The 72089-nt window shown below is 38.5% G+C and overlaps 5 protein-coding genes, 1 long non-coding RNA gene and 2 pseudogenes across 11 annotated transcripts; 2 read left to right on the forward strand and 6 right to left on the reverse strand.

Moving 5' to 3' along the window:
* Positions 1–3902: 3902 nt before the first annotated feature.
* LOC126802005 (putative ETHYLENE INSENSITIVE 3-like 4 protein) lies at positions 3903–5926 on the forward strand. Its single transcript, XM_050529522.1, is given in 4 exon segments — positions 3903–4163; positions 4166–4579; positions 5499–5699; positions 5702–5926. Coding segments are annotated over 4 exon segments (1014 nt in total). The 5' UTR covers positions 3903–3922; the 3' UTR covers positions 5860–5926.
* Positions 5927–6287: 361 nt separating this feature from the next.
* LOC126786066 (type I inositol polyphosphate 5-phosphatase 5) lies at positions 6288–9623 on the reverse strand. Of its 4 annotated transcripts, none has more exons than XM_050511775.1 (10): positions 9486–9623; positions 9262–9392; positions 9130–9224; positions 8670–8760; positions 8472–8576; positions 7752–8328; positions 7377–7570; positions 6998–7106; positions 6613–6761; positions 6288–6510 (listed from the first exon to the last, which is right to left on the reverse strand). In XM_050511775.1, the coding sequence occupies exons 1-10, from the start codon at positions 9621–9623 to the stop codon at positions 6288–6290; spliced, it is 1812 nt and encodes a 603-aa protein (XP_050367732.1). The 4 variants fall into 4 exon arrangements, with proteins under 4 accessions (XP_050367732.1, XP_050367756.1, XP_050367748.1 ...); XM_050511799.1 differs by having other exon boundaries at positions 9130–9204; positions 9317–9392; positions 9486–9536; XM_050511791.1 differs by having other exon boundaries at positions 9130–9202; positions 9297–9392; positions 9486–9536.
* Positions 9624–18949: 9326 nt separating this feature from the next.
* Positions 18950–21468, reverse strand: LOC126802016 (aspartic proteinase CDR1-like). The gene is made up of 3 exons (XM_050529535.1): positions 20983–21468; positions 20911–20938; positions 18950–19828 (listed from the first exon to the last, which is right to left on the reverse strand). Exons 1-3 carry the CDS (start codon positions 21466–21468, stop codon positions 18981–18983), a joined length of 1362 nt encoding a protein of 453 aa, XP_050385492.1. The 3' UTR covers positions 18950–18980.
* Positions 21469–23209: 1741 nt separating this feature from the next.
* Positions 23210–28857, reverse strand: LOC126787656 (2,3-bisphosphoglycerate-dependent phosphoglycerate mutase 1-like; annotated as a pseudogene).
* A 3038-nt stretch (positions 28858–31895) lies between these two features.
* Positions 31896–34234, reverse strand: LOC126792949 (uncharacterized). Of its 3 annotated transcripts, none has more exons than XR_007671970.1 (4): positions 33913–34234; positions 33231–33400; positions 33000–33132; positions 31896–32203 (listed from the first exon to the last, which is right to left on the reverse strand). It is a non-coding gene; the product is annotated as an uncharacterized LOC126792949 (long non-coding RNA). The 3 variants fall into 3 exon arrangements; XR_007671971.1 differs by having other exon boundaries at positions 33000–33112; positions 33231–33509; XR_007671969.1 differs by having other exon boundaries at positions 33231–33509.
* A 14234-nt stretch (positions 34235–48468) lies between these two features.
* Positions 48469–49489, reverse strand: LOC126797286 (protein DOWNSTREAM OF FLC-like). The gene is made up of 2 exons (XM_050523939.1): positions 49333–49489; positions 48469–48821 (listed from the first exon to the last, which is right to left on the reverse strand). Exons 1-2 carry the CDS (start codon positions 49487–49489, stop codon positions 48490–48492), a joined length of 489 nt encoding a protein of 162 aa, XP_050379896.1. The 3' UTR covers positions 48469–48489.
* A 2088-nt stretch (positions 49490–51577) lies between these two features.
* LOC126792293 (protein SOSEKI 2) lies at positions 51578–53830 on the reverse strand. The gene is made up of 5 exons (XM_050518753.1): positions 53569–53830; positions 53415–53484; positions 53207–53319; positions 52353–53109; positions 51578–51942 (listed from the first exon to the last, which is right to left on the reverse strand). Exons 1-5 carry the CDS (start codon positions 53768–53770, stop codon positions 51810–51812), a joined length of 1275 nt encoding a protein of 424 aa, XP_050374710.1. The 5' UTR covers positions 53771–53830; the 3' UTR covers positions 51578–51809.
* Positions 53831–68972: 15142 nt separating this feature from the next.
* LOC126802023 (probable glucan 1,3-beta-glucosidase A) overlaps positions 68973–72089 on the forward strand; it is a 15319-nt pseudogene continuing 12202 nt past the window's right edge.

Genomic DNA, 72089 nt, shown 5'->3' on the forward strand with positions numbered 1-72089 from the left:
AATATAACCTTATATATAAGGAAAAAATCCATAGGAATATGGAATACATCTTTTAAAATAAATCCTTTTTTTATAACAATTTTTGTATACTCAAATATATATCAATCTATCCATAATCAAATCGGTGGAGACTTTTTTGGTAGGAAAAACAAACCATAATATTTTCCTAGTCCAATTAGGAAACAACTTCAATTCTCCTTTTACTATCTAATTTTCATGATTTGTCCTCCACACCTTTTAGTTCTTTACCAACTTTATGAGGCCAATATATGTACCTTCAAGACTTGAAGTTAATTAACTTAGTTTAAACCTTATGCACCAAACTAAATTTAATTAAGTTAAGCTGTATATAAACCTTATGAGTGATATTCCATTATTTAAAGGTATTGCTATAAAGCTAGAGTAAGCAGAAGATCGAGTTAATTAGTAGTCTTCAGTCTTCAGACATTGATCTATCTTGCTTTTCATTCAGTGTATATAGGATCTTCACATACTTCTACCTTAGTTCTATAACTCCCGATGAGTATCCATTACAATAGACTGGTAGAGTGGAGTAAACCTTAATCCTTAAGAAACGGCCATATATGCATGACGTACAATATAGTGTAACATGAAGATCGTGGAGATGATCATGGAGAACTGGAGCATTCATCCCGCCCACATCTGTCATTCATCACTCTCAGCGTCTACATAGCCATCTCTTTACGCAGTTACGCATGCACATATAGTTTGAAATCGACTCACAACATCAAAGTTCGTTTCAGTCTTTGTGGCCGGTGACTGGATATGATGATGCAATCTTCATTATATGCACCGCGATCCTCGAGCTCTCGTATGTAGTTTCGGTGACTTGGTCAGATCTTCACCTCTCCCACATCAATATACTGCTTTGATCGGTAACAATTAATTATTTAGTGAAATATTGGAATGGATGAGTTGCTTGCAAGCACCAAGTACATCCATGTGTCCCATATGCATGCAGCACGCACCTATAAAATAATATGCATGCAGCACGCACCTATAAAATAGCAACAACAGCAACCTAACATGCACCCATCGTTAAAAAAAAAAAAATTCCTTCACCATTAGTAGCTCCCGGAAATCCTCAGAATCTTCCAAATCTTCCTTTAACCTTGTGCATTGTCATCTTTCCTTCGCTGACTTCACATTTATGATCTTCACCGCCTCTGGAGTTGCATGGTTTGTGCATTAATACTAACTAGGTGTCTTGGTGATGTTTCAGGGAACATAACCACACAAGTAAAAACTGCATCAGTGAAGAAGATGATGATCGTCTATGCTTGGAAGATGAGGAAGCTGAAGATATCAGCTACGAAGATCTCAAGAAGCGAATGTGGAAGGATCGTGTGTGTTTAGTGTCACGACCCCGAAATTTTAAGTGTTAAACTCAAACTCGAAGTTATAAAAAAACTATAAAACAATCTCAATTAAATCGAAATCATCTTATAGTCACAACATATCGTAACTGAGTTTATAGTACATCTCAGTCTATTTGATTATTACAAAACCAGTTTATAATTCAAGCATTATAACAAATGGAAATGTAAAATCTCTAAATCCTCACCACAAATAGAAATAATGAAACTTCGAAATCTTCAGAGTAACCCTCCAATTCTGCTAATCCACACATGCATACCCCTACACCATCGAATAAGTGCACCGGGATTGTAAACACAAACCCGGTAAGCTTTGCAGCTCGTATGAGTAAAACAACAGTATAACACGCATAGTAATACAATAGAAAAATACTGAAAAACATTTAATTATAAATGCACTCATGAGTCACAGGACGACCAATCTGGATGTCCAATAATATCTGAAAATATAAGTACTCATGAGAAATTAGGCAACCCACCTGTTTACCCGAATACATTTATAATACTGGTACTCATGAGACCCAGGTACTCATCTGTTACCCCTCATGCAGTACGTCGTAAGACATTGGGCAACCCATCTATTACCCAATATCACCAAAATATGAGTACTCATAAGCAGGTAACCCATCTGTTACCTCTCATGCAGTACACTGGCAGACAGACTAGAGCTCTAATTGAATCGTAACAGTCACCCGGCCAAGGCTAGGTTCCGATATGCCAACACGTCCGAAGACAGAAAAACGTTTTAACATGACTCAAGTTAAAACAACGTACAATATAACCTCACATGTTATTGTACAAAAACTAAGCGACACATGCTCAAATAAAATAAAAATTAGTGCTATAAATAAACTCATTTGGAAAAATGAATATGACAGTATATAATATAGCAACCCATATATATATATATGTATTGCTTTTACCATTTATACACATACACAACCCACTATATCATATACATATCATAGTTCGGTCTTTTAAAATAAATCATAATTATGAATCATCACCGAGGGTAGACTCGTCATAGTGAGATTTACTCACCTTATTTTCCTAAGCGTAATTTCCACAATACCGAAAACAAATCCTTCACTTGTTTTGTCGATCACCTAGTTGTATAAAAAGTGGTTAGAAACGTTACGTAAAACCTCAAATGCCGAATCAGTACTATTGTTTACTGTTAAGCAATTTACGGTTTTTACGTAATTACTGTTCACGTATGTGTTGTTTACGTATTACTGTACACAAATGTACTGTTTCAGTAAATACTAATCATTGATTTACTATTTTAGAAAATTATTTTTACAATTACTGTACAGAAATTATTTTTTTACATTTACTATACAGAATTACTTTTACAATTACTGCACAAAAATTATTTTTTATAAAATTTACTGTTTTGAATCACTGTTCACGCGCTGCCGCACGTGGCGGCGCGTGGGGTTCACGCGCCACCCACAGTAGCAGCGCATGTGGCTTGCCCACCGCCGCCCAAAACTCTTTACTTCCTTCTCCTCCTCCCTTCTACGGCCTAATGTCGTCTCCCTGCACCTCTACAACCACCCACGCGCCATCACAGATGGCGACACGCGCGCCTCCTCCTCCAAAACCACAACAAATCCAATAAATTCAACCACAAACATGTAGATCGCACAAAGGGAGTCATTTTCGTACCTAAATCGGGCCCTAAGACTGCCGGGAAGTCGCTGGAGGAGCTCGAATCGCCGACTGTGCTTGGTTTCGTGGTGGACGAAGTGTGGCGCGATTCGAGTCTCAATCCGCTTGCAGGTGGCACCGGGGGGGGGGGGGGGTGAGGAGCGGTGGAGAGGGACTATTGCCGAATGCTTGCGTCGCCGGAGACGAAGCTAGGATGGCGGCGAAACGCAAGAGCTTCGAGTCATCGATCGAGCTTTGATGCGGCGAGTGGCGGCGTGATGCGTCCGAGGGTGGTAGTTGGAGACCGTGCGATGCCTCAGGGACTGGCGGTGAGAGCCATAGAGGCCGGAGTGGTGAGATCGGCGGAGGCGATTTAGAGAGAGAGGGTGGGGTCGAGAGGAGAGAGAGAGAGAGAGAGAGAGGGGTTTTTGTTTTAAGAAACCCTAATTCCCTAAAAACTTCTTTTATACTTTTTCCAAAATCGGAAACTAACTTCCATCGCTAATAACTTTCACATACGACGTCCGATTAGAAAGCGTGATATGTCAACGAGTTTGTATTGACGTGCTCTACAACTTCCATGAATGAAGTTTTCAAAAACGAACGATGAAAATTGAAGTCAACTCTCAAGTCACAAAACATAACATTTTTCCAATTTAAATTTCCGAAGGCTATTCCGTTTCGTTTTGACATCGACGAAAAAAATGAAAAATGCGATTTATTCAATTCTCAAGTTCAATGTAAGTCATTGAATCTTTTACAACGCAAACCCAAAAAAAATCTGGGTATTACATTTAAAGAAGCTCGAGTGAGTACGAAAGAGTGAAGAACCCGAGTCTTTGGCGAAAAATGAGGCGTCTGGCCGAAAGAAGATGGCTAGTGCTCAAGATTTCGTACTCAAAAATATGGTGAAGATCATGGAAGTTTTCCAAACACAAGATTTCGTCTATGGGATCGTTCCGAAGAAGGGGAAGCCGGTGACAGGATCGTCTGATAGCTTACGAGAGTGGTGGAAAGACAAAGTCCGGTTCGACCTGAAGGCTCTGCTTGCAATCTCCAAGTATCTACCAGAAGTGCTTTTGGAACAAGCAGGTTCTAGCGGGTTAGATCGTGACAACTTCATGACCTGCAAGACATGACTCTGGGGTCGCTGCTTTCGCCACTAATGCAACACTGCATACCTCCATAGAGGCGGTTTCCTTTGGAAAAAGGTTTGGCTCCACCATGGTGGCCTAAGGGAAATGAGATATGGTGGGGTGACCAGAGGGTTTCTCGAGAGAATGGACCTCCTCCTTATAGGAAACCTCATGATCTCAAAAAGGCTTGGAAAGTAAGTGCTTTGGCTGCAGTCAGTAAGCATATGGTTCCTAATATGGACAGGGTTAGAAGGCTAGTAAGGCAGTCCAAGTGCTTGTAGTATAGGATGACCGCTACGGAGGCCGCGATTTGGTCGAAAGTGGTTAACCAAGAAGAAGTAATTCTCCAACCTGATCAGTTATCCCGAAATCGCGGGCACCATGATCCTACATGCAAGCGAAAAGAGAAAGTGTGTGTTTGATGACGGCTCTGAATTGGATGCTCCACAAGTCTTTCCAAAAACATCAAACATAAAATGGGGATTAGGCTGTACGAGCTGGGAAAACGGATCCTCCTCAGAAAACAATCAGCAAGCCCCGGTGCCGAACTCTAGATGGTTCGACCCTTCGTTCTCTATTGTTGTTGGCGTGCCAGTACCTTTGAGTTAGGTACAACAGTTGTTTTGTTTGACAATGATCGCGCTCACGTACTGTCTTCCTCTCAGACGATTGCTCCGCAGTTGCTGATAAACTGCTGAAGTTTGAATGACCTATACACAACCGAAGTTGCTAGGTACCTTTCACTCCACCTCAAGTAGATGGCCGATCTTACTTTAGACCACTTGAGTAAAAACAGAGCTTATATTGTGTCGTTAATAGCAGGACTTCCTCGCGAATGGAATTTGCTGACTAGTGCAGACTTTGGGTTTGCTAGAAGCTAGGCTAGCGACTCGATGGACTTGACTCGAATTGCCGAAATTAATCGGACTTGTTGCTACATGGAGCGCGAGGCGTGCATCTGGGTAGCTCCGCTCCGATGGGAGACTTGGTTGCCAAAGCTAATCGGACTTTTGCTCCGTGAGGAGAGTTTGACTATGCGGTTGCGCGATAGTTTGTTTGACGTTGCGTGTGTTATTCTGCGCATTCGACCCTCCTTATATAGAGAACACAAATTGTTCTTTCTTGCGAATCAAGTCCTCAGAACCTCCTAGTTGATTTAGATTCACTTTCCTTAATCAACTCAGATTCTACACGGCAATAGTCCCCTAAATCTATTCTAACACGGCAGATAATCTTGCTTTGTGATATACTTTCCCCAAATATCCGGTCCACAGGCCTAAGTCGTCTAGATAATACCGGAGTATTATTTTAGGCCCAAACATAGGCGTTGTCGATAAGAAATCGAGGGCAGGCCATACTCAAAAGAATGTTTCTGATTCAATGATGCAGGTTGTGACAAGTTCTTCGTATGTTCATTCCCCAATTGATTCAGAATTCGAAAGTGTGGTGGACTGGATTAATATGGAGCTACAAAAGGCCAGTGTAAACGAAGCTGGTGGAGTGGTCCAACTGGTTGTTCAAGTACTTATTGGAATGGTGGTATGGAAATGGAAGATTTAGCTATGGATGCAGCATTTGAGATTCAAAGGGAAAACATGGATTTTGATCAATGCCTGGAGGAAGAAGGGACGTCATCACATATGAATCAAGAATCGACTTCAATCTGGGACTAGGCCGGGATATGATTACAGAGATGCAAATTTATAAGATTAACAAGCAAAATAGGTTGCTCACATGCAATTTCTGTTTGTTGTTGCTATGTATTACAAACTATTTGTACCACGAACATTTACATATGAATTTATGATCTTCACATCTAAATCGATACGCATTGAAAAACTTACTCCACACACTCTATATTATGATGTGGTCTACATTGTAATCTATAAACGTCAGATAAGTATCTCCACTTTCTACCTTAGTCCTTACACGGTAACAAAGCCTCACAGGTTACATAAATGTTGCTAGTTCCCTATTTTGCTCATCTGTTTAATCTTCTTTCACTTCTACAAGAGACCCAGAAAAATGTACGAATCCAAAAAAAGGGTGGGAATCCCTAATGCAATGCACAATACTTTGAGTGAACGATCTGATGTTTCTCTTAAAATTCATAGAAGCTGTGTCTTTGGGGCATGCAGGCATCCAATTCGAATCTGGGAGCAGCACACGAATAACCCTTTCTGAATCTGTTGCTTTTGCTTTTAATTAGGTTCACTTCAACTGAAAACACAGCACACACAGGTCTGTGATCGGAGAATCTCGATTCGCCCCGAATATATGACAACTGTTCAAAACCGTCACCTCGCCATAGTATCCTATCACACCTGTAAACTTATATTGTTAAAAAAAAACCTAATAATCAAAATCTTCTGCGTAGAACAAGGGGTACGTTAAGAACACTCGTATTTAAGGAGAAGGAAATATACCATGCAGGGGTTCTTCGTTTCTTCTTGGACTTGGCAGTTTCCCCTGCGTAAGAGTCTGAATTATGGGAATACTTGTAAGTAGGGGCAAAGTAGATTTGCCCCTCATGAAATCCATTAAACACTCTCCCAGCTTCTCTCTCTATATTCAGCTGTATTCATAAAACAATCCAGATCATGTAAGTGAATCATATTTAAATTTTATTTTCCCTATTTAAATCAACAAGTAATACTAATTTGTAATTTTGAAATTGTGTACCACACGACCACATGCATGCATGCATCATATACTATATCAAGACTACTATAGGCTAGAATATTTTGTATAATCAAACTGAACTCAATCATCTAGCAAAAATAATGTGGTGCATTTATTAAGAGGACCAACCTGATCTTTCTCTAGAAGTGCATCCCATTCATTGTCCTCCAACAGAACCCTAGTTTCTTCGTAGCTCAAAGCCACCCGATAATTCAAATCTCCAAGCCATATTACACGACTGCAACAGTTCCATTAATCAGAAGAAATCATTCGAGTCATTAGTAACAAATTAATTGCAATAGTTCTTCCATACTCATACTTTTAATACTTGGTTATGTTGGTATCATTTTGAATCAGTAAATTGTTACTTTTAATGATCATCAACGATCTTTGTATTGTCAACACATCAAACTGTAGATATTTTGAGCATTTAATACGTTGCTAATTAATTGAACTATGAGAGTGAATAATAAAAATAGTGGAAAGTAACTCAAAACATAAAACATACTCATGGTCGACTATTTTTTCGCAAGGAAGACGATTTGGATTTTTGCAAATCGTGGGAAATTGTGTGGCTTTCAGGATCTCCACCACATCGGCATTCCTCTTCAGCTCATCGCCTTCCTTCTCGCCGGAAGCCAAGTGACTGCATACAAAACAAAAGGTTGTTTGGTGCAACGTCATGCTTATTGATATGCATCCCTGCAAAATTAATCAAGTCACTAGCTATTATGTTGTGGACTAACCAACTAAGTATTTCTGATACCAATTATACTACTCATATTAGAAAGGACCCACCTGTCCGTGTTAGGTATACGAGATACACTATATATCATCAGTACGTAAACGTATAAGATGAAATGTTTTTAAGTTTATCACTAACCTTATTTCCAAGGCAACCCATTATTCCTCTTCCTACAGTAGAGACTCTAAGATGGCCAACGTGTTGCACCAACTCTTTTCGAACCCAAACTGATACGAAAATCCCTACCATCTTCTTGCTTGTGATGAGAGAATAACTCATCTCGCTTGGGGAAGTCGGTGATTGTAACCCTGCAGTTGCAAGAAATTCATCTACCCTACCATCACAAGAACCATATGAGGAGTCTACTGGACTGACTGGATCACTGAGTTTCCTTAGCCGCCGTCTTTCGTTAGATGGAAATTGCAACGGGCAGTTGCAAGACTTCAGAATTCTACTATCTGCCTTGAAACTTTTGCTGATAACTTTGAGGGAAGGCTTCTGAAAGAAGTTGAGACTACCGGGGGACTTGGATTCCTTGTTATGTGAGGACTTAGTGGAACCATGACCCGAAGAATCGGAAGAACAACATGTGTTGGGGCAACTATTCTGGGGTTTATTTAGGGCTTGGCTGATAAGGGTTAGCCATTTTGCAGCTGGTTCGTTGTCCTCGATCACTAAAACGTTTCCAGCACTTAAAGGTACAATCTCCTGAAACCTAATGAAGAAATTTTCAGTGTTAAAGAACATTTGTAATATCGAAAACCAAAATTAATTGATAACAATGTACTGAATAATATATTAATATAGCGAACTTGGTATATGAAAAGTGAATTATTCTAGGTAAACCAAGAATCATACCCTAACACATAGATGTCCGAAGAGCCTTCAACCTGCAAGAAATCTTCAAGGTTGAGGCCATTGTTGGGAGACTTTCCTCCCACATTCCATGTGGCCACGAATATCCTGCACCCGAATTAACGCCCGTCTGATGTTAAATCGAATAGAAGCAATTTCACACAATGTATGTATACTTTCTATTATGACAAAAATCGTTACCTGAATTCTTTAGTCTCAGTTGACGGCAACATAGAGTGTTGTTCAAAGTTCGATAGGTTTAGGCTTTGAATCCCCGGACTTGTTTGTCTTTCTGCGAGTAGAGAAGAAAAGGGCACCATTATACTTAAGAGTCGATGTTGTTTCTCTAGTCAAGCAAAGCCTAACTCCCAATGGTCAATCAAGCAAGAAATTTTCAAGCTCCAATTAATGTCTATCCCTTAAATACAAATATATTGACTATAATCAGAACACATCACCAGTATTAGGTAAGCTACCAAAATTATTATTCATGAAGGATAAGGGAAATTCCCTCCATTATGGTAAGTGGCATATCTCCATCATTCATATCCAATCCAAAATAACTTACAAATCGATATCCTTAAGTACATAAAAACAATTTCCGTAACATGGTATGTTTCTAAAATCTCTTTATTTAATTTTCCTAGGGAAATTCAGATACCTGAAAAACTCTTTCTCATCTTTGGGGCTGCCTCAATGAAAGCTTTTTTCCTTTCTGCGATCTTTTTCTCCAACTCTGTCAAGGAAACAAAAATTCTAAGCTTTTCCCAAAAACTATATTTACCAAAGAAACAAAAATTCTACTGAAAAGAGGGAGAGAAGACAGACAAAATGGGAGAGAGATTTACCATTTTCACCATCTCCCTCTGATTCTGAGCTTTCACGCCCTGTTCGCTTTGAACCAAAAAGTCTAGGCATGATAGACTTCACCCAAAAAATATATCGGAAAAAATTAATCAATCATATGTCTGAAGAAATAGTTTTAAAAAACCAAAATAATCATGATTAATACCATACCTTCTTTTTCTTTTCGTTCTTGACGGAGCTATCAGGTGTGGTGGGGGTAGCGGTATCAGGGGTGGTGGCGTTGGTGCTAATGACGGCATCGGGGACTTTGGTCATATCGAAGTTGTCATCTCCACCACGGGAAGACATTCATTCATTGATAGTCTATAATAAAAAATAGGTCACACACACTTTCAGTGAACGTAATTAGAAAATGGGAGTTATTCTTTTTTTGTCCTTTTTTTTTTCTTCTGGATTTGGTGAAGCAACGATCTGTAATTTTCTGTATTTAGATTTTGCTGATCTTGCTTGATGTGATCAATGATTTCCCGTTTCTTCCTGTTGGTGTGTTTTCTGTTTGGAAAGATGAGATTTTGGCGCCAAGACTTTCGGAGAAGTAAAGAGGAGAACCATCAAGTTATTGAAGTTAACATGCAATTATTAATATCATTTTTAATTGAGCTATTTCAGGAGAATTTACTATTATACTATTATGAGTGTCTTAGTTTCATTAGGTTTTCTGTTAGAGATAGATTTACATTTCTGTAATAGATTAGGACTCCGAATCCCACGAGATTGTAGTTATGTAATACCTATATATAAGCCTCATATCATTCAATAAAAACACATTTATTATCCGAATTACTCTCGTTTTTATCATACTACATCACATAATCACACACTTCACCCTAAAATCCTAAACTTTTAGAGCCCTAGAAAAACCAATACAATCCCAATTTTTCTTATTTTCTTCGCCGACCGCCCTTGTTCTCCGGCCACTTTTTTTGTTGACGCTCCACGTCGGCAACACCCTTGAAGGCTCCTTAGCTTCCGACCGCACCTCCGGCAATCCCCTGCAGTCCCTACTGACCTTGCAACCCCTGTCCTAGCAACTCCGCAGGGCCTCTTACGCATTCGCCCCGCAAAATCAATTTTTTGCCCCGCAAGACCCCTATATCAAAGCATTTAAAATTTCTCCTCCGTTATATTCATGCAAGCAACGCGAAAATTCAAAACCAACATTTTCGCTCAAGAGAAACTACTCTCGCTTTCTCTAATCTTCCAAAGGTAACTTTTAATTAACGTTCCCTCTTTTGAACGTATAGATATATTATATCGAGTAATATTCGCCTTACTTCAATCTCTCGCCGTTCTTATACCGCAGATGAGGCCAAACGAGAGAACTCGCCACTCTTCTCTTTGGTTGATGTTTTTCGTGTGACAATCCTCGGGGAGTCACGATTGTTTTGATTTTTGAAAGGGAAGTTAATCGATTTCATGTGGTCGCCTGAGTGCATCACTGCTTTGGGTGCGATCGTGAGTATCGTCGTTTGCATTGATTTTTCTTGTGACCATATACGTCACCCCTTCTAATTCTTGTTATACTTGAATCTAATTGATTCAATATTTATTTTGTAGATGCCTTCGTCATCGCGACTGGAATTTAACCTTCTTGATCTTAAAGGCAAAGAATATCACCACTGAGTTTCCGACATGAAACTCGCTTTTGAGAGCCGAGGGATTGAAGGCATGTTTTCCGACCCTCCTGCTATTTTCCCACCACTGACCAAGACTTAAGCTCTCATCTTTATGAGATGTCACATCCATGCAACTCTCAAGAGGCAATACTTGAATGTAAAAGATCCTAAAGAACTATGGGACAAACTTCGCTTGCTGTATAACAACATTCATGATAAGCTTATTCCTGAATTGACCGTTAAATGGGATAACATCTATCTATTCAACTATAAGAGAGTGGATGACATCAATCATGATATGATATGCCTGCAATCTGTCCTTGGCACCGTTGGTGTCATCAATACCAACCTAGATCTTCTCTATAAGACATTGGACACGTTTCTAATCAGCAATGAGGTTCAAGCTTATACGTACCACACATGTAGAGGAAGGAAAGATCCAGACTTTCGCTAACATAATGGCGCTCTTGGCAAAGAAAGAGAGGAACTCTGAGATCCTCCTCAACAACAACAATAGACCTATTGGCACTAAGAAGATTGCTACGTTACAATCTAACTATGCAAAAGCTCCTAGACAAAAGAATCAAGCGAGAAATACTTCATACCAGCAACAAAGTAACAATTCTCGTTGTGGAAGGAAACATGGCCATTCTCGGCCCAAGTTCAATACTTGGACCCGTGATGGTGGCGGCGCCGCACCCTCCAGGGGAGCCCATCTAATGTGTTTATATTATCCTATGTTTATATGCATCATATGCTTTGTTTATATGTTTAGTTCTATAATTTATAATTGATTTATGTTATTTTAGTGTGTTTATAGGTTTGTGTCAAAAAGAGAAGAAAATAAGCTAAAATGAGCTATTAAGATTTAATAGACATTATATTCTTCATTGTCAGAATATGCATGTGCAGAACATCTAATTTTGCCGACGTCTTGAGCGAGTTCTATATCGAATCAGATCATGAGCCATATATCATTGGAAAGATGCGAATGTCTATTTTATGTAAGATTGTACGGATCTTGATTTTGATACTCTGAGAGGAAGTTATGATCATTTGAGTGAGAGAAGTCAGAGCTGAAACATGCTCGGGTTCACTAGCATTCATGGAGAACTCAAGTTGTGTTGCCAAGTTCATTCAATTCCAATACATCAAAATCAATGATTTAGATGAAGATGAAAATATTACATGGATTCCTACTTTTATAAAAGATATTTTAAGGTTTTCCCATTGCATATCAAGATAGGAGTTTTGATTCCAAGTCTTACAAGGAAACTGAAGTAAAAAATGAACAAGAATCTTCCCTATATAAGGGAGCATGAATTTCATATGAGGGGAAGGGGGGGTCACTAGAGTATAATGTAGACGCCAAAGGAGCAGAGACCATCCATCCATCTTCACCATTCTATTCTTTTATGTTTTTGTTATGTTTTTCTTAATCGTAGTTTGTTAAACTTTTTTCTAGGGTTAGTATGATGCTCTATTATGATTGTTTATGTAGTTTGATGTTTTATTAATGGATTTATAGTTTCTTTATGATGAATTCTTAGTCACTATTTGAATTGATGCTTTATGTTTAAATTCTTTGATTGATCACTTTAAGGCTTTGCATATAGTAATTACAAGATGAATTTGAGGCGTACTGGCAATATAATTTAACTTAGCTTCTTGTGATTAAGAGTTGTGAATTATATTATTGTCGTATCTTAAGTAATGGTTTGCATGATTCTCTTGTTTTCTAGAACATAATGAGTCATTCATGTCAAATTTATGTCGTACCTAGATAGACTGCATGCTAGGATATATGACATATGTCGTACCTGGAGAGTATCATACACTTAAGGACAATTGTGGTCTAAGTGCCATACCTGGACTTAGATACAAGAATTATCTTCTAGAGATACAAAAGAATCCATTAGTTGCATTGATACATAAATATGATTGTTAGTGGTTGATTTTGATACCCTAGGTTATATCTTGTTTGTTATTTTATAATTTTTTATTTGAAAACCTAAAATCTATGTTCTTAGATTAGATAAATTAAGTTAGGATGAAATCGATTCTCAATCCCTAGTTGGAACGACCTCGTACTTGCACACTATACTTTTGACGATTCGTGCGCTTGCGAGTTTTAATTAAAATTTCACAACACCGTCCTCGTTTGAAACCTCAAGGAGGCCATGTGCCTCCTCATGCCTCCAATTCTGGTAATGGAAAGTCTTCATGCTTCAAATGTAGCTCCTTCAAGCACTTTAATCACGATTGTCGAGCTAGCAATAAGATGATCAAGACATACTTCGCCTATAAGAAGTTTCTACAACCTGAATCAAACCATGTAGATGAAGAACCCGAGATCGAGACTCTCAACATCTCCATGAAGCCCGAGCCCCTAGCTTCTAAGGCTAAAACTCTGACTCCTATAATGGATACTTCATACTTTGACTAGTCACATTTAGCTTATTCTAGCTTTAAGATTTCAAGTTTTGTTTTGGCCAACCACCATTGTTATGTTCATTGACCTTGTAATAGTATTTTGATTTTGGAATTAGAAGTTCATTTGTGATGTATTAAAGATTGATATTCGATAAAATTTCTTGCTTTCTTGTTTACAAGTCGATCTCTTGAGAATTTTATTTACCTTACACTTAGCATGATGGTCAACGTATATAACTCATGTGGTTTTTAAATTGGACGTTTTTGAGTTACATTGGACCCCAATAGCACCACATGGTGAATCTAGAACTTCAAATTAATTACGAAGCTCGGAATGTCAAAATTGACGTCATTTTGGTCTCTGCCGTATCTGGCCACTGTTCTGGCGTTTTGCCGACGTTTCCACCTGTTTTGGCCGCTTTCTGGCCCCTTGCCGACATTTCCGGTGCCACCACTCGATTCTTGATGGTGTCCCTCGTTGGACCTGCAGCTCTGGCCTCCATACCAGCCAAGTCCGCCTCCTGCCGGGGGGTTTCCGATGAGTTTTCGTCATTTTCTCATCATTTTTCCGACATATTTCCAGCAGTTTTGTTACCGCATTTTCTCTGTCCAAATGTCACCCAGTTTTGAGTTATTTTGACATGATTTTTCGGTTAATTTTCCAGTTTTCTCCATGTTTGTTATCTACACTCACCAACACTATTTACATGTGTTTTTACAGAGTATGATTGTTTTTATCACCCTATTTCACTGTTTGGTATTTCACTACTTCAATATCATGCTTTACCAACTCTTTAGTAGAAGAATATAGTACTATTGTCATGTGATACATTCGATGAGATTACACTTTGTTCTGATCCCATTTCTTACAATATCCTATGGCATATTGTTTAGAATTGTTCTCGTCGCTAACTCTCTTAATTTTAATTTTATAGATGTCCTGCGGCGAAAATGAGTGTCTTGCTTATTGCAGAACCACCTACACTGTTGTACGACACAGACAGTTGTTCACGGATCTAGTGTTTTCAACTTTTTCGATGACTACAATGATTGGCTCCAAATTCATCATTCAAGAAAGACACACCGCTTCTTTCATGTTGTCTGATGGTACGACTCTCACTGTCGTTGACACTTTTATGCGCTGAAATCTCCCCGCACCTTGCTGAGTTTTAAAGTCATACGTGCCAATAGTTTTCACCTCAATACTTATGTTGAGAATTGAGAGGAATATCTTTGTCTTACCTCCGAGAAAGCAGGTCAGCGCCGCATCTGAAAGAAGATGAAAAGTCTCGGGAATGGTTTGTATCTTACTTCCATTCGGATCTTTGAATCATATGCAGTTGCACACAACTTTTCTGATTTAGACTCTTATATGCTTTGGTATGCCCATCTCAGGCACCCTGGACGTGATATGATGATTAGAATTCTTAAGAATTCACACGGTCATCCATTTTTTAAGTCTCGGAAGCGATGGAGGATCACCTCACCCGTGCGCCACACGGTGAAGCATTGTCAATCCGTGCCCTGTACGGTGAGGCTGAGTCTGCCCCTCTCGGCAGCTCCAGGGCAGTATTACCACTGGCGGCAGAGGCGGCCCCTCTTTCTATTGCCTCCATGGCAATCTCTAATGCCCATTGCTAAGGCTTCAACCGAAAACATTAAATTCGTACAACGTATTCAAGGTGACATTTGTGGACCTATTCAATTGGAGTGCAGACCTTTTAGATATTTTATGGTATTGGTTGATGCATCGACGCGTTGGTCACACGTTGCTTTGTTATCCAAAAGGAATGCTGTATTTGCTAAGTTATTAGCTGAGATCATCAAATTTAGGACTCACCACCCTGATCATCATATCAAATCCAATCGCTTGGATAATGCTGGAGAATTCACCTCTAAAACTTTTGATGATTACTGCATGTCTATTTGGATCGAAGTTGAACATCTTGTTCCTCATGTTCATTCACATAACGGTCTAGCAGAAGCTATCATCAAGCGTATTCATCTTGTTGCTCGGGCTATAGTTGTGGGTACTAACCTGCCGGTCTCATCGTGGGGATATGCAGCGTTGTATGCATCAACACTTATTTGTTTCCAACTAGTGGCAACCCAAGCATTTAGTGCGTACCAGATGGTTACTGGTTACGAACCCAATATTTCACAGTTAGATATATCTGGTTGTGCCATCTATGTGCCTATTACGCTCCACTGTGTACTAAGATTGGTCATCTGAGACGATTATGTATCTATATTGGTTAGAATTCCCCAATTATTGTCCGCTACTTAGAACCAACTATCGGAGATCTCTTTATTGCAAGATTTGCAGATTGTCACTTTGATGAGACACACTTCCCGTCGTTAGGGGGAGATGAGAATGTTATCATTCCAAATGAACGTCAGAAATTAATGTGGTGTGTCTCCACTATGTCTCATTATGATTTCCGCACTGCTCGAAGTGAGTTAGAAGTGCAACGCATTATTGACCTCTAGAAAGTCGCGGATTCGATGCCCGACGACTTTGTAGATATTGCTAAAGTGACGAGATCAAACATACCCGTTGCAAATGTACTGGCATGGTTGGATGTCCCGAAATACTGGCGTGGAAGACAAGCTCTTGGACCAAGCAATGTTGACACCACCCTTGACAATGGGACGGAGGCCGGCAACGGCACCACCGAGAGGGACCGACATAGAGCTGCTTTGGCCTCGGCTCCTCAGAGGAAAAGGGGGAAACTGAAAAACTCTAGGGATTCAAAGCCTAGAAAGAAGCGAATGACCAAGGCACAACGCGTCATCAACGATGAATCTCCATTGTATGAGGTTGTCTCTTATTACAACTATGTCCATGAATCAACTCAAGTGTTACCGTGAGACTTTATAGAACCTTGTTTGATGCCAGAGAACAACGAAATATCAGTGAACTACATAAGTGAGCAATCGGTCCGAAACCAAGCCATTACATGCATTGATGACATTTTCGCTTATTCTGTCGCACATGAGATCATATGTGAAGAAGACGTGGAACCTCGCTCTGTAGCTTTATCTGAACGCAGAGCAGATTGGCTGAAGTGGAAGGAAGCAATCCAGACAGAACTTGACTCATTGAAGAAGAGATAAGTCTTCGGAAATGTTGAATTGACTCCAAGAGATGTCAAACCTGTTGGACATAAATGGGTCTTCGTTCGTAAGCGTAATGAGATGACATTGACTATGAGGAGACTTATTCTCTTGTTATGAACATTATTACCTTCAGTTAACTCATTAGTCTGGTAGTGTCTGAAAGACTAAACATGTAGCTTATGAATGTGGTCACATCTCATCTCTATGAGGATCTTAACGCAAAGATATTCATGAAAGCTCCAGAAGGACTACCTTTACCTCTATCAAGTGCTTCCAGACCATATAGTACTCATGTAGTCAGATTACTTCGTTCGTTGTATGGGTTGAAGCAATCTGGAAGAATGTGGTACAATCGGTTGCATCAATACTTGGTGAGAAAGGGTTATAAGAATGATGAATTATGCCCATGCATGTTCATATGAAAGACTAATTCCGGATTCTTCATCATTTCGGTTTACGTTGATGATATGAATATAATTGGTACTCTTGATGAGAAGAGACCGTGTCTCATTTGAAGTCAGAATTTGAGATAAAGGACCTAGGGAGGACGAAATTTTGTCTCGACCTTGAACTTGTGCATAAGGCCAACAACATCCTTGTCCATCAATTGAATTACATGTAGAAAATGCTTCGACGTTTTAATATGGATCTATGCAGTCCATTGTCTACTCTCATGGTCGTTCGGAGTCTAGATATCAAGAATGATCCATTCCGTCCTAAAGAGGATGATGAAGAGGTTCTTGGTCCTGAAGTTTCATACCTTAGTGCAATTGGGGCACTATTGTATCTTGCTCAATGCACTAGACCGGACGTATCTTTCGCAATGAACTTATTAGCTAGATTTAGCTCTGTACCTACGCTACATCATTGTAATGGTATCAAGCACTTGTTTCGATACTTGAAAGGTTCCCTTAACATGAAATTGTTCTACCCCTATTGCAGAGAGAACACCGCCACAGTACCTCCTCACATCACCGCCATCACCGACCTTGGCCTTGCCGCCGTACGCCGCATCGAGGCCACCGGCCGTCACTGCGTGGAGACCGTGCATGATGCCACCGAGCAGGCGCGGTCCTATCCTACTCATTTTTCCTGTGCAGAGACTTGAAACAACGTATTAGTTTGTTATGCTGATGTAGGGTACCTCTTTTACCCTCACAAAGCTCATTCTCAAACCGGTTATGTGTTTATTATTGGGAATACGGCGATATATTGGAGATCCACTAAGCAATCATTTGTTGCTACTTCTTCGAATCACGCGGAGATCATTGCTCTCCATGAAGCAGTTAAAAAAGGTATTTGGCTACGATCACTTGTTCGTCATATTTGTGATTCTTGTTGATTAGTCTCTACAACTGATCAACCTACGTGCATTTATGAAGATAATGCTGCTTGCATAGAGCAGACTAAGTAAGGTTTCATCAAGGGAGACAACACCGACCATATCTCGCCCAAGTTCTTCTACAATGTTCAACATCAAAATTTCTTGAATGTTCAGATTAATCGAGTGAGTTCAGAATCCAATATTGTAGATTTGTTCACTAAGTCTTTGCCTAAATATACTTTTGTGAAACATGTGAAGAACATCGGCATGTGTCGTTTATCAGAACTGTAGAGTTTGGTAGAATTCAGGGAAAGTCTACATCACATGTTAAGATCATTAGTAGTTGGTGCGTTGTGTCTTTTTTTCCTTCGTTCAAGCTTTTGTTTTACTCAAGAGGTTTTTATTTTGCTTGACAAAGTTTTTACTGAGGCAACATTGTGTGTCATGCAACCTAGGCATGCGACACAAGGGGGAGTGTTACGGGAGAATCACTATTCAACTCTTGTGTATGTTTTAATCTAATTAGGTTTCTTGTTAGAGATAGATTTACATCTCTATAATAAATTAAGACTCTGAATCCTACGAGATTGTAGTTATGTAATATCTATATATAGACTTACATATGATTTAATAAAGACAGTTATTATCCAAATTACTCTCGTTTTTATCATACTAGGGGCAGATGAACGTTAAAATGAGGACCATACACGTATGATGGTGCGTATTTTTTTTTCGCAATTTATCTTTCCAAATTAGTGTTTTGGACATTTCAAAATCAGAAATGTCCCCTCCAGCTCCAGTATAGTATTCTCATACAGAGTTTCATGTACAATACGAAATATATATGTTGTATCGGAATCGACTCATGCATCTTTAATTGCGCTCTCTTTTATAATTTGATTTATAAGATATTGATGTGATTATTGTACGTCAATTCGCATTTGGAGTTCGATCTTGTGGTTGTGGAAGTGATCGATTATCGATATAATTGATAACAGTGCAGATATATCCCTGGCTGTGCATAATCTTGAGGTAAAGCTTCAATAAGGCTAGCGATCGATATTGTAATCACAGATTACACTTCGAAACTTTGATTCAATAATTCTACTACCATCAACAGAAAAAATTATTTAAATCAGAAGCTTGAAGAATCTAATGCTTGGTGCAATCAGCTGGCTTGAAGGACACAGTACTTTCCTCAAGGTCATAACCCACCAGGAAGTTCATTTGAGCCAGGTTTCCCAAGATGGCCACATCATCAGACCGAATCATCGTAAAGCAGATCATATCATCTTCCACCCTAGCAAATGTGTTCAAAGCGTTCAACTTCACATCAGCACCACTAAAATGTAGTGTGATAACGGGAACATCGATGTCATGATCACTCTTGCTTCTGAAACAAAGACTCAGAACCCCATTCGGGTCACTAACATGCTCTGCATTAATCGCCTCTTTCAAAGCCGAGACGACATCGTCATAGAACCCAGGTGGTAGCAAGGTCAGCGTCGTCCCGGAGTCGATGATAATGTTACCCTTATTGGCAGCAACGCCCTTATTAGAGGATTGGCTGCTCTTGTAGGATAGCCTCTTTTTACCGACGCTAATTGCCTCAAGTGTAAGGTAATAGAATGTGTCGGGTTGCTTGGAAACCAGAGAAGTTGAGACGGCACCGTTGCCTGAGACTATTCCGTCAGTACCAAAACTTATCTTGCTTGAAACGGAGGATCTAGCTGACGTGGGAACCAAGCAATATGAAAATTTCCCTCCGTTTAGTTGAGAAATGAAAGAAAGAGGGCCACCGCCAAGACCGATTAAGCCGGAGCCGGACTCATCAAATGTGCCACCGTTTTCATGTCCACAACCGAATATGATTTTTGGAAGGGAAACAGGACGACCGTTAGCCGAGCCAAATGTGAAGGTTTCCTGAGCTAGACTCCCTCGAGTGAACGAACGATCTCCATAACGATAACTGTACACACAAGCGTCACCACGGTCCGCACCTACAAATGAAGCAGGTGAAATCAGAAAACGGTTGATCAGTATATAACTCTATACAAATCTCAGTGAATACTATTTTTAAAATATGATGTTGGGTCCACCATCACTTCCAGACTCACCCAGAATTATCGATACACTACCACTCTAAGAAATTTTTCTTTACTTTCATGAAAAACCCTTAATGGCCACCTAATTATTTTGAGAAGCCAAATACTCATGTTCAATTGTCAAAGCATTTGGCCAAAGCAACTGCTCTACAAGTAGCAATTAAGGATCACTCCCTTATCGTAAAATTTAGTCATTGTTGAACTCTTAAGTTAAACATCTCCTTATCCAACAATAACTGACATGATGCATGGAGAGAACTGAGCCAAACCAAGTCTCCAACACTAAACACCACTTGTACTTGGAAGAAGTATTCGGTCCTCAACCGCTCCTTTACCAAAGTGAGAAAGTCCTCGTTACGAAAGATTTATTAAAACACCACTAAGCTAAAGTCATCTCATTCCTTACATTCAATATAATTACTTCACCGCCACTGCGTCTCATTTGGATCAGTGGTATAACTACGATCCAATTCTCAACACCAGACAAATGATTAATTTCATCAAAGATCCGCGTTCTCAATTAAATGCTCGTCTAGCAAATAATTAAATCATGGCGCCATAAATGAAATTTCCCCAACACCTTAGATTTCTTGGTCAACCAAGAACGATGAGTAACATCAATTGTCTATGGCCCAACCAAAACAAGTTGAAACGCAACGACGACATAATGTGAATCTCAACTCAATAATTGCATCACCTCTTTAAGGATGTATCACACACCCTACCACTCCATTACCAATAATCTTAGAGATGCTTGTCACGAAAATTTTCGTTAAACCACCTCCAACATATGGTCTTCACATCCCTTACCTTGAAAATAATACTTCAACCTCATTAGGTCTCAACTTAGATTAGTTTCATAACTAAAATCCAATGCTCAGGATTGGAACACTCAATATCCCTTAATGCAGGATCAACGCTCTCCATCAAGACTTCTTGATAGGTCTCTAGCCCGATGGAAATCTATCTACTCAAACCAGTTAGCATTCTTGTAATTTCTTCACCCTGAATTGATGGTAACTAGATCTAATATCAATCTTAGAGAATACCGTATCCCTTCTAAGATGATTGAACAATTCATCAATCCTAGGCAAAAGATATCTATTCTTGATGGTCATCTTATTCAATTCCTTATAGTCCACACACAACCGCAGGGAACCATCTTTCTTTTTCACGAACAACATCAGTGCACCCCAAGGTGAGACATTAGGTCTAATGAACCCTTGGTCTAATAGCCCATCTATATTCACTTTCCACTCTTTAAGCTTGTTCTGCCCCATCCTATAAGGCGCCTTCAACACAGGTGCTATACCAGGTACAACATCAATATATAAATGGACAACTCTCCGAGGAGGTAAACTCGGTATCTCCTGAAACATCTCACTATACTCGGATACCACCACACTATCTGTGATAGCTACTTCCTGATCCACAGACTCCACATGTGCCAAGACAGGAGCTCTCGTGGCATTATCCGACTTGAGGCAACGATAACGAAAAACTGGCTCCCCGGGACTATGGAAAAACACTACCATGACTAAGCAATCGATCAAAGCATGATGTGGCCTCAACCAATCAATTCTTATGATCACATCATAGGTGTGGTCCAGAATCACTATCAAGGAAGCATGGAATTCTCTACCCCTAATCACAATAGGGCAAGCCTTGCAGATTGTCTCAAACTCAAGAGACTCCAAGGAGTGAAGTGACACATAAAGATCTTCTAAGAGATGTGGGAATCAACCCTAACACCTCTACTACCGAACTAGCAATAAAAAGTGTGATGCTCCCGTATCAAACAGTACTCTAGCAAGGTAGTCAAAATTATATACGGTACTTTCCACTCTTGTGTCCCGCTATTAACCAAGATACTTAGAGGGAAGATGAATCATCAAAGTATTATCACAATACTTCTATTTAGAGGACCAAACCTTAAGGTGTGGCTCCTAACACTCTTGCGTACCCAGTGACATATCAATACCGAAGAGCATGTGATGGAAATCTGCTGCAGTCGGGCCATCGCTCCTGGATGATATTGATAAATCGCCAAATACGCAACTTACGCTCTGATACCAACTGTCACGACCCCGAATTTCGAATGATAAAAATTTAAAATTTGAAGCCATGAAAACTCACTAGTTTCCTCACTCGTTTCGTCGATCACCTAATAGCATGATAAAATGCTTAGAAAATTATACGTAAAATATCATGTGACAATTTCAGTACAGCTAAATGTTGTTCATAGAACACTGTTCACAGGACGATGTTCACGTTTTACTAACCACTGTTCCAATGTACTGTTTTACTAAAACATTCTTCACATTTTACTATTTACAGAGTATTGTTCATGAATAATGTTCACAGTACTGTTCATGCGGCGCCACTGTTCGCCGACCGCCACCAATGACCACCGAATTTCACCACTACAATCTAAATGAAATTCCTAACAACTTCCTAGTTCACCACAAAATCTAATTCTGAACCTAAACACTTCAATTTAACAAGAACCGAAAAGCCCCAATTTAAAAACTAAGGATTTATTTTCTTCGATTTTCCTAGCACACAACGATTGAGGTTAAATATTTTGGACGATTTGTAGTATGCAATGAGACATTCAAAATCAAACAAGAATCGTACCGATTGGTTGCCGGAGGAGGGAGATCCGACAAGTTGAAGTTCGACGAAATATACTTTTTCGGGAGAACTTCCGGGTTTCACCGCTCCTAAACGGCGGCGAGATGGCGGGTGGCGCTGCCACTAATCGATAGGGGACGCAACGACCTTTTCAAACGTGACCGGTGTACCGCTCTATGGTGGCTGGACGGCGGAGATCCGACGGCCCAAAGTCAGCCACTCGAAGAGGGAAAAATCTGGGATTTCCGGGTATGAAAAGTACCCATGAACAATACCCGATCCGAAATTTCTGATTTTTCTCCATTTTTTCTCTTTAATTCCCCTATTTATACTATTTTCTAAAAATGTCCAAATACCTTTTGATTCGTAATTTCTTTATACGAACTCCGATTTAGGCATGCCACGTGTCCACGAATTCGTATCGACGAGCTCTATGACTTTCATGTAAGAAGTTTTCCAAGAAACCCAATGAGTCAAAAGTCAACTCTTAGACTCGTCAAATTGAACGTTTCCGAACAATTAATATTTAGAACCCTTTCGTTTTCATCATCGTCTAATAAAATTGGACAATGACTAACTTAATAATATCCGGGAACTCATTAGAAATTAGATATGAATTTTCGGGGTATTACATCAATAAAAAGTACAAGAGAGAGCCAGAGGCACATTATATTCTTACACCACAATATAAAGTCACTAGCCTTGGCATGACAAGAAAATTAGTCTGATTATTAGCAGGCATATCAGTGCCCTGGCATTTCTTAAGCCCATAGGGTTGCGATTCCCCCGAGCTACTTCATAGAATTATTGATTAAATATCTGAGCCAAGCCAGAGTCGCATGGAGCTCAGCTCAACCAGGCTTATGAGAGCTGGCTAGGCAAATGCCGTGAAGTTTTATTTGCTGCCACAGGTGGAAGGGATGATTTACACAGAATATAGCACAAAACCATTCTAAATTTTCTCACGGGGACTACCAAAGCATAGTAAGGAAGATAGCTACTCCCTAAAGCATTTACTTTTTTCAATTCACCAAGTATAGGGGTGGGCATAAAAAACGGAAATCTCTATCCCGTCCCGATCTTGTCCCGAAATTCATAGGGACGGGACGGAGGTCTAAAAATGTTCGTCCCGTCCTGATCTCGTCCCGCTTCATAATAGTGGGATGAGACGTGGGACGAATAATTTCTATCCCGTTTCGTCCCGTCCCGTCCCACCTTTAATGAAAACTTTAAAATTCTTATATATTTGTATCAAAATGAAACTAATTTATGTTCTTAATAACTCCAAAATTATATCAACTCAAATAATAATAGTAAATTATAATATTTTGAACATAATATGCATTTTTTTATTAAAATTTCATTATTGAATGTTACTTTGTTATGAAAAAAAAATAAAAATATAGGTTTTTATTTAACTTGATAAGAAGGTGGGATTTGTCCCGTCCCGATCCCGTCCCGTCCCAACCGGGATTAATCCCGAGTGGGATGCATTTTTAAAAACCCTCGTCCCGTCCCGATTCAAAAGAGTAAGACGGGACGTGGGATGAGCCCCGTCTCGTCCCATCCCGTCCCGTACCCACCCCTAACCAAGTATGTATTCAGATAAATCTGAAACCACAGCTAGTGAAAATATTGAAGGCCCAAAGTTTGTGCATTTCAACAACGGTGTTGTAGAGAGCCCATACCTCAGTATAAGCATAAACACCAGCTTGTGTGGGTCCAACTGGACTCCCCCTCATAAATTTCTTCTCCTTATAGATATAAAGAGGTGGTAGCCCAGTTGGCAACTCCAAACTAACAACCTGTTTCCGATGAAGTACTAAGAGTTAGTGGTGGCTATTATGAAGTACTAATCAGCTAATGAGGAGTTTTTTTAGAGAATATAGGCTGTTACCTCTTGAGAAGTTAGTCTCTCAAGATACATTATTATAGACCTTAATGAATTCCCATGGGCAGCAACCATCACATGCTTTCCAGATTGTAGTTGTGGTTGGATCTGCAATGAAATTTCTTCTCGTTAAGTGCTTACACATAAGACATCACAGGCACTCAGCGCCTCATAGACATTTCATGTACATGTCCGATAGTAAACCATATTAGTTCAACACATTGTTGTACGTAGAGCCCTCAAAATGGGATGATGCCGGAAAGGATTTTTATCCAAACATTGATTGGCCGTGTATTAGCATTATTTTAATTACATGGTCTTTAAAATAAGCTACAGCTCTATGGGAACACATTTCCAAGCTCTCACCATTGGGAGGAGGACTACTGTAACTCCTACGCCACTCATGCACTTGCTCTGTTCCATATATTTCAGCTGTCTCTAACTTGTTGAGAACCCTGCAATTCACCATACCTGCAGAAGAGAACAGCCAGAATACTTGATCAAATTTGTTCAATGTAAAAAATGATGTGCAAGGAAAATAACAAATTACATTCTTTCATTCAATTGCCAAGCATTTATAACTGGAATTGATTGTTGTTCTGTATCTCCGCTGTAAATTTCACTCCATGCCTTTGCCTGCCGATTCTTGCTGTATATAATGATTGAACCTGAAACCATAATTGGGATGACATAAATAACTTCCCTTCATGGTACATTAGAAATTGAGTAACAGACTAACTGATTGTGTGTGTTTGTTAAGCAATCGCATTTGTCAGAGTGAGTAGGTATCTCTGTTAGAATCTAGAAAATTATCACTAATTCATAGTCAGCTGGTTTAACATCTTTCTCTTAGCTCTCATTTTGCTACACAATAAAATTATTGAATAGGAGTTTAATTAAAGTCAAATGGACCAAGCTGTTTGACCCTAAACACACAATATCAAGACTTTCGAGCTGCCCATAATGGTTTAAGCAGCTAAAGTGTATGTTTTCTATTTAAATCTATGGTGGACAAACTATAAAGAGAATAACCAACGAGCTCAGCAACCAGTCACCATTGCTGGGGATGTTCATAGAGTGCTTGTTTGTAACTGACAGCATATAGCAACAGAGAACAATGTCTAGTAGTGGTTCATACAAGCATAGTAAGAACATTTAGGCACACATCACCAATGATCATAACCAAAGGTCTGAGATCGATAAATGTATATGATTAGATAGTAAAAGTCCGATATCGTCAATAACTTCATACTTAGTGTTGAAATCCATTTCAACTCCTTTAAATATACTTTCTGACCTCTAAAACAACTGTCTGCAATGTTAGATGTATAAACCTGATAGGTCAGTGGAAAGGCCAGGGAACCACCAAACTTGATGTTGTCTATGAATCAAATTAGAAAGGACTATGAACAATATGCTTCAGGTAGCTGTCAAGGCATATTAAGGGATAGGGATAAATTGAAGTCATAAACCTTGCCATAAAATTGATATTCCGGTTATTATCATATCATGATGCTTACTTTCCTCTGCAAGTAAAACAATTATCCACTGGAAACTATCTATTACAACTTAATTAGAATATTCAAGAATCAATATGTTGCAATTACAAGCTTATAATTTAGCAAAGATACATTCTTGCAGTGGTGTTGGGTCATGGTAAGCATGGCTGTCATCTGTGCACGAAGCAGGGAAGATGTATAAACCACATCTACAGGGATGTTGCTAATTCTCTTACCACCTCTCTTTGTTTAAGGCACATCAACACAGCCAGTGAACAAGTTCTTCTCATTCCACATAGATTCACCATGACGTATTAATATCAAAGCACTCTAAACTACAAAGAAGAGTATGGGAAGTACAATCAAGAGAAAGTACCAAAATATCACAAGTATATTTGTGTTAAAACAAAATGAAAACGTTCTGATGTCTTAAAAAATCAATGATAGGTACCATGGGAGCTGGATGTACTTGGATAAGTAGTTTGAGCCTGAGAAGATGATGCACTAACTGCACACTGTTGACCTTGTCTATAGCTACAATATCCTTTCCTAACCAAAGCACCATCGACCGCAAGACTCTTGGAGGTAAATCTGAAAGACGAATGCCCACATCTGCTAGCAGAACCAGCATCACTAACAGAACCATGGAGCTTAATGATCCCAAAAGGGTGGTGAAAAGCCTTGGCAAGCATTCTGTTAAGTAATTCAAAAAACCATTCAAATCACAATTAAAAACCTAAACTGAGAAGCAACACAAGCCAAATAGACATTCACTGATACATGAGACAGCACAGCAAAAACAAACTGTGTTTTCTTAAAATCCACATAGTCATACAATAGTCCAAACTCACATTACATTACCTCAAGACCTTTCTTCCCAAAGAACCCTTCTTTATTACTAAACCAACCCATAAGTAAGCCAAGTTAACAAATTTAAAGCCAAGTTTTCTACTTTACCAACCATGGATTCTTAAACTTAACCACACCACACAACCCAGTTAACTGAACTGAAGATAGAAGCGAGCAACATATATCTTTTGATCCCAATTGTCAGAAATGCGGTTCACAGAGACAAAGTTGATACGAGAATAAAAGAAGCCAAAGAGAAACAACAAGGGATCAATCTTGGACAAAAAGTAGAAAAAGAAAGAGCAAGAACTCACATGAATACTTAGGGAGTTGAGTTTGATCTTCAAGAGGGTGGAGAGAGAGAGAATGAAATGGTGGGAATGAGAGAGAGAGAGAGGTGGTGGGCAAACACTGAGTGACTGAGAGAGAGGTGGCGGAGTTTCCTTTTTTGTCAATATTTCCTTCGGCTTTAACCACGGCTAAAATTCCCGGAGTCTTGTGTGCACGGCTGTGAAGGTACACGGCCATGTGCGCAGCACAGATCATGACTAGAGGAATAAGAAAGGCTTTTGCCTCTAGTTAACGTCCAGATTCAAAGAAAAAGAAAACTTCAAACCCCATTGGTTCCTCTAGAGAACTTAAGCAATTTGGTTTCTATATGCTTGCTGATATGAGGGAACTTCAGCTATCTCAAACAAGACCCAATCCTCCTCTCTAAACAATTAATAGCGAAAGCACTCATAAGATTCCACTTCCTACAGGTTTATCACTGGCATATGATGCGCGGTGCGCCCCCTAGGTTAGAGATCGAAGGGTATTGAGGACTAGTATAATAGATATTAATCCAAGCACACAGAACTAACAACCATTAACCGTGAGAGCATGCTCTTCAAAAATCAAATTCCAAGTTTATATATTTGTTGTAAGTCATTAACACTTTGTACCATATGCTACAAATTGAAATCTCTACCACACATATCTATAAAACCCAGAAAAATATCGAACATGGATGAGGGCAGGTGATGCCAGAGAGAGTTTGTGCTTGTGCCGCCCTACAAACCCATTACCTTGATTTATTAAAAGAAATCCTGTTATTCACCTTCTTCTTTAAGTCTCTCGGAATCACGCTTCTACTTTCACAATCTAGACCCGAAAACCCCAAGCACCTCTCGACCGAAACTTATTCTCTCCACGGCTGTGGAGGGTCACGGCAGGGGATTAGTGCCGTGGCGGTCACTAATTGGTTCAGTAAATTTGTTTTCCTTATGTGGCCGTTATCCCTGCGCGTGGGGATCGACAGTCGAATTGGGACATTTTGAATCTCTGCCTGTCCTCTCAAGCACTCCCCTCCAGTGTCGCTGCAGCCTCACCACCATCACCGACGACAACATCCCCGGCCCAGCTCCGCCTCAATATCCCAATTCCCAATTCTCCTTCTTCCAATCCATATCTCCTAATAATAAGCCCCCACCAGAAGAATACGATCCTTCACTATTGCTTCAATTCCTAAATCAAGCAACCATAACTCCATTAAATCTATAGATTAGTCAACCAAACACAGGTATACGGCATAAAGAAATCACAATGAAATAATAGATTATACATACCCATTCAAGCAAAGAATCTCATTCCCAAATCACAGTTCCAATTTTATCCACAAAATCAAGAATCAGAGGATTACCCATAGGAGAAGGACTTCTAAACCTCGCCGAGCTAATTGAAGTCGACGACGGCGACATGGTGGTGGTGAAGAACACAGAGGAAGGTTGGGTTAGTTTCCAAATCAATGAAATCGAAGGCTTCGTTGACTAGGGTATGAAGATACTAACGAAAGGAAATCAGAGAAGCATGTCGGAGCCCAAGTATTGCCGGAAATCCTCTGATTGTTAACACTGCCTCAGAATCAAATTGGGGTAAACACGGCTCAAATCTCACATGCAAGATATGGGTATTGAAGACGAGAAGGAAAGGAAGAAGATGGCGGTGGTCCGCCGGTTATATTTTTCCGGACGGTGGTGCGGCGTGCCGAATAAGCTCTGAGCGGTCTGTGTTTTCTAGTGCACCTCTGTGGCTTTGTCGAGCTGATGGAGAGAGAGGTGTGTGCTTTTAGAGAATGGGTCTTGGGTCAAGAATTTGGGCCCGACTGTTTGGGTTTGTGAAAAGAGTTTGGGCATTCTTTATAGCCTATAAACAATGTCCAGTCTGAAAAATCTATTTTCAGAAAACGTTTTTTAAACGTCAACTTTTAAACTATGTCGAGCGTCAAATTTCATCCGATTTGATAATTATGCGGTACTTAATTCATTCATTCAAATTAGTGGTCACTTCGGTGATATACAAACTAAGTAATGAATTAGGTCAATCGGCACCGACCGATGTGTTTTTTATATTTATCATGCTACCCTGTTAAAATTTCATCAGATTTAGACCTTATTTAACTGTTAATTTCACGAGTCAACGGAAAAACACACATTTTTACTAAACATAAACCCTTTGACCAGAGCCTTCATAAATTCCTTCTTTAGATTCGACCGCCCACACTCGTCCAGTAATATTATGTGGTTGTGAACATATGAACCCCATTCGGCTATCGCCCTCCGGCAATAGGTCTACCCATAGGGCATGTTATTAGCGTTTTAGGTTGACCAGACAAACCGACGGTCAAATAAGCCCGAAATTCGATAATCTTTTTACCATATGTATAAGTATATATAAAGATCACATCATGCAGTGTTGATTGACGATTAGACGTTTTGTTCTTATAGTCGCTTCATAATGTTTAAAAGTAACTTGAGTATAAAATGTTATACTATATTAGTGGTCACTTCAGTGATGCACAACCTAAGTAATGAATTGGGTTAATCGGCACCGATCAATGTGATTTTCATATTTATTATGGTACCCTGTCAAAATTTCATCATATTTTGACCTCGTTTAACCGTTAATTTTTCGAGTGAACTGAATTACACACATTTTTACTAAAATGAAACCCTTTAACCGGAGCCTTCCGAAATTCCTTTTTTGGGTTCGACCACACACACTCGTCCGGTAATATTACGTGGTTGTGAATATATGAACCTCATTCGGGCATTGGCATCCGGTGATAGGTCTACCGATAGGACATATTATTAGCGTTTTAGGTTGACCAAGCAAACCGATGGTTAAACAAGCCCGAAATTCGATAAATTTTTTACCATATGCATAATTATATATAAAGATCACATTGTGTTGTGTTGATTGAGCATCAGATGTTTTGTTCATATAGTCGTTTCATAATGTTACAAAGGTAACCTAAGTATAGTATAAATGTTATAATATATTAGTAGCAACTTTGGTGATACACAACCTAAGTAATGAATTGGGTCAATCGGTATCAATAGATGTAATTTTTATATTTATCATGGTACCCTGTCAAAATTTCATAAGATTAGACCTCGTTTGACCGTTAATTTCACGAGTTAACAAAAAAACACACGTTTTTACTAAACAGAAACCCTTTGACCGGAGCCTTCTGAAATTCTTTTTTTTTATTTGACCGCACACACTCGTCCGATAATATTATGTGGTTGTGAACATATGAACTCTATTCGGCCATCGGCCTCCGGCGATAGGTCTACCCATAGGGCACATTATTAGCGTTTTAGGTTGACCGGACAAACCAACGGTCAGACAAGCCCGAAATTCGATAATTTTTTTACTATATGCATAATTATATATAACGCTCAATCATGTGGTGTTGATTGAACATCAGATATTTTGTTTATATAATCGCTTCATAATGTTACAAGTATAAATGTTATACTATATTAGTGGCCACTTCGGTGATGCACAACCTAAGTAATGAATTGGGTGGATTGGCACCGACTGGTGTGATTTTTATATTTATTATGGTACCTTGTCAAAATTTCATCAGGTTTTGACCTCGTTTAACCGTTAATTTCACGAGTCAATAGAATTACACACATTTTACTAAAAGGAAACCCTTTAACCGGATCCTTTCGAAATTCTTTTTTTGGGTTCGACCGCACACACTTGTCTAGTAATATTACGTAGTTATGAACATATGAACCCCATTTGGCCATCGGCCTCCGGTGATAGGTCTACCCATAGGGCATAATATAGTGTTTTAGGTTGACCAAACAAACTGACGGTCAAACAAGGCGAAATTCAATAATATTTTTTACCATATGCATAATTATATGTAACGATCACATCGTGTGGTGTCGATTGAGCATCAGACGTTTTTTCATATAGTTGTTTCATAATGTTACAAATGCAACTCAAGTATAGTATAAATGTTATTAAATATTAGTGGCCACTTCGGTGATGCATAACCTAAGTAATAAATTGGATCGATCGGCACCAGCCGATGTGATTTATGTATTTTACATGGTATGCTGTCAAAATTTCATCAATTTTAGACCTCGTTTGACCGTTAATTTCATGTGTAAACAGAAAAACGTGTCTTTTTACTAAAGATAAACCCTTTGACCGGAGCCTTCTGAAATTTTTTTTTTGGGTTCAACCGTGCACACTCGTCCGGTAATATTACTTGATTGTGAACATATGAACCCCATTCGGCTATCGGTCTCCATTGATAGGTCTACCCATAGGGCATATTATTATCGTTTTAGGTTGACCGGACAAACTGACGGTCCAACAAACTCCAAATTCGATAAGTTTTTTACCATATGTATAATTTTATGTAACGATCGCATCGTGTGGTGTCGATTAGCACGAGGCGTTTCCATCATATAATCTTTTTCATAATGTTACAAGTATAACTCAAGTGTAGTATAAAAGTTATACTATATTAGTGGCTACTTTGGTGATTGACAACCTATGTAGTGAATATGGCCGATTGACACCGGTTGATATGATCAGCATATTTATTAGGGTACCCTGTCAAAATTTCATCGATTGTAAATCTCGTTTAACGGTTAATTTCACGAACCAACACAAAAAAACACGGTAACCATTTGCCGAAGCCTTTTGAAATTTCTTTTTTGGATTCGACCCCACACACTCAAGTCCATTTGGCCACCCAAAGCCAGTCTGCAATTGCAATATACCAGAAACAAGTTCAAACCAGTGGAAGCAAAACAAGGCCATGTAATATTAATTGTATAAATAATAGTTTCATAATAATCAAGGATCATTATTATTACAGCGATATAGTGATATGCCTGGGGTACATATTCATCAAATTCTCCATACTTTTGTACATCAAATTTTTCATGCATGACACCTGTTTTCGTGTAGGCTTTATAATTTGTTCTAATCCACCTTACATCAATTTCTTCTCCCACTAACTTTGCTTCTTTTGATCCAGACCTTGCCAGACCTTCAGCTATCATCCCTAACTACACCACCATCTAGAAAAATTTGACAGTGAACCTGCATAAATAGAAAAGTGAAATAAGATGATGAAGAGATGTATCAGCTATCTATCAAGATGCAAATTGAAATGCCAATAATTCTTTAATGTGTGCAATAATAGGTAAGCAAGGCACTAAGAACTTATTTCCTGATCTCTTCACAACATACCAGTATTATAATGCAAATTATTCACATGGACCACAAAGTAAATGTAGAACTGATCTTTCTATCTCCAGACAAAATTAACTGTGAGCTATGTTTCAATGTTTCATAGGGGACAGTTCTCAGTAATCGACCAAAAACCTTAGTTTAAGTACCAAGTTGTAGGCAACTGTCAAGCATATGTTCACAATATTCTCATGGTTAAAAGCTGACTGAATTCCATTTCATCAAAATATTTAGGGTGTAATTGTATCATTATATATAGGTGATGGGATAACCTTGATACATGTTGACTACAAAATTCACAAAATCAAATCAAATATGAAAAAGTTAACCTTGATACAGGTTGACTACAAAATTCTTTGCATCAACCATTTAAAGCTTTATGCAAACTAGGGAGAATCATAATTGGATTACCAACATTGTCTTCTACTAATTTTTTAAATATTAGCTTATACCATTCTTTACAGGTACAAACAATCTCATCATCAAGCTCAACAAAACAACATTGCTAACGTCTCAATGTGCACGTTTATGAATGCATCAAAAGCTTTACAGAAACAAGACATATGATACATAGCCAAATGAGATATGATAATTTAACCACCAAAACCAAGGATAATTTCAAAATCGGATTGAAGTTGGAGCTGACCTCGGTGATCTGCGTGTCACAATTGATGTTAGAAATCAAAGTAGAATAAATCATGGAGTGGCTTGGAGGTCTCGACTTGTACTTGAACATCTTCGGAGATGATAAGCCCCTTGCTAGAATAATAGTACATTACCTGAATTAATCAGAAATCTCCCTAAGAACACGTTACAAATCAAGAAATTCCAATATTCACTAAAATAAAAAGTAGAATCAAATGCTTCCCACAATTACCTAGATTCCAGTGGTTGTTATCCACAACAAGATGTTGATGCCGATTCGATTTTGGCGCTGCCACAACAAGCACCTGTCTCTTGCTTTGCTCATCCCAACTTCCTCGAAAATCAAGTCAAGCCACTCAGGGGTCTCCTCTTCACCTTCTCAGAATCAATCCATGTACAAAACTGAAACCCTTCACAACAGATCTCAGTCTCCATTGAAATCTCCCCCAATATAAATCTCAATACCAAAACTTTGATTTATACACACACACACACACACTGCAATCTCTCACTGCCAAAAAATTGAGCCAAAAACAATCTCAAACATTAGATACAATAAACCAACAACTACCATATTTACAACTCATATCACTCACAGTGGCAAGCAAGGGAAACCAAAGGCTAAGATTGAAAACCTAATTGAACTAAGGCTATGCACCACCACTGGGAGAGCAAACTATCTATTGATTAAGCATCAACAACATGCAAGACCATATATATAAAGAGCACAATTACAAAATCAGAGAATACAAGTCACTCACACTCTTCCTCCTCACCCGTTCAAATGAACCAATCTCAACTAATATATCAAACAAAGCATAAAACATCTTTGATTAACATGATCCAGGATCGAAACAACAAAGTCTCAAAAGTATATAACGAGAAAATAATGGGCAATGAAATTTCCGACTTACCAACCACTTGCAGATCGCCCCTCGCTCGCTTTGTCAGTTTCCTTGTTCAGCTCGACAACCTCTCAGGCTCTCACCATTCAACACCGTCCGGCCACCATATTCTTCCTTTCCTTCTCCTCTTCAGTACCCATACCTTGTACGTCGGATTTGATCCCCCCAAATCGGATTTGAGCAATCGGCGACCCTCTCTAAATTCCTTTCGATAAGCTTGGCTTTGTATCTTCATACCCTAGTCGAATTCCATTATCTCGGCGAGGATCATAACTCTTCCTTCCTCTCTGATTCTAAACCCTTCCAGGGACTAGAGATGCGAAAACCCGAAACTATTTCGACCGACGAGTTTTAATTTTGGGAGAAAGGAAGAGAATTATAACAGGGGTAAAATTGGAGGGCGCGTTTCCTATTTGTCGGTAAACAAACAAAGCGTGCGAAACACTCGCGTCAATTACCTCCGTGAAGGCTCCACGGCAGTGCACCGAATAACTCCGCCTCTCCACTGGGTAGTCAAAACTTCACATCTTTGCCGCTGATTAGGGCCCATTGCGGAGGTAAACACCGGTGTCAAAGTCAGGGATGGCAGAGTAAGACCAAAACCAACAGCTCAGATGAGGTCTTTCACATCTCCATATCAAAGGTTTTGATCTTAACACGTGTTTCTGATAATGCCGTGTAACAACACGGCCGTGTATTGTAGAATTTTCGTATTGGACAATAACTCGAGTCTTGAGTCACTTGACGACGTCGTATTGGACAAAGTACCCGAATTCAGCCTTTTTTTTGTATCTTCAAATAGGGATACAATTTACTACATATTACAAAGCGATATAAATAATTAGATAGGGAGACAGTAGCGTAAAAACCAAAAGAACCTAGTACTGTTTACGAGTGAAATATGTGAACTTGTGAAGCTTAAAGTAATCGTAATATATGCACCATCAAATTTGCTAGAGGAATTAAATTGGAACACTTCAATCATATGTAGCACGAACACGTGCAACACTACATGTATTGCGTGTCCGAACACGGACACGGACACGATACTCTTCAGATACACTCAAATACGCTAGACATGCATATGTTTGTTTGGATACGTTTCGGACATCCGTATCCTTGCTTGGATACGATCTAGACACACACATTTTTTGTCTTGAAAATTTATCAAAATCTATTTTTAGAAGGTCGGATTTTCCTCAAAAGTCAATATTTTAGTAATTGGTTTGAATCTTTGTTTAAATTTTTTTAATTAAGAAACTATATAACTTAGATTTCAATTTTTAATACCAATATATATTGAAAATAATATTTAATTAAAGTGTCCAAAAACATTTCAATATGCCGTGTCTATGTACCGAATCGTGTCCGTGTCCATGCTACTTAGCTTCCATCTGGTTGATAATTACCTTTTTTTTTTAGAATCGAGGATATAGTCATATATTAATGTAGGAACGTAACATAAACATGGAACATTTTCTAGGGCTTCGAAACAATGGAACCATGCGAGCCAAATAAGCAATACATATCTAACTCTATGTTACAATGTCACATCCCGGAAGGGAAAATGACGGTATTTGATTTAAAAATTTTAGATTAACAAGCGAACAAACGAATAGAGTTCGCTTGAACACCCGTTAGTTTAGAAGGCTGTAAAAAAATATCGCAACAGAACTAACTAAGTTCACAAGTACAACTTTAAAATGAAAGAAATTTTTCAGATGAACAATTACGTTTGGAAAGAATACCCAAACTTTACAATATTTTGAAACAACGGAATGTGATTTACATGTCATCGGCCCAAAATGAATTCAACTATGGCAACAAAAAAAAAAGAAATAAAGGTGATTTACAAGAGTTATACACCTCGGAATTTACATCTCAAATAATATAAGAAACAAGAGAGCTAATCAACAAAGAATGAAATAAACTTCTCGATTAATGAAATGTGTACTCCTAATAACTTCATGTTTTCTAAACCCTTGCTAGCTCTTAACCTACAAAGTAGGGGTGAGCTTTGTCCTCGCTCACCCAGTAGGGGCCAACCCACCTATGTGGTTTGAAAGTAAGGTAGACTAAGTTTTATGAAAACTTGAATAGTTAGATGTGAACACGTGCTTTAAATCATTTAATAAAAATCAGGCTATATTATCATTTACGGGAAAACAATGAAAAAACATGCCTGATGGCCATTAATGATATCAAGTCAGTGGTGACCGATCCTAACGACTATTAGGCGAATAAGTCACATCTTAAGTCGATGCCAACTACCGAGGGGTTGCCAGATTATCGGACCCCATACACTCTCACGTCTACTCACTTACGAACTATTCGTCTATCCTCGGGTTTTAGCATTTCTAAATCAATAATGCATCTCAATCAAATAAACAATCACCGAGATATCGACAACGAATTTAAGGCCACGAAATACACAAATGGGGTTAGCTCACCCTACCTGGATTAAAGTGCAGAATCCTCGCTACTACTTCAGTTCTGAAATAATGTTGTTGTTGCTGCTCCAACTTCATACGATTTCGTTGTATTAACTCTGAATCTATTTATAAAAGAGTCAATACTAATTTCGGAGTATCGTAAATTGACTCGATTCAGTTTTCCCAGTTTGACCAGGAAAGTCAAAAGGTGACTTTATGTTGACCATGAATTGACCATATTGACTAAATCTCAAAAAACCCAAAAATAGTATAACTTCAAATGTCGAGCGATAAAAAACATATTTTAAAGATATTAAAGCTACTTAAAATCGAATCGACGACTTTATTTTTTACCTACACATTTCTAATTAAAATGAATTCTCAATTCCCGAACAGGGCGAGAATCGAAAATAACTTAAGTCGTAATTAGATGTTACATGAATCGTCGTCATTTTAAAATAAATTAGTTTTCACTAAGTTACTTTTAGTTAAAGTAAAACTGTTAAAATCATTTAGTAAAAATAAAAAGGTAATTTTGGATAAAACCGTAAAACAGTAAAGTAAAAGAGAAACTTTCTATCAAGGGCAGTTTAGTAATTTCACACTACGGTAAAACAGTACAAAGGTTAAACTGCAACAGTAAAACCCCAAATTTTCACCTTATATGTCCGATCAATATTCCGGCTGCAAATTTTCATCTCCGATTTCAACCAGACAAACATACAATACCACAACAACGATTAGAGACCAAAACTACAAGAATTCGAAGGAAAAGAGCTTGGTCTGCTACCTCAATTTAGTCTCCAACTCAATCAGAGTTGCTGCATTCGTATGCCCTAAATTCTAGTCGCTCCAACGTTGCTCCAACGTTCCTGCTCCACGTCTGGGCTATCCTCAAGCTCATCTTACCATTCGGAGAAAGAGAACAAAGAGGACGTTGGACTCATGGACAGTAGAGCTGAAAGGGACAGTGAAAGGAAGAAAGATTTAGGTTTCAATTTCAGATAATCAAAGGTGGAAATCGAATGGAGATGGCGACAAAAGATTTTACTTACCAATGAGGGTCTGAGAAGCTCTCAATTTTGCCAATAAGAGGGGCGACGGTGGTGGCGTAGTGACGGTAAAAACCCAGAAAATAGAAAAGGGATTAGATTTCGCTCCATGCAATTGGAAAGTAAATTGAGCAAATAATGATGGAGAAGGACTGGGTATTACCAAACGAAGGCGGAGGAACTTGCCGGAGCTAAAAAAAACTTGCCAGAGCTCCAAGTTTGCTCCACTGTGCTAACTCCGATTTGTTAAATTAGAGTTGTTTAAAGGAGTTTCTGATATGGATAGATAGAGAATGGAATGGGAAGCAGGATGATGTGGTTGCATGTGGTCAGAATCGCCGGACGGCGGTAGCACAAGGCCGAGAAGGTAGACGGAGATGGATTCGGTGGAGAGAGAGGAGGTGTTTTCGAGCAAAAAGAGAGAAATGAGGGAGAGAATGACGAAAAATGGCAAAGGGCTTGGGCCATTGGGCTCGGGTCCAAGACAGAAAAGGCTTGGGCTTTTCTCAGGCTCAAACCAAACCCAAACTAAAGTAAAATAATTTTTCAGAAAAACATTTAAAAGCAAATTTAAATTTTGGAAATTCATAAAAATAAAACCAAGCGTCTGAAAATATTCCATAGACATTTACGAACTCGTAGCGACGTGTAGTTTAATATCAACGTATTAAACTATATATTTGACATTTAAGCTAAATGTCTATTAATTAGTCATAATGTATCGGTAATCGAGATTATAAATCTCGGGTATTACATACCAAATCATCAATGAGAACGCACAAAGTAACCAAGAATCTAGAGCCAGAAACAATTGTGAGTCTACTCACTTATTATCCCACCAAGGCCATCCTGTTTAGAGGAGGTCAGCTGACAAGATCTACAAAGTCCCCCCTACGTCAAGGGAGAATCCCCACTGGGACCACATGCAAAACCTCGCCGAGATCATCCTTGCCAAACTCCTTATCGGAGCTAAACCTAGCCTCCTTCAATGCATCATCAATAACCAAAGCACCAAACGGAACCCAAAATAGGCCAGCGTCGGACACCACCCGCATGTTATCGCCGCCCACAACGTCATGCTCAGCCTTGGGAGTCGTCGTCTCTGCAAAACCCAAAGCCCACCTCCAATCATGCCGCATAACCAACATAGCCTTCGTTGAAGAAACCTTGAAGCTGATAGCGCTATACCAATGCCTCCGACTCGAGTCACCACCACGGTGTAAGGCCATCAAGATCCCCCAAAGTTGATCCGACTCAAACCATGGAAGAACTATTATCTTCTCCATAGCCGAAGCAAGACAAGAAAAATAAAACGGACGTAACTGCCCCGATGCCCGACGCCACCAAGAGGAGCCGTCGCTAATACCATCGCATTCCAAGATCCTCCTGCACCGCCATTAGAGAGAAGAAGTTTTAGGGTAAGGAGGAGAGGAAGGAGGCGGCTTGTGCTAGGGTTACCAGTTTGGTAGCAAAAAGAAGTTGATAATTAACTTATGTTTTCAATTCTTTTAAAAAACTATATTTCTGCTAAATTTGGCTAACTAGCTACTGCCAAAGTAAAGGTATGCATACATGCAACTCTCGCAAGACCAAGAACTGATGACAAAAGCAAAGGCACAAACCCAGTGCTCATATGCTCATTATTTATGCACATGATATTTTTTGAATTATGTCATACATTTTTGATCAATCTGCCTAATCAACAAGGTTTCGTGCAGAAGCATTTTGGCATCCAGAAGTCGCGGCAATGGCCGCCGTCGTAGCCTTCTTTTGCGCAAGTAAGTGCGCAGTTGCTTCCTAAAATGCAAGGTCCCTCGAACTTGCCGCTCGCAGTTTCGCATGTTTTCGGAGCCGGCCTTCCCCCTGCAACCACTGGCGGCCCCATCTCTGCCAAAATTAGCAAGCAAATATATGGTAATTAATTAAGTTGATATTTATAACCTCTGATATAATCGATTGATCAAAGTAATTTACAAGTGGGAAGCAGGAGATTAAATTTTACCTGTAGCCATAAGAACCAGGACGAGAAGGAAGGCAGCTAGACGCATTGAACGGTCCATGTTTGATCTTTATATGTGCAGATTGTAGATGAGTAATGCGATATAACAAGCAGATTGTTACTGCAGAGGAATGTAACGTTAAGAGGTTTATATATATGGAGTCGGGATTGGAATATATATAGAGGGAGTAGATCGGCACCTAAATCCTGATAGCCACAGCAAAAATAGGAACTCATCAGGAAAGTTTAGCTGAGGCTATCCAGGCAACTGCCTTGTTTGGCAATGGACTTCCTATATTTTGGGGACAGGGGATGGCAAGTATTTGCTTCCATTTTCTCAGGCACAGTTTCTTTCAGGATTTTGTTGGCTTAAATTTTCCGACTTATGGTTGTCCGGTGTATCTAAATTTTCCATATAAGAATGGCAATTTCATTTTTCTCAATTTTCCATGTTGATGACCGTAGTACATTCGTACTGAAAGCACGGTCAAATGACCAAAGTACATCAAATAGTCAAGAGGGATTGATACAATGTCCACAAAGTCACAAAACTAAAGAAAATCAAGACCCAACGCACCTGCATTGAGATCAATGAATTAGGTAGATTACAACATCTATAAGAATCTAAATTTTGGAACCATATTATAGATTACAATCTAAATTTTATCATTCTTTAATGTCTTTTAAAAGTAGGCAAAATTACCAAAATATATCCCAAACTTAGCAGAAATTGTCAATTTACACCCTATACTTGTGTAAAGATTATGTTTTTTTTACTAGATATATTTACAACTAATAATACGTGCCACGTGTAGTTATCGACTCAATATTATATAAGATTTCCAATATATTTTCGACTAATAGAGAATTGACATGTGTCACTGTCACATGTCATTGTTAGCAAAATAATTGAACCAGATTCCCGGTGAGATTTTCGACCAATTGGCTATAAATTGTCTGATATCACTCATTCTATACTCACACCATTGTAAAGAATCTGAGCAAATGACTCATCCTTCTATCTAAACACTTAGCAACATTTTCTTGTTCATCCGCACCAATGAATCCTTTTAGCTTCCATAATTTTTTTCAGACAGAGACAACGTCAACAAGAAGTGGATGACTACATGGAGCAATCATTCGTCAATCAGGAGGTCATGGCAGAAGCAGAACACGACGATGAACCAACACAACCAAGCGGTTCACATCGCAGTAAAAAACCAAATAAGCCAAGTCATAGGCTATTTAGGGGCCGCAATCTCATGGAAGATTACTTCATCGAACATCCAATCTTCGACACGCAAGACTTTCGCCGGAGGTACAAGATGAGCATAAACCGATTCAACATTATCATGATAGACTCTGCAACCATGACCAATCTTGGCACCAAAGAGACGATGCCACTAGTTTGCCAGGGCCCCAACAAAAGATAATCGGGGCTCTATGAATGTTGCCGTACGGGTCAGTTTCGGATCAATGTACTGAAATTACAAGGATTGGGGAATCGACTACCCTTCATTGTATGATGGAGTTTTGTAGGCAAGTGGTTCACCTATATGGTCCAAGATACCTCTGCAGTCCAACACTGGCAGACCTCACGCGACTACTAGCTAAAGGCGAACGCCGATGCTTTCTAGGTATGATTGGAAACATCGACTGCATGCACTGGGAGTGGAAGAACTGCCCAACCGCCTATCAAGGGGAATACTCAGGGCGAAATGGTCGCCCAACGGTCATCATAGAGGAGGTTACCTCGTATGAGATGTGGATATGACACAGTTTCTTTGGGTGTCCTAAAGCTAAAAATGACATTAACGTGTTGCACCTATCAAATGTGTTCTCATAGATCCTTGCGGAAGAGGCCAAACTGCCATCTACGAAGTCTAAACACAGAGGTACTCGACAGCTTATTATTTGGCTAACATAATATATCCAAGGTACTCTACATTTGTCAAAAAAATTCCCAATCCCCAGACGCCACAAGATAAGCTCTTCGCAAAGAAACAGGAGGCATACCAGAATGATGTGAAGATGGCTTTTGGCATCTTGCAATATCGATGGGCAATTATACATCATAGTTGTACAATGTACCACAAATCGGTAATGACTACCATGATGTTAGCTTGTATTATATTGCATAACATGATTGTTGAGGAAGAGTACGTGGATGATGAGGAAGAAGAGGACTTGCAAAACCCATCGAGGACTTTCCGGGTTTATGATGGTCTGGTGAATGTACAATAGAATCGAATTCGTTTTGAGCTAATCAGTAGAGATGAAGCCAGTAAACAACGGTTTCATGATTGTGTTGCCGATCTTGAATCCGGTTACATCCATAGAGAGCTCCAGAGAGACTTGGTGAAACACATTTGGAGGGTGGAAAAGGGTGAAATACCCTAAATATGTTTTATTATGTATTTTTATTCCGTTTGTATTTAATTATTAAGTTTGTGTGTAATTTAAGTATGTGTGTTTAATTTTTTGTGTATTTCAGTTTCATCTTAATAAATAAATTACATTTTTATTTCTCAAAAATTTAAATTACATCAAATTTAAATTTAGTACAATACTATAATTATCATGGAAATAGCACGCGACTTGGGTGATAACAATCCAAATATGTTTCATCGGTAGGTTGATCTTGACTAGCTCCTCCTTCATTAAGGATTTTTGGTTTCCTCTTGGTAAAATACATTTTCTAGATTAGGGTCATAGCCTCCAAATTCATTGTCATGATCCTTGTGTTATTCTCTTGTTTCTTCAATCGTAACTCTTCTTCCGCCCTTGTTTCCTTCCGCTTTTGAATGTCTATGTACTCTGTGTAATAATTAAGCTCACTTTCATAATGCGCTAGCGTCTTGGCGTGCCATGATGCTTGGTCACTTGCAATGGTATGCAAAACCTCAACTCGTTGCTCAATAAGAGTCTTACCCTGTTTCTTTTGGCGCCTATCTTCCTTTGCTGCCTTGGTTCCCATTGGTCTAGGCGGACTCGAGAAAGCTGCTGTGTTTCTTTGAGGTGTCTCATTCACTTGGTCATCATCCAAATTGATTATTGGAGATGATTCGGTTACGGAAGGAGTAGCATTGTAACTACTTGCATATGGACAGTGAGTAGTAGGTAGCATCGCTACAAAAGATGGATGATCCTTAACTAATTCCCAACATTCAAAGTGTGCAAACTTTTCTTCTTGGCATTATAGTAACATGATTGAGCTTATCGTTTCTAATTAAAAACTTATATTATGTACATATTTAATTACATAATTTAAACAAATTGGATAAAACAAAATAATGTAACCAAATTAGATATATTAAAATAAATAATGTAAACAATGCTACATATTTAAACAAATTAGATATAAATTACATAATTTAATTATATATATAATCAAATAAAAATCATAATATATGATAAAACAATGTAAAGTGACTTCATTTATTAATGAAGTGCCGCTAGCTACACGTTACCGTGCCACCGCCAAACATTCGTCCCATTTTTGCTAAAGTAGCTTGAACTTGTTGTAGTGAGAAGCGAGTGCGATTCGGGTCCTTGGCCCATTCAGAGGTTTCTCACCTGGTGCTAGCTTCCAATTTTCCATAAAGTCGGCATGAATTGTCTCCCATAATTTGTCCATCTTTTATTTCTTATCGTCGTATTCATCAACACTATGACAGACAGAAGAGATGCATATTTATAAATCTTCAAAAGGAAGCCAATGGATGCCCATTGTTTTAAAAAAAATGCTAAATGAAATGAGAGAGGAGATGGAGGAAGATGTGAAATTTGTTGTGCACAAATTAGTCTGAGTTGATCAACAATTGAAGTAGTATTTATAGGGAACTTTTTGGGATTTTTTAACAATTTCTTGGGTTTGTTTCCGTTATGATAAAATAGTAACCGTTGGTTATGAATCCTGACCGTTGGATAGAAATTTCTGATTCAAATGAAAGGCCTAGATCCATTTAACCGTTGGAGTTTGATGGTCATCTGATAAGCCACATGTCAGTCATTCTGTGATCCTTTTTTTTAAAACCCTTTTACTCTGCAAGCGCCTAACAGAAAAAAAATTAGATCGTGCCCGACATCACCCACATGTTATGGGCTCCGCCAGGCGGACGAGCAATCGCCGGAGCAAAGTTTGCTCGACCGATCGGGCGAGCAAACCAACTGGATTGACTGGGTGAGCACCCTTGTCGCCGGTGCGAGCTTGAATCTGGGTTTGCTCGAGCTAACCCGGGCTGTACCACCTCCTGCTCGAGCAGCTCTCCTCCTCTTGCTCGCCGGTGCAGATGCTTTTATAGGTCCAGTTTTCAATTCAGTTAATATTTCCAATCGTATTTATATGTTTATTATATGTGGAAACTCCAAACATATAGTACAATATTAGCAACATTCATAATTTGAACCGGTCTTTGAACGACCCAAGTTATTCTGATTTAGAGGAAGAAAGAAAACTTGATGGAAGCATAGTTTCATACATCTTCTCCAAGACCCTTGACAAAAATCTCGCTACAAAGTTGTTCAAGATCCTTTGATGTAGAAATTAAAGGAATAAAAGGAATTGTGATACGTATAAGGTTGATTGCGAAGTTTTTTTCTCAATTGAATGGTCTATTGCGAAGTTAGAGAACGCCGGGTGCATTAAACATGATATAGAGGGTATATTTGGAAAGTTTTAATATGTTGGGTCTACTTAGATTTAAATTGGGTACATTTAACAACACCCTTAAAATAAAATTTAAGAGCTGAACTGATTTTTGATGTAAAGTTTAAGGGGGTAAAAACTGAAATTAATTCTAATATATATGTGTATATATGACGATATCATCGTTTTTCATAATAAAAAACAAAATCAATTGATCTATATTATAAATCCCTTATGTCCTAAGTGTTGTATAACTTCCTAAGCAAAGCAGTGTGGCATGGAGTGACTCGTCTGTGAAGAATTGATAAAAGAAAAAAGAAAAAGAAAGCAATGACAATTAATGATCATGTACCATATAAACACCGATCAACGAAAATAGGAGACCTAAATCTGGATATTGGAATGGAAGTACGTAGACCAACAAACAATAAAATCAACAACCTAATCGATGAAATAAAAAAATGTTCACCATGTGACAAAAGAGCACCGATTTATAGGATGCGAGCGTCTCCAATCTTCGTGGAACAACCTGGGAGGGTGAAAACTAGTGTTTTCACAAGCGGTGGTTATCAATCTTTCGACAAGGCATCAATGTAAGTATGGCGGCACCGTGGATTAATAGTGATCGTGCCTGGTGGCAAGCAGTTTCTCTAATGGATTCGGCGACCCTTTGCTACAGCCTAAAGGATCTCTCTGATCGCAGTTGGATCTCTTCTGGGTGTGGTTTGATATAGGAGGTATCGTCGATGAATCTCTATGTGGGTCAGAGAGGGTCTGATGGGATTAAGGGTGTTGGGAGGTTGCCGACAATGAAGATGAAAATGTTGATTGGGGCATCGGTGGCCCGATTTCGGGTTTCTCATAGCGGGGAGGTCGATCATGGAGTCGAATCTGATTCCGCGAGAGGCATTCACTGAACATGGTAAATGTTGCGATTGGGGCTCGAGTTCTTGGACCAATTTTTTGTGTGGGGTGGACCCTGCGTCGACAAAAGGGATGAGTGTTGGGTGTCCAGGCTCTTGGGTGCCCAAAGGGAGTGGGATTGGGCTTGGGATCATTGAGCCTAAGCTGTTAAGAAAAAAAATTATGATAATTATTGTTTTCACCTTTATGGGTGAGGCAAATAGTTTCTTTTAGAGTTTGTTTTTTAATCCGAATTTTGTACCTGTTAGATTTTTTTTATTACTTAAGGTGCTTTATGTTTTACTTGTGCCACAATTGCTTGTTTATGACAGGTGCGGGATCATGAGGACGTCATAGGAGATGAAGTTAATTTGGTTGTATTAGGCTCTCGCTTTTTTTAGCTTTCGCTCGTTCGTTGTAATGAAATCATTTTTTACTTTAAGAAATAGCAGATATCAAGACTTAGAAGACGCTTAACCCCCAATATAAGGATAAAGGGTAGTGCGAGTATAAAACATAAGTGAAACCCCTCCATGTTGAGCCAAAAAAAATTCACAAAACCGAGATCCCAATATTCAGAGCCAGAGAGTATGGTGCACTACAAACTGTCAGATCAACTTTTCCTCGATGCTCTAAAGACCAAGGACGTGAATGTTTCTGACATCGTTGTTGCGGGTATAAAATATATGAGACTTGTACGCGCATCTTGTATTCCGCCACAAAGGTCTCGAGTATCCTGCACACGAAACAAGGTTAAAGTCACAAGTCAGCGGTTCGCCGGCCTATGACACTCCGAAACTTAAGTTAGATTTCAGGACGGATCTTAAGTTCGCAAGTTAGTGACTTAGGAATGCATTACCTTTAAAAAAAAAACCTTTTGGCTGATTTTATAGGTGCATTGGGGGAAGAGCTTCTTCTTTTCTCCCGATGTGGGAAAGCATGCCCGTACAATGTGCTTATATTTTTCTGGCGAATTACTTTGGGCGGTGGTAATGGCGGCGCCTGAGCCGGAGGTAGAGTGCCCTGACTTGTTGAGTAAGCGCACTACCCTACTAGGTCAGCTCTGGCAGACCTAGTGCTCAGAATGAGAGGAAATCTCTATGTGAATTACCCCGCCAGGGGGAGGTGTTAACAGTCGGCGAACTGTTCTAGGACGGCAACAAACAAACAAACATCGGCAAAAAGATCGACGATGATGACAAACAGATGGACAACGGCAAGCAGATCGACAACAGCGGTGACGAACAGATCGACAATGGCGGGAAACATATCAACCGCGAAAAACAGATTGCGATTGATGAAGGTAATTATATATATGTTTTCGTTTGTTGTTTATTTGGATCGAAACTTGCCTAATGATTTACTGTGATATAATTTGGACAATTTTCAGATCCCATCTGCGCGCCTTTTTTTTTTTTTTACTTTTAATTCTTGTGTTCTATGCTCGTTCGTCATCACAACTACTTTTAGCTGATTAGTTTAGGTTACACTAGAAACCCTAGAAGTTATATGCTTACAAATTGTTTCTTCACACTAAATGAAACACTACGCTCTTCGACTTTGGAAATTGGATGGAATTAAACTACTTATCACTCATCTTTTCCTCTTGCCATTTTATCTCATCAGGGAAACCGCAAACATCAAGTACAAAGTCAAGAAAACGAAAACGAAATGCTTCTGGTTGCCCTGTCATGATCCCAAACTCCGACGCTCTTCCAAAGCTAGGAAACCTCCATTACCAGAGGGACATGGTTATGTTCCTAAAATTTCTATCGATGAGAATGGTGTCTTCCGTCCACTGTTTAGTGATCAAGTTGCTTACATGTCTTGTCGTCGTTGTGGTACTAACGGTGACCACTGGGATCCATTTTGCCAGAACCCAATCAATGATCCACCAGAAGAAGAAACTGCTCAAAACCCCTTGTCCGCTTGTCGTGGAAGAATTTATTGAGGAATTTTGATTTAACAGATTATCTTAAGAAGCAAGAACTTGAAGGTATGTAACTGATTATCTACAATTTTGTTCACAATTTCTATCCTTGCATTGATTTTTGTTATTATTATTAATTTTAGAATTCTTAAGATGTCTAAAACCAATTTTGGAGGGATAGGAAAACCGTCTAAGTTCTTATATTGTTAGGTTGCATCAGGTCTTTATTCTCATATTTTCCTCAGCTTTTATGCACCTAGACTTGATTGTCTCTTTAAATTTGTTCTTTCAGTTTCTCAAATACTTATCCAGTTTGTTCTGTCAAATAGATTTGGTATAATGCAATAGGTCTCATTTCTTGGTTCATATTATGTAAAAAAACGGAAACATATTTTTTCGGTCTTCCTAAGAGCCTAATTAAATTTTATTTAAAGCTCATCAAGTGTTTAGATTAAACATAAATATAATGCAATAGGTCTGATTCTTGGTTGATATTATGTAATAAGACAGAAACATATTTTTTTCAGTCTTCCTAAGAGCCTAATTAAATTTGTATAAAGCTCATCAAGTGTGTATTCGATGGTATCTTTTGCAATGTCATTGTATCTATATAGATGCTTTTGTCATCTCAGACGTAATGATTTTTTTTTTAATTAAACAGGGCCACCTGAACCAGTACGTAGGAAGTTACTGAAAGTGAAAAGTGACTGTCTCGAAGCACTCGCTTGAGTCGCTTCCGCCTTCCGTATTCATAAGAATGTTCAATACCCAAGATGTTCTGATCTTGTTGCTTACTTGCCTCGTCTCTATTGTGTTATATTGGTGAATGTCAATCCAGGGACTACTCATATTGTCTATATAAATTGTGAAGTAGTGCACTATGTAGTTATGAGTGTTATTTGGACTTGCCCTGTTATTGACTGACTTGGTCAAAATCAGAGCCTTGTAAAAAACGACTCAAGACCTGAAGGCAGAGGCGCAGAGCTGTATTTTAATGAAAAGTTAAACTAAAGATTTTGGGCAACTGAGTAAAGCTACACCATCTCAGTGAATACATATATGATAGCATTGCAACAATTTTGATATACAGTAATAATCAGTTTCACATACAGCAGCTTTAACATTATTTAAGCCAGTGAAGTCTTTTTTTTGGTCGAAAGCGAAGCAAATTAACATGACACAATATCAAAAGGGCATAAGAATTGACAAACCTTGGCCGGTGAATTAGACCACAGAGCCCTCTATACCATGCTCCAAAATAGCCTTCAAAATGAAAATTAGTGGCGTAAGTAGGAACCCAAAAAGAACCGGCACGAATTGTTATCATCTTATTGTTGGTATGAATCAAGTGACCATATGTTCTTGTCCTTAAAAAAGAAAAAGTACATCATATCTTGGATTAATATTCAAAGAGGGATTGATACAATGTCCACAAAGTCACAAACTAAAGAAAATCAAGACTCAACGCATCTTCATTGAGATCAATGTATTAGGTAAATTACAACATCTAATTAAGTAAGAGCGCACCCATATAAAATTTAAGATAATATAGATCAACGTATAAGGGCGTAAAATGACTAATTAACGAGAAGGACAGATAGATAGCTAGCTAGCTAGTCCTTCTATTCTGCCTGATCGTAGTTCAAGTATTGCTTGAGCAGCTGGGCACACCCAGGCAATTCCTGATCCTTCAAGAACCCCATGTTGTTTGCAAAACGCCTCGTCTTAACAACGCCGTTGAAGCGGGTAAGTACCACGTTGGCACGGCTACGTCCGGGGTCGGCTGATTTACAGTCACTGATCGGGCTGTCAACGAGAACTGCCTCGCAAATCTGATCCTCATGGTCGTCTTCAACCAAAATGTTGTATGTTCCTGTTTCGTCTGTCATGCCTTCTACACTGTATGCAAGCCCCAAGCTATTCCTGTATCTGCACTCAAGTCTCACCGTTGCACCTAATCACAAGCAACCTCATATGATTATCAATCGTCGTATTAGAAAAAAAATCAATCGGAAGTAGTAATGTTTCAGATTAAAACTTTTTATCGATCTGAAATTAACACATTAATCATATAGAATGGTGCTGTTTCTGCTAATTACATTTGCATCGTAACATATGGTAATTCGACTTGTTAGCGGAATTTCATTACTGTATTACTGTTGTGTACGTTTTGTATCAGATACTAGTCAACCCTAATTCGAATTATCTAATTAATCGTGTCATATTATTTAACAGGAACACAATCTGCATGTTTGATGCTTATGTTCTACAACAATTTGAGCTGAAGTATTTCTTACATACATCGATCTAAACTAACTAGACAAACCATTTTGCATTTGTTGGTCGTTGTTCTAATCACTGACGAAACAAATCGGACCTTACGAATCCATTCATGTTAGTCTAGCTCTGATGAACTCTTAACAATCGAAAAGTACTACTACATATGGAGTAGAAGGTGCACATACCGGCAATATAAGTGGTGGCAGAGGTCTCGAAACCACAGCGGCAAGTGTCGCAGTAGGCACGACCTTGAACATAGAAGGGTTTGCCCACGACTTTAGCACTGACAAGCGCCGGAAGCACACAGAGAGCAAGCAACACCAGCACCCTAGACACTGCCATGGCGTTCGAAGATAACACAGAGTGATTATTAGGAGAAGGGAAGAGACTCGACGAAACTGAAACGTGGAACTAGAAGAAGAACAAAGTAAAAGCAAATGGAAGATCGATGTGTTCATATAGTGAAGCTCTAGCTTGAAGTCCTGGATGCACACACACACCAGTGGGGTGGCCGATCGGTCACGTGCACCGCCATTGAAGCAAAGAGAGAGCGTCTTGCGGACCATTCCTTGTGCCCTTTCCTCCGTTTGACATTAATTTAGAGGAGTAAGATCTCATCTCTTGCTCACATTTTATATTGGTTTAGCTTAATTGTAGAGCTAAAACTAATGCATTGGTCAATCGATCTTAGGTTTAGAAGTATAAATATTAGCAGCTGCGATATCCGCAATTGAGTTTGCATACTTGAACTATCGATTTACTTAATATAAAAAGATCTAGTTTGGATTGCTTCAATCCGAAATCAATCAAAACCTAGACAATATATTTCACAGTTCATGGCATAACTGGCATAGTGAAGAAACTATTGTTAACTAAGACAATGTTACTAATTAATTAATGTACCAATTAGTTTTTCTTTGAATTACTTTGTGATTGCTCCATCATTTTGTGGTAATTTCGACGACAACTTTGAACTTGGCTCGCTAATAACATTTAAAATATATAAACACGGATGACAAAACTGCAAGTATATCCGTGAATCATAGATGAGTAGTGATTTTTGGGAGGTAATAGAATTACGTACTCACAAATGTGTCACAAGATTTTCTAAGAACCTTTTCACCTTCCCACAATAGTGCAAAAGCAGAATTGACTATCCATATGAAATGTGATATATGCATTACTACGTACATGTGCATGAGCTAGAGTAATGGAGGAGGAAGCATCAAAGAATATGAATTGCCACAGCAGATCCGAGGTCATCCGAGTTTAAGTTGATTAAGTTTTACAAATTAATAATGGGAATCGTAATGTATTCTGTGGAAGTGTGGATCGTGGAGACAAAAGCTTCGTATGCAACATCTTCCATTAATGGCTGGAAAACTATTCTGATTCTATTGCGCGCGGTGATGGTTTTAGGGCTGACAGTGAAGATCGAAAAGCATGTGATCTATACATTTCTCATGCACTAGATTTGGGTCAGGTTTCAGAAAAGATGTATTTTCACATGGGATCGATCAACTGTCAAGAATATATATATATCTACACAGGGTTTACTAAAAAGAAGAAAAACTCTTCAGAGTTTGTTACTCTGCAAAGGTATCCACACAAAGTAGTAAAATTCTTGAATCTTCGTTTGTCAATACTCAGTACAATGATAAACTTTGGTGTAAAAGGAACGCAAGCAAACCACACTCCAATGGAAGTAACTTGAAAAAAACTAAATTCTCCCAGATCAAATTAAAATCATATACAGTGACACACTATACGTGACTGAGTTGGCAAGAGTTTAGATATGGAACCCCTCATACCTAAGTTTGAAACCTACCGACACTAATTGGAATTTAAATCCGGTCGATCTATTCTTGGTGGCTAAATATAGTTCGGAACTCCAACCCACTTTTACTTGGTTCCCCAAAACACAAGAGGCAACCAATGCTCTTTTTTGGGCCTTGATGTCGTCATAATCCCCCAACACTGAGCAAAGTGGGCACCAAGTCCATTAACCAAAACCACGAACCCAAACCTTGTGCCGATGGTCAACAGAACCACCCACCCTCTCAGCCATAATTTGCTAACGGCACCCCAACGTGAGGCACCCACGACCTGAACCTGAGGCCGGACCGGCACCACATTCTCCATCGTTACCACTGCCATCATCGTATTCGTATATGGTAATGATTTAGGAGGTCATCTCTGATCATGTAGAAGAACCGAAGAAGCCAAATGAGCATGTCTGATCTCATATCTGCAACTTTACCCATACTAATGGATTAACTATTGACATTCTTATCAAAAAGGAACTTCAAGTTGGTGACATATCTGTCAATTTAGCTTTTAAAAATCTTTCAATTTTCTCTCTTTCCAAAAACCCAGATTCATGGTCCATAATAACACTCATCATCTTCATGATGGTACAAAGAGTGAGGTCAATATTCTTGCCCAAAAAAAAAAGAGTGAGGTCAATATTATGATTGCTGCAACAAATCCATGAACATACCCATTGCCATCAAAGATTCAACCTTTCCCTACCAAATTCGTCCTCTTTAATTCCACAGCAACCAAAGTTCCTCAGCTTTCCCCCTAATGAGTGATACTAGTAATTACAGACTTCAACAAACTGCACTGGTAAAATTAAACCCACATAACTATGGCAATCATTTCACTTCCTGGTTGGCTTTGATGATGCACCACTAGAACAGAAATTGCGAGGAATGCAATTACCCCTCGCCACTTTTTTCTCTGTCTTCTCTTCCTCCTCAACTGTTTCTTCTCCTAGCCCAGCTTTTTTGCTCCTGATGACCAAAATTACAAGGCAAAGTTACTTATATCCAAATTATGCAGATGTAATCATAGACCAAGCTAGGTAACTAAAGTTTTCCCATAACAAATTCAGAATGACCTAATTTCAACATACTCATTGGCAGTCCATTACTCATTTACTCATCACAAAACAAAGTTACTTAAACCTAAACTATGCAGAACATGGAATCAAGAATCATGCTTTATGTTAAGAGACACTTGCAACTTACCACTACCAATAACCCACTAAATTTACCAACAGCTCATCATACATGATTCAAGAACTGTACTACCATTGTAATTTTTTTAATTATCCATGATGAATTAATGACATTAATAGACATTACAAATTATGCAAAATAGAATCAAATATTCACAATGCATGAAGAACAGGAACACTGACCTTTCTTCATTATAGGAATTGGATCTTTTAAGCACAGGCTCAGCTGCCTGTACTCTTTGATCTTCCTGCATAGACTCCACAATGCTCCCACTGAAGTACTCCTTCTCCTCTGCCTGTAAATTCCCAAACCTTGGATTCTCAGACATGTAATTAATCATATCCTCGTCCTCTATGGCAACCTTCACCGCACTCCTGTACACCACCTCTTTACGAAAACTCTGACTACTCCTCTCCCTCTTCACTATCCCTTGACTCACACACGGTGCACTTTTGGCCTTGGCCACCGCAGAGCTGCCGCAAGCAATGAGCTGGAGCAGAACAGAGTTCTTACCCTGCCCTGTTTTCGAAACAGAGTAGCTCTGCTTCGTACCAATTGGGTCGCCGTCCTCGAACCTCATGGACGCATTGTTGCTGTGGTTGGCTTGGTTCAACACTGAAGCTGGTGCATTTGGGAGAGGAGATGACTCGGGTGTAGGCTTGTCGGTTTGCGGTGGTTGTTGGTGGTGGTGGTGTTCTTCGAGTTCATCTGTGGAGACTCCTCTGGAGCAGCGAGAGTTTGTTGTTGTGGAGCTTGTACTTGTTTTCTCGTCTTCATAGTCAACTTCTTCTTCTTCTTGTTCATCATAACGACCATCATGGAACTTGGTGTTACTGTTTGAAGTGGTCGGAGCTAGTGGTGGTGACCTCCTCTTGGACCCGAAATTTGAGTCTTGTTGAATTTGTCTGGGGCTACTTATTTGAATCTGATTCAATCTCTCTGCAAACAAAATAATCAAGAAAGTGACTTGACTGTAAAAACGTAATTATTAAAGACAGATGAAACCAAAAGGGTAGAGTGAGTAGTACTAGTTTACCAGAGCAGCCTTCAACTAGCTCAGAGCCTTTGAGTACATATTCAGCTCCTTCTGCTGGGTAGATCATGTCGTTTTCTGCTAAATCATTCCACACATAACCATTCTTGTAGCTCCTAATTTAAGTAAAGATCAAAACTTTTAGTCCAATTTCTTCATAATACTCAATAGTGTAAATGACTGATGAAATTTGTAAAACAAAATGACACACCTTTTGCAAGACCAGGAGTATAGTGAGGGCATGCCTTTTCCTCTGAGAGCAGTGAGCCTATCAATTACATCTACATAACGAAAGAATCAACGAATCAGAATCTGAGAGTTGGTTATGAAGGAAACTCAGAACTGGGTTTTAATCTTTAAGTTACCTCGCAAACGAAGAGGTTGGTTGGGCAAATGGGTGATCTCCATGTAGTGAGGATGCTCAAGATGACCATTTCTTGAGAGGTAGTAAACAATTTGAACCTTTCTGATGGTGGGTTTGTTGACAGCTATTCTTGGCTGCAGTTCCTGCACGCACACTTTGGCTCTATCCGGACTTGTTTGGGGTCGTCGAAATCGAACATCCATTTCTGAAGTTTGGAGTACCAGATATTCTTCTACTTCTTTTTCTGCGTCTACTTCTTCTTCTTCTTCAACTCTTTGCAGTAAATTCTTATTGTGGGTTACGGTCACTGGAAGACTTTATCTATAGCAGCCATTATAGCAGCAGTAGTTGAATAAGAGTGAGAGTGAAAGGAAGAAGAGGTATAGGGGAGTATGATAGATTGATCAGAGGAGATCCTCAAAAGGCGTAACCACTGCAGAACGATTCAGACCTCAACTTTGGATGCTTTTGAATTTGAGGAAGAGTGTATACACTGTGTAGCCTAAGGAGCTTATTCAAGGCACCATGGTGCACTAGGACCAGTTACGTGAAAGTCACGTGTACTAACAGTTGTAGCAAACGACCGTTTAGTCATGATGGAAGGGTCACTATTTGGGAATTTAACTTTGACTTTGGTTTTGCCCGGATCCCAAAATCAGACAAAGAAAGTGATATATCAGGATCATATCATGACTAGAAAAATATTTGAAAAGGTTACTTTTATTGTGCATTGCTAGTAATCAACCATTCAACCTAGCTAACCTTTGTGTATGTTACACACGACATGTTGCATAAATTATGAAAAATGTGTTATGCACAGTGTGATCTACGAACCAGATCCTAAAAAACAAACACCAACTTGATTTTAATTTGTCTAGTTTATCACACTTTTGTGAATTTTGAGGTCGTGGATCCTATAAAACTAAACAAAAATAATTCTTCAATATAACACGTTAATGTGCGAGGATCATATGGTGATTAATTGTGTGTCCATCATTTGGTTATTTGTTATATATGAGTGGCAGGTCGAGCCGTGATGTAAATTGTAACAAGTTAATGACATTTTATGCTAACAACATAAAGAGGGTGTGAACATTTTCTCATCTCTTTCGTTGTTAGAATTAGCTTGATATGGAATTATGACACTAAAATTACTATCAACAATCTCTAATAGCTATATACAATACGTCTTAGATTACACTTAATATCACTTAGCATAATGAGTACTTGTAATGCTCTCCGACGTCATTAATTTTAACTTTGTAGGTTAGTTCAATATATTTGTCATTTCTTTTTTTTTGTTACAATTTTTCATTTTATTTTTTGAAATTGATAATAAAATTGTTAATTTTTGTTTGATATAAAATTTCTATATTGAGATTATTGATGGTGATGGACTGATGGTATCCATTTTCAGCACTGTCACGGACCTAACAGGAGGGAACACTATGCCAGTTCGAGCTGTGCAGATAGTCAGACACAAGTGGATGTGAGCCAGCTGGGAACAAAAAGTTGCTCGTTTTAAGCCATTTAATTTGCGTCTCTCTCCCGTCTACTCTAGCTAGGGCTAGGGTTTCATTTGTTGCAAATTAGGAAAATGAGTTGCTCATCATTTAATTGTAATATTTGAAATAATCAATCTCTTTTTATTCAAGAAAAAAAAAAAGAATCGATCTCTTAGGATTGTCCGTGATTCAATTTTTTCATAGCTTATGGAAAAACCATGTTACTTCATTTGATCAGTAACGTGGGTTCCTGTCTGTGAATGTACATGTTTGAATATTGTAAACATCAACTCATTCAACACGCGTAACAGTTAAAATAAAACATTAGGGTATGAAAAATTTGATCCATAATAACAGATGAAAACAAACGAAAATTGGTGATGTGCATGGAGTGATAGGACCTTTTTTTTTTTTTTTTGAAATGGGGAGTGATAGGAGTCATAGACCTTCTACGACATGTTACATTGTTACCAAATAAAAGTTATTTGATACAACGAAGACAATGATTGATCCAAAAAAAAAATCAATGAAGTGCTTCAATTATTTACCTGCAAACAATACTTTTTAACTAATGAAAGTGAAATGAGATAGATCACAACTTCACAAGGTGGTTTAAGCCGTAGACCCTCCCCTCTTCCTCGTCTGTCCAACTCGAACTGGACGTTATAGCTAGCTTCAACGTCCTGTCAAGTCTTGTCCCCAGAAACACAGCCCTCGATGAATCTGCTGCAATATTGCATCCCCGATATTAATATCTAAACCCTAGCTAGCTTTTCCCATTTTCACTATTTCTTTGGCTTCCTCGGAGCCCTGGATTGTATTCAAGTCGATTTCCAGTTCTAGGCAGAGCCTGCTCTAAACCTCTGGGCTCGATCGCTGTCCAACATTTTACCTAATATTATTGCTTCATCAATGTTTCACTGTGTTCTGATCGGTCCCTGCAGTGTTGGTGATCTCTTTTGGGTAAATTTGCTCTCTACTTTACTCTGCATTTGGCTTGTCCGGCCATTTGCTCCAGCTACTAGCTTGTTAAGAGTTAAAGACTTATTCGTGTTCGTATTTTCAAAAAAAAAGACTTATTCGTGGAGTAGCTATCGTATTGCTAATTTCTTCATACACATATAATAGTACATGATAACAAGAATGCGCGTATAACACATCACTGTTCGTATGAATACATCATTGATCATACAAAAAAAAAAGTTACCTAATTTATTATCTGAATATTCTTAGTAAATATATGATTGCATTAGTCCATAAACTCTTAGAGTCTTAGGTAATTAAACAAAGATCGATGAGTGTAGTGATTAATTTGTTGAAAGTATTGCCAAAGTTTTTTTTATTTGTCATGCATGATGTCTACTTTTGAAGTTTATATGTAACTATCTCAGGTATATCTATCGTTAAAGTTTTAAATAATTAAGGAAATTATCTTTTCAATACCAATACCATTGTGTATTAAATCTACATCTAAAGCATTAGAACTTTCTCCCCTAGTTTCACACTCTTTAATTGCATCCAATATCACAATTGTTTATTGATTGAAACTGAAGAAATATGGAATAAAAGGAACTGAAATGAACATATAAATTAAAGAATTTGAGAACTATAAATTTTCAATGACTGAAATATATAAACATCTATCTACACTAGAGCTGATTAAGCCACACACATATATATAGCAGATGATCTCTGTGATGATTAGCAGGCATGTTGATGCATGTTCTCCTCCAAGCTGTTGCTGCATGTTCTCCTCCAAGCTGGTTGCATATTGCTACATGTTCTCCCTGCACGTTTTCCTCCAATAGTCCCCCTCAAGCTGGATCGAGGGAGTCTCTTGATCCAAGCTTGGCAAGCAGACGATTAAATTGGGTTGTAGACAAAATTTTTGTGAAAATATCTGCCAATTGATCACAATATCGAATGTACGCAGTTTGAAGTACCTTGGACTACACTTGATGTCGAATAAAATGACAATCCACCTCTATGTGATTGGTACGTTCATGAAATACTGGATTTGCAGCAATGTGCATAGCTGCTTGGTTATCACAATGTAATGTAATAGCAGAAGAGCAAACAATCCTCAAATCTTGAAGTAAGATTTTCAACCAAATCAGCTCACATGCTGCAGATGCCATGGCCCTATATTCAGCTTCAGCACTTGATCTTGCAACCACAAACTGCTTTTTACTTTTCTAAGTCACTAAGTTCCCACCAACAAAAGTGCAATAACCAGTTGTAGACTTGCGATCCAATGTATTTCCAGCCCAATCAGAATCTAAATAACCCTCAAGAGTGAAATGACCATTCTTTTGCATATAAATGTCTTTAGTGACAGTTCTTTTCAAATATCTCAAAATTCGTTTAACAAGCTGCAAGTGAGTGGATGTGGGAGCATGCATGAACTGGCTGACCAAACTAACAAGATAAGAAATGTCAGGACGAGTAATGGTAAGATAAATAAGCTTCCCAACAAGTCTTTGATACACAAAAATGTCAATTAAAGCTTATCCTGAATCATCAAGTTTCAAGTTGCTAGGAAGTGGAGACTGAACTATGCTACTGTCCTGCATATTAGCTTCTTCCAAAAGATCCATAACATACTTTCTTTGGTTTAGAAACAGTCCAGAAGATGAATGATCCATCTCTATTCCAAGAAAGTACCTTAGAGAACCAAGATCTTTAATGGAAAATGTGAAATGCACAGTTGATTTAAGAGTCACAATCTCATCCTGACAATCTCCAACAAATCATCAACATACACCAAAATAATCAACCTACCAGCACTTCCATTTCTTATGAACATAGATGAGTCAGCATGGCTACTCTTAAAACCAAACTTGAGAAGAACATAACTTAGCCCAGAATATCAAACTCTTGAGGATTGTTTCAAGCCATAAATAGCTTTATGCAATTTGCAGACAATACCAGGTTCATTCTATTTATCATGTCCTGGAGGTAATCTCATGTAAACATCCTCCTCCAAATCTCCATGTAAGAAAATATTTTTGACATCCATTTGATGAAGAGACCAACCACTATTGATAGCTACAGAAAGTAAGACTCTTATAGTATTCATCTTTGCCACAAGTGCAAAAGTCTCCTTGTAATCCACTCTAAATGTTTCAGTGAATCCATGTGCCACCAATCTGGCCTTGTAGCGTTCAATAGTGCTATCTGAGTGAAACTTGATCTTGTATATCCATCGAGCTCCAACAATTTTATGACCCCTTAGAAGTTGAACAAGACTCCAAGTTTGATTATCATTTAAAGCTTTCAACTCTTCTTGCATAACATCTCTCCATACTTGTGACTGATTTGCTTCTTCAAAGGATTTAGGTTCTCTAAAAACACAAAATTGATTTAGAAACACAAAGTGAGAGTGAGTTACCTTGTTAAGAATTGCAATGTTCCCAAGTGGATGCTTTGGAGTATACGTTTCAAAACCCTCAAGTCTAACATTAGGTTTCCTAGTCCGACTAGGATATATTCTTTGAGATTGCTCTTGATCTCTTACATCATTACTTTCACCAGTATCTTCGTCTGCATTATGATCAGTATTGTCAACATCATGCTGGCTAAGAGAGGGATTAGATAAAGTCATGTGATCAGAAGAAGAACTTGATGAGGTCTGACCACTTAGTTCATCATAAACCTCTCCATTTTGCTCATCTGCAATATGATCAGCACTGTGCTACTCTTCAATGATAATAGAACTTGGTGTAGCAATATCAAATAGAAGCTTCCCCTTAAGATCATTTTCCTTGGATTGAAAAAAAAGTGAGACTCATCAAACCTTACATCTCAGAAATAATCAACTTTCTGGATTAAGGATCATAACACTTATACCTCTTTTGGGATGATGAGTAACCAAGAAAAACACGATTAGATGCTCTCGGGTCTAGTTTGTCACGATTGTGTGCTAGTATATGAACATAACAAACACAACTAACAATTCTCAAAATGATCGATGTTGAGTTTTTTTCCTTTAAGAACCTCAAATGGTGACTTGAATTCCAAGACCCTACTAGGTAATTTGTTGATGATATAAGTAGCAGTTTGGATTGCTTGAGACCAAAAATATTTTGAAACATTTGCCTGCAACATGGGAGCTTTTGTCTTCTCCAACAAATCTCTATTTTTCCTTTTGGAAACACCATTTTGTTGTGGTGTTCCCACACAACCTGTTTGATGCAAAATTCCTTGATCACTTAAGTAATTTTGCATAACTTTGGATGTATATTCAGTGTCATTATCTGATCTTAAATGCAAATGGAAGAAGCAAAGTGATTTTTAACAAGATTGTGAAAATCTTGGAAACATTTTTGTACTTCATTCTTATGCTTCATTAGATAAACAAAAGTTGTTCTTGTGTAATCATCAATGAAAGTTACATAGAATCTATAACCATCAAAGAAATCAACTCTTGCATGACCCCAAACATCCGAGTGTATTAATTAAAAAAGCTGAGATGCCTTGGACATAGAATTGGAAAATGGAAATCTTGTAGACTTAGACTTGTGACATGTTTCACATTCATAAGATTGCTTACTAAAACTCAGAAAAAGAAAAGACATAACATGACTTGAAGGATGAGCTAGACGTAAATGCCATAGATGTTGAGAGGATAATTCTACAACAAGACCTTGGGAAAGACTCGAAGAAGACGAAATGTAATAAAGACCATTAAGATAGAATCTTTCACCAATCTTCTTCCCTGATACTCAATCCTGAAAGACAATATTAGTTGTTGAGAAGATTGGAAGACAATCTAATGAATGAGTAATTCTTCCAACAGAGAGGAGTTTAGATGGAAAAGATGGAACAAATATAATATTAGAATGAATGTGACTCGAGAATAACTTAAGCTTCACTTTCCTCAAAATTGAAACCTTTTTACCATTTGCAACAGAGACATGAGACGGTGTTTCAAAAACATGAAAGTCACTCAAGTTGGTAGCATTATTAATCATGTGATCAGAGGCACCTGAATCTATAATCCAAAAGTCATTATCTTTGCACACATCCAAAGCAGTTGAGATAACACAAATGATACCTGGAATTTCTTCTTATTGAACCAGATCACCCTCAGCAAGGTAGCCTGCAAACTCCCCTAACATTGCAGTGGTGTCTCCACCTTGTACATTCCCCTGCTTCTGCTGAACAAAGGCTGCAAACTCATTAATGAGAGTAATTGGGTTTGCAGTATAGTTAGACATCCCTTCTGCAGCTGAGAGGCAAGCTTGATTTGCCTTTGGAGTGAAGATATGCTTAGACTGTCTCCTTGCATCATGAAACTTATTTTTTAGCTCAAGGTGAAGAATCCAACAAGTCTCATTAAGGTGACCAATACATTCTCTCCCAATCTTCTCACAATGAGTGCACTTGAGATCAGGCCTTTTTCCTTTATAAGGTCTACTAGAGCTGGTAAAAGCTCTTGTTTCAGCAGCTTTCTCTATCTCATGACTAATAGCTAAATCCACATTCATTACTTTTTTTCTAGTCTCCTCTCTCTGAATTATGTTGCAAACATTTGTGAAAGTAGGCAACTCTGATGACATTAGAACATGGCTTCTCAGATCTTCATATTCTGAGCCAAGACTAGATAGTAACTCGAAAAAATTTCTTCCTCAATTCTCTTTAAAAGAGTAGCACGATCAGTAGTAAAAGGTCTATAGATTCCTAACTCATTCCATTTCACATAAAGATTTCCAAGATGCTCAATGAAAGTAAGATTACCTTGTTGAGTCTCTGCAAGTTCCTTCTTGATGTGGAACACTCTAGTAAAGTTGTTCAGATCACCATACAAATCCTTGATTGTATTCCACATGCTCAGTGCCGAGTCTGAGTATTGAAAGATTTGCACCATCTTTGGTTCCGTGGAGTTAATCATCCAAGCTTGGATGAGTTGATCTTGAGGTAACCAAGCATCATAATTTGGAGATGAAGCTGCAAGCTTCTTGATCTTGCCATTGATGAAACCAATCATCTTTCTTCCTCCAATAGCAAGAGTCATGGCATTAGACCAGGAGATATAGTTGAACGTATTCAACAAGGTAGATGTAAGACGCAGGTTTGTATTTGTAGATTCAGATTTAGAACCAGAAGAGGATGAATCTGAAGCAGGACCAGAAGAATTTCTTCCGGTCATCTTAAGAAGCAGAAGCATGTCATATGAGGATCACTGCTCTTATACCATAAAAAATATGGAATCAAAGGAACTGAAATGAACAAGAACTTGAGAGCTACAAATTTTCAATGACTGAAACATATAAACATCTATCTACACTAGAGCTGATTAAGCCACACACATATATGCAGATGATCTGTGTGATGATTAGCAGGCATGTTGTTACATGTTCTCCTCCAAGCTGGCTGCATGTTGCTGCATGTTCTCCTCCAATAGAAACTATGAGAATCAAATTTACCGATCACCCCTTATATGCCCACTCATGCCCACCCACCTAGATGAAAATCACGTGTCTTTTTTACTATCTATAGTTATATTGTAGTTAACTCTTATATTTCTTGAATTAATTATTGATTTATTTTTACCATGTGTTATTAATTTATATAGATAATCATAGTTAATCTATGACACATGATTTTCATCTAGATGGGTGGACATGAGGGTGGTCAAAATGTGATCGGCAAATTTGCTTCTGAAACTATGCATGTAGAGGATATCAGAAGCTTTGCGTTCATAAACTATAGCATGTAGTACTAAAGACTAGACTTGATGGTAGCGTCAGATATACAAACTACATCACAAATATTGTGACTATCTCATATGCAACTCATTTTAAACAGAGCATCATACACACTGAACATGTAATACATGTAGTTGGCATTTCTCAACTGCTAACATGCAAATTACATAATCTCAAGTCTCTCACCCACTACAAATTGAATTAAAGAAGTCATCTGTTGCACGAGAAGCTAATGCTGCTACAGACACAACTTAAAATTTTACCTCAAATTTTATTTATCCCCTTTAATACCAATATATTTATGTCCTATTGCATACATACTTTTACTGCCAATTGTTTCCAACAAGTCTATACAGACATATATAAAGACAAAGACATTAGACGTACATTGCCAAGAAGAGGTTGTATTTTGTCTATTTGATCTAAGTTAGTTATAATATAACTAACTAATAATCATGAGCTTCTCACCTCGTATATTACATGCTTCACTATCACTATATATTTGAGCAACAAAAAAGTTCCAAAGTGCTCAATCATCTTTCATAAATGGATCCCAATTAAGCATCGAGCAGGCACATTCAAAGATATACCAACGTACATGACAAGGTCATGGTATCCTGCCGGTGGTATGGTGTCGTTGGTTGTAGCTTTCGGGTTTATCGAAGAACACCGTACGTTTATCTATATGGTGCTGAAGTTAATTGATTAAGCTGGTTTGATTAGCCTTCTCTCTTCACTCACTTGCAAAAAAAACAGATGCGGAGACCTCCGTCTTTTCCGGAGGAATCTCATGGAGCAAAACCTAGTTTCGATGGCTGGCGGCGGTGGCTTTACGAGGCCCAGATCGCATCAAGGAAGTGGCACCGGTAAGGGGGATGGGTTTCGGCGTTGTTCCCTGGTCCGGCGGCAGTCTATCCTGTTTTGGCGACGTTGATCGCAAGGGCTGTTTGTTGTAGGGGTGGACAAACTGACCCGAAAACCGAAAAAAACCGGACCCGAACCCAAACCGAATCCGAACAAACCGAAACCCGAATCAAACCGAACCGAAAATTAAAAAACCGAACCGAACCGATTCTATTTGGGTTGGGTTTTGGGTTCAGTCCCTTAGAAACCGAACCGACCCGAACAACCCGAAGTCAATGGTCAACGTTACAAAACGACATCATTTTGTCATATTTATAATTTTACATTATTATTATTTTTTTAATAAAAAAAATAGTGTGGTCGGTCTCACAGCCGCACATAATTTCTAACCTAATTGGCCTAATGTATAAGAGGCGCATTATTTAGCCGTCTTGCTTCCTTCATAATGCGATAGTTTTATTTTAAACCTAATATAAATGTTATGATACATTAGTTGACACTTAGGAAATCGCCAACTCTATTTCGAAATATGATCGATCGACACCAGCAGATGTGATTGGTATATATATTTAAGGACCCCGTAAAAATTTCATCTGTTTTGAACATGGTTTGACCGTTCGTACCTACGGTTAACTAAAAAAGAGGCGTTTTCACATATTAAAACCCTATTGACCGGGGCTTTGCCAAATATATTTCTTTAGTGCGACCGCGCATGATAGATAACAAAAATTATGTGATTTCAGATATGCAAACGGCTTTCGGCGTTCGCATATTTGTAATAGGTCCTCCCTTATGGCATAATAGTGGTGTTTTCGATTTACCAAAAATTCTGACGGTTAAATGAGGTCCGAATTGGATGAAATTTTTATAGGGTCACTAAATATATATACCGATTACATCGGCTGGTGTCGATCGATCCCTAGAAGTTTCCTTCATATAGTCGCTTCATAACGCGATAGTTTTATTTTAAACCTAATATAAAGGTTATGATACATTAGTTGACACTTAGGTGATCGTCAACTCTAATTCGAAATATGGTCGATCGACACCAGCAGATGTGATTGGTATATATATTTAGGGACCCCGTAAAAATTTCGTCCATTTTGGACATGGTTTGACTGTTCGTACCTACGGTTAACTAAAAAAGAGGCGTTTTCACATATTGAAACCCCATTGACCGGGGCTTTGCCAAATATATTTCTTTAGTGCAACCGCGCATGATAAGTAACAAAAATTAGGTGATTTCAGATATGCAAATGGCTTTCGGCGTTCACATATTTGTAATAGGTCCTCCCTTATGGCATAATAGTGATGTTTTCGATTTACCAAGAATTCCGACGGTTAAATGAGGTCCGAATTGGATGAAATTTTTATAGGGTCACTAAATATATATAACGATCACATCGGCTGGTATCGATCGATCCCTAGAAGTTTCCTTCATATAGTCGCTTCATAATGCGATAGTTTTATTTTAAACCTAATATAAAGGTTATGATACATTAGTTGACACTTAGGTGATCGTCAACTCTAATTCGAAATATGGTCGATCGACACCAGCAGATGTGATTGGTATATATATTTAGGGACCCTGTAAAAATTTCATCCATTTTGGACATGGTTTGACCGTTCGTACCTACGGTCAACCAAAAAAGAGGCGTTTTCACATAATAAAACCTCATTGACCGGGGCTTTGCCAAATAGATTTCTTCAGTGCGACCCCGCATGATAAGTAACAAAAATTAGGTGATTTCAGATATGCAAACGGCTTTCGGCGTTCGCATATTTGTAATAGGTCCTCCCTTATGGCATGATAGTGATGTTTTCGATTTACCAAAAATTCCGACGGTTAAATGAGGTCCGAATTGGATGAAATTTTTATAGGGTCACTAAATATATATAACGATCACATCGGCTGGTATCGATCGATTCCTAGAAGTTTCCTTCATATAGTCGCTTCATAATGCGATAGTTTTATTTTAAACCTAATATAAAAGTTATGATACATTAGTTGACACTTAGGTGATCGTCAACTCTAATTCGAAATATGGTCGATCGACACCAGCAGATGTGATTGGTATATATATTTAGGGACCCCGTAAAAATTTCATCCATTTTGGACATGGTTTGACCGTTCGTACCTACGGTCAACCAAAAAAGAGGGGTTTTCACATAATAAAACCTCATTGACCGGGGCTTTGCCAAATAGATTTCTTCAGTGCGACCCCGCATGATAAGTAACAAAAATTAGGTGATTTCAGATATGCAAACGGCTTTCGGCGTTCGCATATTTGTAATAGGTCCTCCCTTATGGCATGATAGTGATGTTTTCGATTTACCAAAAATTCCGACGGTTAAATAAGGTCCGAATTGGATGAAATTTTGATAGGGTCACTAAATATATATAACGATCACATTGGTTGATGTCGATCGATCTCTAGAAGTTTCCTTCATATAGTCGCTTCATAATGCGATATTTATTTTAAACCTAATATAAAGGTTATGATACATTAGTTGACACTTAGGTGATCGTCAACTCTAATTCGAAATATGGTCGATCGACACCAGCAGATGTGATTGGTATATATATTTAGGGACCCCGTAAAAATTTCATCCATTTTGGACATGGTTTGACCGTTCGTACCTACGGTCAACCAAAAAAGAGGCGTTTTCACATAATAAAACCTCATTGACCGGGGCTTTGCCAAATAGATTTCTTCAGTGCGACCCTGCATGATAAGTAACAAAAATTAGGTGACTTCAGATATGCAAACGGCTTTCGGCGCTCGCATCTTTGTAATAGATTCTCATTTAGGACAAATTAGTGGTGTTTTCAGTTTACCGGAAATTCTGACGGTCAAACTAGGTCCGAATTGGATGAAATTTTTACATGGTCACTAAATATATATACTGATCACATCGGATGGTGTCGATCGATCCCTAAAAGTTTTCTTCATATAGTCGCTTCATAATGCGATAGTTTTATTATAAATCTAATATAAAGGTATGATACATTAGTGGACACTTCAGCAATCGATAACTCCAGTTCGAAATATGGTCGATCGACACCAGCAGATGTGATCAGTATATATATTTAGGAAACCCGTAAAAATTTCGTCCGATTTGGATATTGATTGATCGTCCATACTTATGGTCAAGAAAAAAGGCGTTTTGACATTAAAATCCTCATTGACCGGGGCTTTGCCAAATGTAATTTTTGGTGCGACCGCACACAATCAGTGACAAAAATTAGGTGATTTCATATATGCAAACGACTTTTAGTGTTCGCATATTGGTAATGGGTCTTCCCTTATGACATAATAGTGTTGTTTTCGGGTAAAAACCCATCGGGCTTGCGGGCCTCGGCGAGCTTTTCAGATCCACGGGCTAAATGATGAGGCATAAGTCAATTAGGTATGAAATAATCATTAGACTATTAGTTTTTCATCTTTATGTTAAATTTTATACTTTTAAAATTAATATATAATATTATGTATTTTACATACGGGTAAAACCGAAAAAAAACCCGAACCGAACCGAACCGTACGGGTTGGGTTGGGTTGTGGGTCACAGTCTCTAAAATAGAAAAACCGAACCGAACCGAACCGAATTTAAAATTTGGGTTGGGTTATGGGTTTTGTCCAAACCCGAACCGAATGGACCCGTGTCCACCCCTAGTTTGTTGGTTTAGCTGTGGAGGCGAGGATCTCGTTTGTGAGTGGATCTGTGCTAGAAGGAGATCGTGCGGCTCTCAAGCGGCGGCGTCAGAGGTTAGATAAGACATGACAGGGATGACGGCGGCTGGGAGATTGCTGGTCTGCACACATCTCGGCCTCATATTGATCAGCTGATTAAAATGCGTGGCTATGTGGAGATTCAAACATAGAACAATTTAGATGGAGCTGTTCAGTGAGATTATCTATGTTGTGTGGACACTTGTTCAATTGCTCTCACCTCTGACTTGCATTGACCCTTGATTGTTTTCCTCTTGATTCCTTTACTTCTTCGTCCTCCCCTCGGTTTGAACTTTCATCCATCTATGTAATTTGCAGTCACACTTCAAATTTGTTAGATGATTTTTAGATGGATTTGTCTTTTCATTGTTCTTATTAAAGTATCTCGTGTTTAATCCATTTTGGTTTCGGGCATGCTTTTTTCATCTTCTTAACTATGAATGGTGTGGAGATCGACTACCTGTATATCAAAATGTTGGCGGTGGAGATCGGATTCAGGACAGTAATTACATATTCTGCTCTCTTTCTCTATAATTTATGTGTTTTCTCTTTATAATATATTCATTTTGGTCACCGGACCGCGTTAAAGAAAGGTTTAGAACATGTTTAGACAAAAGAGATATAACCGATGGTTAAGGTTTACTAACTTTGTACTAGGCCGATGCATGTGTTATATTAGTGAATATGGATGTTGGTTCTTGCTCGATTCATGCAATTTCTTATCAAAAGCATATATTTCATTTTTGTTGTACAATAATAAATTCAGATAATTCTTAATAGGGCCGAAATAGCCTCACAATTAACCTTGTAAAAAATTGTCAATTGGTATTATAGAATAAACAAGAATCATTCGATGTCAGAGATTGAGAGTACTTTCACAATTTATGTTAAATAAAAAGTAAATAAACTAAACTAACTAGATCAATGAATTATGGAGTTTTATGATTATAATGAAAAGAAAATAAGAAACAATAATAAACAATTCAAACAAACTTAAGAAATATAAGCAGCTCGAGATGAGATTAGAGATTCAGTTGTCCACCACCGAATACGTTTCAAAAAAATGTGTAAAATTCTAGGTTTCAATTATTAAGTTAAGAATCGGTTCCAATCAAGAACAAACCGTGGACGCACTGCATAAGTTCTTAAAACTTTCCACAACTACTAGAGCAAGATGACACGCCGTTACTTAGCTTTTAGAATAACCAATCCAGGTATAGATGATATCCTATCAATGAATTATCCTAAGCAATAAACACAATGAAAGTTTGATCGAAACAAGTATGCAAAACTAGTGTGGAAACGCCTACCTAGCATGCAATCCTCTTTATTTGGTTTCACCTATTGTCCTATAGGTTTTACTACTTTGAAAAATGTCTTCTAACCGTTTAGGAGATCAGTCAACCTATTTCTAGCCCCACTCACAAGTTCATAATATTCTATGTTGCGCAAACATGAACATGAACAAGCAAGAGTTCTCCATAAAACAAAACCAAATAAACGTGTTCAAAAACTTAATAATAACGAAACCAATAATCAAACCATGTCTATCACATATTCGGGATTTCTAACCTCGCCCCTAACAAGGAGAATTAGCTACATAAAAACATAGTGGATGCTGTCCCGTAGGGCAGAGAGGAGAAGAAGAGAGGAAGAGATGGCCCATGAGAAGAGAGGAAGAAGTCTCCTTTTATAGAGTTACAAAATTCCTTTTCAAACTAGAGTTGTCTTCTTTGTTTCTTTATAGGATTTCTCTTGCTTGCCTCCTAAATTGACTCCATAATCTCCAATATTAGAATTATACTTTAAAAGTCGTCCATGGGATGCTTGGAGTGGTGCGGGCCTTGAAATATAACTTTCGATCCACAACGTAATTCTCGGACAGAAAAACATTTGCTCGCTAAATCATGCAGAACTTTCTATAGAAAAATGATATTGATATGATTCTAACGGCTCTGGAAAGTAGACTGAAAGAGATTTTCATCGATATATGTTCATAATTTTCCACCGTGTGAGCTGTCTGCTATGATCCGTCGAAGTTGATCATTTTGCACATGTAGATTTTCTGATTCAGCTTTGAATGCATCTTTTCTTCACAATTCTCTCATTTTGCTTCCAAAAACACCTAAAATAATAAAAGTAAGTCAAAATGATAATGTTTAAGAGAATAACATAGAAAATATGAGGAATTAGACAATATAATCATAGCATAAAATGCTTCTATCAATTCTCTAATGAAGTTTTACTTGTTAAGCTGAAGAATATTATGAGCACTATATAACATGATAGCATGATAAATATTCATTAAATGTAAAACTCAAAGACAAAATACTAAATGCACCTTTATAAGACAAAAATACTGAATGTTTTCAGTTGGAATCAAAATGTTCTAACTACAGCACAGCAACCCCATTGTGTCCTCATCCCTGAGATATTGAATTGGAACTAGAGATGGATAAGCAAGCAGATCAATACAATTTGAACAGTATACTTGTTAATTTAGTAATCTGCCAACATTGGCTACCATATATGTAGCTGAGGTCTTCTCATTTCTCTTGAATTTTCAGAAAGATGTCACACTACTTCAGTATCTAACCTGTTTTGGCTCTTTACTTGTCATGTTTTTCTTCTCTTTGATCATCACAGAAGTTGAAGTTGCCACTAAAATGTGTGAATCTTGGGAACTGGCTTGTTATAGAGGGTTGGATGAAAACTTCTCTCATTGATGGAATACCTAACAAAGATCTCTTGGTAAAGTAGTTTCTGCTAGCTAGTAGTGGTTTATCATGGTTTGCTTCAGTTGTTCAATGAGATATTCTACCACAGTGATCAATAATTTTGAGGTTTCGCTTTTCATGATGTACAAAAGGATGGGACAAAGGTGCAATTGAAGTCCACAAAGCTAAAGAAGTGTTTGGCTGCAGAAGATGGGGGCGATTCCATTGTTGTTTGTAATCGCAGTTCAGCCTTTGATTGGGAAACATTCGGGGTCAGCTCTACAGAATAATGTAACTGAGCTTTAGCTTCATATCTACTTTCCTTGCATCACCTGATTTCCTTCTTTTGTGTATCAAATGCAGTTGTGAGGATCAATGAAAGGTCATTCAACTTTAGAGTGTCAAAGAAGCATTTTGTGGGATTGCCGCACCAGGAGACCAACAGGATAGTAGCAAAGAAAGATGGACCTGGTGATCGACACTTAAACATTTCGGATTGTTAGGACAGAAGGCGAGCCGAATAGGATTCGCATTCAAGCATCCAATGGCTTATTTCTCCAGGTACACTTGTGCCTGTGGTAGCATGAGCTAGGAAATTGAGTTTACATCAGATACAATGCTAATTAGATCGACTCATATGTTTAGAAGGGGACTGGGACTATACTGGTACTTGGTGATAATATATTTGATAGACAATATGGTGAATAACCACGGATTAGTTTCAACAATGTACATGAACTTTTTGTAGATTGGATAAATGAGTTATAAAATGAATGACATAAGCTTCTTCTTCTAATTAGGCGAAATCCGATACAGTACTGATTGCAGATTATGGAGACTCGGGTTGGGATGACAGTAATCCATCAGTGTTTGATATGACAATAGTAGGCTCCTTAAAGGGTGAATACCAGTTAACAAATGGTTATGGTCCGGATAAAGCCCCTCAAGTCATGCAGGCAAGTTATTTCTTAACCAAAACGAAAACAGAAGCTTAACTGTTCAAACAGCAAGGGAATGCAGTCAATCATAAGTTGTAGATGATGATAAACCCAGATGTGCTTAACACACACACACATACACACACACAGGACCACTGGAATGCTTACATTACCGAAGAGGATTTCAAATTCATGTCGTCCAGTGGCTTGAATGCTGTAAGGATCCCTGTTGGATGGTGGATTGCATATTTGCATATGATCCGTCACCTCCAAAGCCTTTTGTTGGCGGATCATTGCAAGCATTGGACAATGCTTTCACTTGGTCACAGTAAGTTCCGGGTACTAAAAAATCACCAAACATTTATAATCATAGGCAGTAGTGCAAATAAGAAAATGGTGCAGAAAAACCAGAAGGAACATTATTCTTCAAATTAGAATATTCCTGATATACTCCTATATATGCAGAGAATATGGGTTGAGGGTGATTATAGAACTACATGCAGTTCAAGGTTCACAAAATGGCTTGGATCACAGTGGAACAAGAGATGGCTCTCAGGAATGGGGAGATTCCAACATATAGGACACAGTAAAAATTATAGATTTCCTACCTGCAAGGTTTAATGCCTTTTAAGTTTCCTAGGCATACACACACGCACACACGAACACAAACAAATATGTGCTAAGGAAGCTTGATTGCATACACCAATGTGCAGGTATGCTAAAAATCCAGCTCTTGGAGCTATTCAGCTAATGAATGAGCCTTGGGCGCCACTTGTGACTCTAGACACCCTCAAAAAGTATTACAAAGATGGCTATGATGCTGTAAGGAAGTACACTTCAAGTGCCTATGTAGTGCTATCAAACCGCTTGGGACCTGCCGATTCAAAGGAGCTCCTCTCATTTGCCCAAGGCCTCAGTAAGGTAGTAATAGACGTGCTTACTACAGCATGTATATAGACAAGTTCAACAAATTTAGTGTGCAACAACACCTCGATTTCATCTACAACCAAAGACGTTCTGATCTTGATGCTTTGACCACGTCTAGTGGATCTCTCGCTTATGTTGGTAAGAGATGATCAAAGCACTTGTCAATCTATGACCATCTTGTTTGCTTCTTCTAAAAACAAACAAAATTTTACAGTACAAAGCTCTGGTAAGCTACATTGGTTAAGGGTTGAGACTGTACTTTGTATACTCTACAGGGGAATGGGTTGCAGAATGACCAATCAATGCAGCATCTATGCAAGACTTGTAACGACCCTAAAATTTCAAGCTTAAAACTCAAAATTTTAAAATCGTTAAACACAAAATAATCTCAATGAAATCGAAATCATTTTAATGTCGCAGCGGATCACATCTGAGTTTAAAATATAACTCAGTCAAGCCGATTATTATAAACCAAATGATAATTCAACATATAACAAATGGAATTGTATAATCCTCACAACAACCTCACAAATAAAATTACACCAAATCTCACACACAATCCATGCTAGAGCCTCACCACTACTGGATGCGAACGACGTCGAGTCTTCGGAGTCGTCACTCAATCACCACTACTCAGCACCTGCGGAAGTATCCCCTACACCATTGATATTGGTGCACCGGGATTGCAACACAAAGCCGGTAAGCTTTACAGCTCGTATGAGTAAAATATTAATATAACTCTTGTCTCATAAAAGACACAACTCCACATCAACACAGTATAATGAAAATCATGAGAAATGAGCAACCCATCTGGTTACTCTAATACTTTCACAAAATGGTAACTAATGAGCGCTGGTACACATCTGTTACCCCTCACTTAGTATACCGCTGATGTTGGGTAACCACCCGCCACCCAACATCCACAACAAGCTGAGTACCCATGAGCAGATAACCACCCGTTACCTTCATGCAGTACTATGGCAGACAGACTAGAGCTCTAACTGTATCGTAACTTTTGCCCGGCCAAAGGCTAGGTTCCGACTTGCCGAACATGTACAATAATCTCACATCATATTGTACCACACATCACGTCCGAAGACAAATCACAATATTTCACATTCTTCGTGATA

Source organism: Argentina anserina, chromosome 1 (genome assembly GCF_933775445.1).
Source record: "Argentina anserina chromosome 1, drPotAnse1.1, whole genome shotgun sequence".
NCBI lineage: Eukaryota > Viridiplantae > Streptophyta > Magnoliopsida > Rosales > Rosaceae > Argentina > Argentina anserina.

What these genes read in the sequence shown, in the direction of transcription:
- LOC126792293 (XM_050518753.1), bottom strand. Translation starts at nt 53,770, where the DNA reads ATGGATGTTCGATTTCGACGACCCCAAACAAGTCCGGATAGAGCCAAA. An exon ending in TACTCCTGGTCTTGCAAAAG is followed by an intron (nt 53,320 to 53,414) that starts GTGTGTCATTTT and finishes TACTTAAATTAG; the next exon opens with GAGCTACAAGAATGGTTATG. An exon ending in GCTAGTTGAAGGCTGCTCTG is followed by an intron (nt 53,110 to 53,206) that starts GTAAACTAGTAC and finishes TTTTGTTTGCAG; the next exon opens with AGAGATTGAATCAGATTCAA.
- LOC126797286 (XM_050523939.1), bottom strand. Translation starts at nt 49,489, where the DNA reads ATGGCAGTGTCTAGGGTGCTGGTGTTGCTTGCTCTCTGTGTGCTTCCG. An exon ending in TGCCACCACTTATATTGCCG is followed by an intron (nt 48,822 to 49,332) that starts GTATGTGCACCT and finishes GCTTGTGATTAG; the next exon opens with GTGCAACGGTGAGACTTGAG.
- LOC126786066 (XM_050511775.1), bottom strand. Translation starts at nt 9,623, where the DNA reads ATGTCTTCCCGTGGTGGAGATGACAACTTCGATATGACCAAAGTCCCC. An exon ending in CTCTTTTCAGTAGAATTTTT is followed by an intron (nt 9,225 to 9,261) that starts GTTTCTTTGGTA and finishes GGAAAAGCTTAG; the next exon opens with AATTTTTGTTTCCTTGACAG. An exon ending in GAAAAAATAGTCGACCATGA is followed by an intron (nt 7,107 to 7,376) that starts GTATGTTTTATG and finishes GAACTGTTGCAG; the next exon opens with TCGTGTAATATGGCTTGGAG.
- LOC126802016 (XM_050529535.1), bottom strand. Translation starts at nt 21,468, where the DNA reads ATGGTAGTGTTTTTCCATAGTCCCGGGGAGCCAGTTTTTCGTTATCGT. An exon ending in ATCATCTTAGAAGGGATACG is followed by an intron (nt 20,939 to 20,982) that starts GTATTCTCTAAG and finishes CCATCAATTCAG; the next exon opens with GGTGAAGAAATTACAAGAAT. An exon ending in AATTACAAGAATGCTAACTG is followed by an intron (nt 19,829 to 20,910) that starts GTTTGAGTAGAT and finishes CTTCATTTGTAG; the next exon opens with GTGCGGACCGTGGTGACGCT.